This window comes from Arachis stenosperma, chromosome 3 (assembly GCF_014773155.1).
Source record: "Arachis stenosperma cultivar V10309 chromosome 3, arast.V10309.gnm1.PFL2, whole genome shotgun sequence".
Lineage (NCBI taxonomy): Eukaryota > Viridiplantae > Streptophyta > Magnoliopsida > Fabales > Fabaceae > Arachis > Arachis stenosperma.
Window position 1 is genome coordinate 18964329 of NC_080379.1, and position 72089 is coordinate 19036417.

At 38.1% G+C, this 72089-nt stretch overlaps 1 non-coding gene and 1 pseudogene across 1 annotated transcript; one reads left to right on the forward strand and one right to left on the reverse strand.

Moving 5' to 3' along the window:
• The first annotated feature begins 16797 nt into the window (after nt 1–16797).
• LOC130965631 (chaperone protein dnaJ 15-like) lies at nt 16798–23809 on the forward strand (annotated as a pseudogene).
• A 27340-nt stretch (nt 23810–51149) lies between these two features.
• Nucleotides 51150–51257, reverse strand: LOC130971160 (small nucleolar RNA R71). The gene has a single exon (XR_009082395.1). It is a non-coding gene; the product is annotated as a small nucleolar RNA R71 (small nucleolar RNA).
• Between the last annotated feature and the right edge of the window lie 20832 nt (nt 51258–72089).

Here is a 72089-nt window from a genome sequence, read left to right on the forward strand (position 1 = left end):
TTTTCAAGAGGACTTTGGAGTTACAGGTATTCATGACTTTGTATTGAATCCTATAGATCAAGGTGGCAGGAATGGATATTTCTTCATGTCAAGGCCATGAAGCCGGTTATTGAGAAGGAGTGAATTTAAGATATTTCTATCTAGCAAACTCACAGTTTTGTTGGGAAAATAGTTGAAGTAGACCAGACCGTGCCCTAGACTTGTCTCAATAGTTCCTATGAGGGAATCATAGAAATTGTTATGCCTAACGTCTCTTAGGCACATGAGAATGGAAGCATTTAAACTTTCTCTAATAAGTGGTTTAACTGCAATTTGAACACACCCTATATAAAGGTATTTATATTTGCAGATATGTTCTTGGATAAATTGTTTGTTTAAAAGGTGGAATTCCTCAACAGACTCAAGTCTAGAGGAATATTGTTTTCGGCAGTTTTGATAATATAATTATATTTGCCGGTACGTTTGGTTACTTCAGGAACATATAGTTTATCCTGGGAATATTTGGTATTTCCCAATTGTCTATAGCTTGATTAATATCCTCAAAGCAGACTTCTTGTTTGAAGATATTATGTTTTGGAGAGAGTTCCTCAGGTCGAGGCACTTTCTCATAAAGAATGTTAGATTTTGTGTGGGATGAAGAAGGACTGTATGCAAAACAACGACAGGTTATGGAAAAAAGACATATTAAAAACTTACTGATATCATTGCCTTCCTTTGGTTTTGTAGGAATATGCCGATTAACATTAGACTAGCACTCAGAAAGTTTTTAATATGTCTTTTTTTCGCAAACTCTCTCGTTGTTTTGGACACAGTTCTTCTTCATCCCACAAAAAATCTAGCATTCTTTCTGAGAAAGTGACTCGACCTGAGGAACACTCTCCAAAACATAATATCTTCGAAGAAAAAATCTGCTTTGAGGGTATTAATCAAGCTACAGACAACTGGGAAATACCAAACATTCCCCAAGATGAACTATACGTTCCTAAAGAAACCAAACGTGCCGGCAAATCTGATTATATTAACAAAACTGCCGAAAACAATATTCCTCTAGGACCTGAGTCTGGTGAGAAATTTCACCTTTTAACCAAACAATTTATCCAAGAACATATCCGCAAATATAAATACCTTCATATAGGGTGTGTTCAAGTTGCAGATAAATCACTCATTAGAGAAGGTTAAAATGCTTCCATTCTCATGTGCCTAAGAGACGTTAGGCATAATAATTTCCATGATTTTCTCATAGGAACTGTTGAGACAAGTCTAGGGCACGGTTCGGTCTACTTCAACTATTTTCCCAACAAAACAGTGAGTTTGCTAGATAGAAATATCTTAAACTCACACTTTCTCAACATCCGGCTTCATGGCCTTGACATGAAGGAAGGATCCATTCCTGCAGCCTTGATCTATAGGATTCAATACAAAGTCATGAATACCTGTAACACCATAGTCCCCTTTAAAACAACCAGTCCTGAGACAACTCTATTTGTCACGGACATGACAAAGACAAATGTTACTATACCTCGCCTCATTAAATGGGATGAAATAGATCTCCTTGAATCTTCGGCTATATAAAGCGAGCCATACCTACTCTTCCAAGACAATCCCCCCAATTACAAGAAATCAAACAAGATGAAATAGGAAAGGTAAAAATCTTCTTTGACAAAAGAAATTCTTTTTCCTCGAGGTTTGAAGCCGCATCTACCTACAGATCTGACTTTGCCTCAGGAAGAAGATCTTTTCCCATAAGGTCTCATTCCTCTATTCTTAATCCACACATTAGGATGGCAAACCCTGAAATCATCCATACAGGGTTACAAACAAATTCTATCATTGCTAGACCCGTTTACCAAAGGAAGAGGATATAGATGAACAATCTATACAATCTGCAACATATTCTTCATTAAATGATGATGTCAACGCCAACTGAAGAATTTGTCATAGATAGAGAAGCCTTGTGTAGAAACGTCAACTCTGAAGAATGAAATCTTTAGAAGAGATGGTACTTACAAACCTTTGAGGCAGCATAAATTTCACATTTTAGAAAAGAATATTATTATTTCCTCAATCAAGCCAAGATGCATATTTCTTTTTTTGAATGGTTCCATGCTTAGAGCATTAAGAACAACGTAGATTATCCTTTTAAAGTAGAAGTTAGTACATCTCATTCTACAAATGTCATATCAACCTGGAAAATCTAGGAGGGGGAATTGGTTAAATCTGAATTTCCCCCAACAGGAAAGTTTATCCTTACAAATAGTCTAGATTCTAAAGAAAGCCCTGTCATGACTTCGCCTTTCAAAACAAAAAACATGGATGAACCCATTAGGCCTAAAGATATTAAGAATATCGTGGAACAGGACAATTATACCAATAAATATCTCCAAACTCTAGGTCAAAAGCTTAGCTCCACAAGTTCCAGTACTTTTGAATCCCCTAAACCTCTTGAAAAACCCTTGTTTAAACCTTTTATGATCAGCCAAAAAACTAGACAAAACCTCAAATCTTCTATTTTAAGACAAGAATCAGGAACTTCTGATCTTATACATAAAATAGATCATCTCCTCAGCCAAATGATCATTCTTGACACCATTCAAACCACAGAATTATCCACAAGAGTTACTAGGAAGTCAGCCAAAACATCCATCAACGTTCTCCAAGAAGAGTCGCAAGACTCTGAGGATGGCTTATATTCACCTAGAATCAACCCCATCAGGACCAACTCCATTACAAAATGGAAAGGTCTTACTAAACCTTATCCATAGTATCATATCCAAACGACTGCTCCTGACCTAGCTCTGGAAGATAGAGAGTTAGAATTCAACAGTTTTAATGCAAACAACGACTATGAATGAAACATAGATTGAAAAATAGAATACAATATAATGCATATGTTACAACATATGAAAATGGTTTGTACCGCCTACCAAACTGCCTATGAAAGTTCCGAAGAAGCAATAGCAAATGTTATTGTGTCAGAATTTTAAGGACAACTTAAAGGTTGGTGGGATAATTACCTCACTAGTGACAAAAAAGATGCCATCCTTTCAGCCGTTAAAATCAATGACAATGGTGAACCCATCCTTAATGAGAATGGGGAAACCATTCCTGATGCTGTTAGCACCTTAATCTTTACTATAGCAAATCACGTCATAGGAGACCCATCCTTATAGAAAGATCGGTCTGTTGAGCTTCTATCCAACTTTAAGTGCATTTCAAATGGTATAAAGATACCTTTTTAACCAAAGTCTTCATAAGAGAAGATAGCCAGCAATCTTTCTGGAAAGAAAAGTTCTTTGTTGGACTCCCAAAATCCCTGGGAGATAAAGTAATGGATAAAATCAGAAGCTTAACTCCGGATGGAATTATTCCATATGATACTTTGAGTTATGGCCAGTTAATTTCATATACCCAAAAGATGGCCTTAAAAATCTGTCAAGATGACAAGATTCAAAGGCAGCTTGCCCGTGAAAAGGCCCAAAACAAGAAAGACCTAGGTTCTTTTTTTGAACAGTTTGGCCTATCCTCTTGTAGCAAGAGAAAAATAATATAGCCTCCCCATAGAAACCGGTGGCCAGATCAAAATCCTCGTTAATGGAAACGCAAGAGACACCACAAGTCCCATCCTAGACAAAAGAGAGACAAAGAGAAAGAACCTCACAAAAGTCAGATTTTCAATTTTAATTGCAAAGAATCAGGTCATATCAGTAAATAATGTAGACTTAAGAGAAAAATCAACAACCTCAACCTTGATCCTCAAATAAAGGAGCAAATTAATAACCTCCTTATCAAAAGCTCCAAAGAAGAATCAGAACATGAATTTTCTGAGGATTTAAACAAATTCAGCACGATAAATGATATATCATCGTCATCTAATGAGTATTTTGAGCTTAATGTCATCTCAAAAGAACAAGATCTTCTTATCGATGCCATAAACGCTATCTCCAATCCTGAGCAGAGAAAATACATTCTCCAATAGCTCAAACAAACTTTAGAAACCAAAAATAAATCCAAAACCTTGGTTATAAAAAACAAGTACGATGTCAAACCTATTTTCAAAAAACTCAAAAAACAAGTTTCTAAGCCTATAACTATTTAGGATCTTCAGAATGTGATTACTATTCTCAAAAAAAAGATCTATCTCATCAAACAACAACAACAGCAGCAACACCAAAATTGTTTATCTGATATCCTGGAGGAAGATTCCAATAACTCTGAGGAAGAACCTCAGAATGATCCTATTCTTCAAAACCAAACTTTCCAAACTGAAGATGATGACCAAATTGTTCAACTCTCAAAGGATGAACAAGAAGATGAGATAACAAAAATATTGCGGTTACTTAGTCAATTAACCGTTATGAAATTCTATATCAATATTCGAATTGTCATTCATGATTTTGTTTTGGAAACTATAGCCCTTTTTGACACAGGTGCAGATCAAAATTGTATTTTGGAAGGTTTAGTCCCAACAAAATATTTTGAAAAAACTACAGAGCGCCTTAGTACAGCTAACGGCGACTGCTTACAAATCAAGTATAAGCTTTCTGGAGCTATCATTAAAAATGGTTTTCTCCAGATAATAACTCCTTTCCTCCTAGTCAAAGATTTAAAAAATCAAGTCATATTGGGGTCACCCTTTATTAGAACTCTTTTCCCGTTAAGGATGTCATATGACGGTATTACTACCTACTTAGGAGGAACCCCAACAACCTTCCAATTTATTTCAACCCCTGTTCATTGGACCCTTAACCTCCTCCAATTTAAAGATAATCAAATCAACTTCTTAAAAGAAGAAGTCTCTTTCAAGACCATTCAAACCCAGTTACAAAAACCTAAATTACGACAAAAGGTTAAATTCCTTCTTCAACAAATGTAAGAAACAATATGTTCAGATTTGTCTCACGCATTTTGAAATAGAAAACAACACATTGTGGATCCCCTGTATGAAAAAGATTTCAAAGAAAGCCAGATTTCAATAAAAGCCAGATTTCAATAAAAGCTAGACCCATACGAATGAATGAACAACTCCTCCAACATTGTCAAAAAGAGATTACAGATCTCTTAAAAAAAGCTTATCCGGCCTAGTAAAAGCCCATGGCATTGTTCTGCTTCCTATGTCAACAAACAAGCTGAATTAGAAAGAGGCACTCCTAGGCTGGTTATCAACTATAAACCTCTAAACAAAGCTCTCCATTGGATTAGGTATTGACGAATGGCCTAAAGCGGGTTAGGAATTTTATCTCAAAATAAGATTGGCGTCACAAGTATAGTCCCAACCCAACAATCGACCATCAATCAAAGTTTAGATTTTTTAAATACAAAACATTCAAAACCGAGAGTAATGAAACCTCAGGTCATTCTCCCTAGGATGCAATTGAGATGTCACACTTTTGGTTGTTAGGGAAAAAGGGGGTTTTCAAGCAAAAAACGAAAGATTAAAAGAATTAAGAGATAAAAGAACTAAGAAATGATCAAAATTAGAATTGATGCAAGTAAAAGGGAAACAAGATCAACACTTAATGAAAATGCTATTAATGCAAAAAGAACTTTGACTTGGGAATGAAGATCCAAGGAATCTTATCATTGCCATAACCACAATTATGGTAATTATGATGAGTCAATCTCGCTTAGTTAACCCATATCATCGAGGAGCAAGTCAAGCAAGCATAATTGACCTTGATCCATAAGTCCTAGCTAACATACTAAATTAATTGGTAAAAAGCTAGCTTCAATAGATACAAGAGTCAACTAACTACCCAAGAATTACTACTAAATGTTGGACATCATAACTCTAGTATCCTAGGAATTCAAATCCCAAGCCAAGGTGGAAAAATCTACTCAAAACCGAGAGTTGGTATTTTTACAAACACCTTGTGTGCATAAACCCAAAACATGAGAAATTGCAAAGGAAAATAGAAAACTATAACCAACTATTCATAAAATCAACAATAAACATTCAAACAAATATAAAGAAAGCATAAAACATTAAATGCATCAATCAAAACTCCAAGAACTCAAAATTGGAAATATGAACAAAGTACTTGAACCAAGAGGAAATAAAAATAAAGATAATGTAATTAATGAGAAATTAAGAGTACTTAACATTAAAGAAGCAAAATCCAAGATCAAAGCTTGCTATAAAATGCTACAATGGAAATTAAAGTAAACCCTAAGAGAGCAATGACTATCTACACTACTCCTGTTCCTAAAAACTATAAAATAAAAAAATGTTCTAAGTCCTTGATGTGGTTCCCAATTGCTTAGGTTCGGATTTTTCACACTAAAAGAGGATTAACATTGCAAGCATAGACCAAACCCAACAATCAGTCACTGATCAAATTGGAAATTCACAAGATGTGTCACAACTCAAAACCAATTTAAAACCGAGAGTATTTGACTCCGGGGTCGTCTCCCAAGGAATTTCTTAAGGGCAAAGAGTGTGCAAATTCCGGTTGTAAGATCACGGCGTTGTCAATGAAGAAATGAACATATAAAGCAATAAAAGAACATGCAAAATTATAACGATTGAACTAATAAAGAAATTAAAGAACCAACTATGTAATATAAACAAGTAAAGTATAAAAGAGATTAACATAGCAATGTATGAAAGATTGAAAGCATAAAAGGGGTCTTGGCTTGGAGTGAGCTAAGGGTCCTTTCCTTATTGGAACCACAACTATGACAATTATGATGGATTAGTCTCACTAGATCAACCCTCACATTGGAAGGTAAGTTAAATGAGCATAAGTGTTCTTAACCCACAAATCCTAACTTGCTTGCTAATTGCCTTAACAACAAATTAGCGTTAGTGGGAACAAGGACAATTAACAATCCAAGAATTGACGCTAAATGTTGAACATTCCAACTCTAGGAACCCAATAGCTCACTTTACCCAAGCCAAGAGACAAAAATTTAGCCTAAAACCTTATTTGACATTTTGTCAAACACTTGATGTGCAAAAAGCTCAAACATGAGGGAAATAAGAAAAGGCTTGAAATTAAAAGCAAGAATTGATCTCAATCAACAAGAATAACATAAGAAAGCATAGAACAAACATCAAATACCAAATTCATCAACAAGAAATTGAAATTGCAAAGGAGAAGTGAAATTAAACTATAACTTGAAATAGAAGAAAGAGTAATGACAATGTAACTATAAGGAGTAATAACAAGAGAATACTTACAATGAGATTAGCAAAATCCAAGATCAAAAATGGAAATGGTGCTTTGAATGTAAAACCCTAATGTAAATCCTAGTAGAGATGATGAAAAACTTAGAGAAAACTAAAACTAAAAACCTTCTACTCCTACTCCTAAACTATACTAATGATATTCTCTCTTATGTCCTTCATTCCCCCTCCAATATGAGCTAAGAGACTTCAGAAATGGGCCTCCCAAGCCCTCAAATCGCAAGTCACGTGCTCCGTTAATGAAGTCATGCACAGACACCTGTGCGGACCCACAGGCGTGTGCATTCGCACACTTTGCGAAAATTCCCTCCTGTGTGTACGCACACAAGGCTATGCGCACACACACTAGGTGACGCGCTCAAAATGATCCACACGCTCTGGTTGGGCTCCTGTACGGACGCACAAGAGGCTGTGCACACGCACATGTCTCTGAACTCATCTCTTTGATTCTTCATATTTCCTCCACTTTGCATGCTCTTCTTCCATTTTTTCCAAACCATTCCCATCTTATACACCTGAAATCACTCACAAACAAGATCAAGGCATCGAATAGAAGGCAAATGGAATAAAATATATCAAATTAGGCACAAAAGAGCATGTTTTCATAATCAAGCACAATTTGGGAGGAAAGATCAAAAGGATGCTATTCAAGGGAATAAGTGCAAGTTTATGTGATAAAATCCATTCAATTCTAACAAAAAATCATCATCAAATATGGGTTCATCAATTCTCATGATACCTAATAAAACCTAATGCCTTCATATGGCTTTGATTCCCCTTGATATAGCACTTCCCATTCAGCATAGAGTCCTCCAAAACTGGGCCAAAGGCCCCTAAAATTGCGAATCACATGTTTCATTAATGAAACTACGTGCAGGGACCTGTACGTACACATACTTTGCTGAATGTTCTCCTGTGCGTACGCACAATGGGTTGTGCGCACGCACACATGCTAATTTCTTCTTGTGTGCACGAACACATACTTGTGCGCACATGCACATGACTGTGTATGCTTTTCCTTGTTTTCTTCATGTGTTCTCTCTTGTACATGCTTTCTTCTACTTTTGCCTAGCCAATCTTGCCTAAATGACCTGAAATCACTCACAAAACATATTACGGCATCGAATGGCATAAAAGTGGAATAAAAATCACTAATTTAAGCACAAAACGCATGTTTCACATTTAAGTCTAATTTAGGGAGATAACACAAAAGTATGCTATTTTAGTGCTTAAGTGTAGTTTTATGTGATGAAATCCACTCAAATCAAGTCAAAATCTATCATCAAATATGGACTCATCAATTCTCCGACACTTAAACAATAGCATGTCCTCATGCTAAACCAAACAAGGAGAATAATCAAAGGGGTAATCAACTTATTAAATGCAACTATTTATATGCATGCAAGGTATACTATATATATATATATATATATATATATATATATATATATATATATATATATATATATATATATATATATATATATATATATATATATATATATGTATGTATGTATGTATATCTATAGTATCCTATTGATTTGGTGAAAATAAACAATCAAATTCCAAGCAAAAATATAGACATATAGGGCTAAGCAAAGAATTAATTCAATACAATCAAAATCTAAAGAATTGATTCAACTCATCAAAATGAAGCAACTTACAAGAATACATGATAAGAGGTATGAAAACATAGAGTTGAGTAATTGAACCCTCACTAGGCGTATACACACTTTAATCACTCGGTATTTGGGGTTAATCTCTCAAGTCTCCTCTAATCATGTTTTCAAGGATTTGCTTTTCATCTAATAACCAACAACCAAGAGATGCATGAATGCAATTATTATGAGGACTTCATATGGTTGTAATGGGGTTAGGGCTAAGGTAGGATAAACATGGCCAAGTGGACTAATTCAATTGAATTCTTGATTAGTTTAAGTATCCAACTCAACCTTTATCAATCCATAACAAAAATATGCAATCCTAACTTCCCATCATTTCTTTTTTCACAAACATTCATGTATGCTTTTTCATTCACATCACATATGCATTCCTTAATCATTCCTTTTCTCTTTGGGGTAACTTTTATCCCCTTTTGATGATTTTTTTTGAAAGTAAAGATGAATGCATATCATTTAATAGTTTATTCATGAATGCACCCATTTTCCAAAATTTTCAATGAAGATTCAAAATAAGAATTTTCTCTACCAATGCTTCCCCAAATTCTCCCACACTTAAATGCAACACACCTCTCAACCTAAGCTAATCAAGGATACAATCCAAGGTAACTCCTAGTTTTCCGCTTAAGGTTGTGATGTGGTGATATAGAAAACAATGGGGCAAATAAGGCTCAAAGGGGTTAACAATGGTAGATTCAAGGGTAAGGCTATAAGGGTAGTGAATCTTTACAAAAAATGGCCTTAATCATGCTAAATGCAATCAAAACATCAATCATTTGAAATAAAGATTCAAGAAAAACCAAGATCACAATCATAGAAGAGATATAGCACACAATGAACAAATTTTGGTGGTTAAAATGTATAACCACTCATTATAAGCTCAAATCTCACAAGGTATTTTGTTCTTTCTCTCTTCTATGTTCCATAAAAACACTTCAAGCAAGTTCAAAAACAAGTTTTCAAATCAATTCAATAGAAAGCCCTTAAAACAAAATTCTTGAAAATTTTTGTTGTTTTTCACCAAAATTATTTCCTATATGTATGTATGATGTTGTGATGGATGCAAAGTTCAAAATTTCCTAGTTCATTCCTAATTTTTAACAACCAAAATTAACATGAACAATTAGGATCAAAATTGAACTAGGCATATGCTATTCACATCATCCAATCACAACCAAAATTTATACTATATACCAAGCAAAATAAAGTGCAATATACGTATATATATACTGAAATGAAAATGCGATACTAAAGATAACTAAAAGCAACTACTATATACATAAATGATCAAAATACTAATATATAGCATAAGATAAAGTACTAAAAATATCCACAAGACCATAATAAAGTCAAAAATAAACTAAATAAAGAGTGTTTAGGAAAGAATATTTGCACTCAAAATATCGTAGATCCTCCCTCACACTTAAATCATGCACGGTCCTCCGTGCCAAAAAATCAAACTGGGGGTGGTCAGCTCTGAGAAGCTCCACTGTCTGGCAATGGTGGGTGTGGATGTCGCTAATAAATAATGATGGCACGAGAAGGCTCTGGAATTTTCTCAGCTGCTGGCTCCTGAACGGCCTGGTCAGTTGGCTCTGCTGCTGTCTCTTCCCTCTCCTCAGCTCTCTCAACTTCTGGCTCATCCACTACTGCCTCCCCAGTCTTAGTCTCTGGCTCTGGTGTATCCGAAAGGGGTGGCACAGGGTCTCTACCCTCAAACTTTGCCACAATCTACTGAAAGCGGCGAGCATTGCAGCGCTCATAACGGTGGATAGCCTGAAGAATATCCTGGCCTAGCTCATAAGGTGTCCGAAGTCTAGGCACAGGCGCGGAAGGTGCTGGAGGTGCTGTAAGCTCTGTAGATGATGGTGGCTCTATAGTCTTCCTCTTCTTTTGTGGCAGCCCATCATACTCTTCATATGGCAGGAATGGCTGGGTGCTGATATAGACAGACGTCCGGTCTGTCAGACGCCTCTCCACCCCAGATAGAGTAGCCATGCGAGTGATCATCAATGGGAAGGGGATGTTGTACTTCTAGTGCTGGTTTATCTTCCACATCGAGTCTCTGATAAGGAGAAGAAAAGAGATCCTCTTCCCCTCCAGAATCGCCCAAAGTAGCACGGCAACACGGACCCGAATATGAGTGCCATGCGTGCTCGGCAAGATGTAGTCGACGATGATCTGCTGTCAGATCCTTGCCTCAAGAGTTAGGTCGGAGCATGCAAAACTTTGTGGGACCGCATTCTCCCCTCTGCTGTATTTTCAGTGGACCTCAGGTAGCGCAATCCTCTTCAGAACTGCATCTAAGGAAAGGTTGCCCGCAGTCATGTCCTTCATTATCTTTGGGTAAGCATCACATGCCGGAGAAATATGAGGAATCTGTAAGAGGGCCTCTAAAACATGGTCAGAGGTGTCTAGTGTGACACCTCTCAGAAAAATGGTTGTGGCCTCTTTCTTCAGTAGATTTCCGTAGAATTCCTTGACCATGTGTTCATTAATCTCCACAGGGTCGAATTCTACGAACCTTCACTGGTAGAAATCGAGTCGATTATGTATGACTTCCGCATATTTCTCTGGTACATTGAGCTTCCTCTCATAGTGGAAGGCTTTCTTTTCCAATTTTCTATACTTCTCTTGGGCTTCTTCATTGATAAAAGTATCCGGCTGAGTGCTCGAACGTGCAGGAGGAGGAGCCAAAGGGTTGGCTTTCTCCTTTCCTTTGCGAGGTATCTTGAAAAAGAACAAAAAACAGAATACAACTTAAGAGAAACAAGTAAAAATCACAGAAGCAAAGAGGGTATAGTCAAAGAGTGCAACTTTGAGCCAATAAAGTAAACAGACACTCAATTGAGGAAAATATAATTAGAAGAAGTGAAATGTTCAAAGGCAAATGTAATTTTTCACAACCAAGGAACCTAAGTAACAATTACAGGAAATGAATGACAATTAAGGTATACATGATTTAGGTATATTATTGGAAGTGAATTGAATCAAAACTTGGTTATTGCAATTGTGCTTTGAAAGTATAAGTTTTACAAGAATTTGGCACATTGGCAATAAACAATTCAGTATTTGAAGAACCTGCCTATTCAATACCAAAAAGTGGAAAGTAATCAACCAACACAGCCCTTTTGTTCATAAAGCAATACTTGATGAAAATCAATTTGAATTGCTCAAAAACCTTAAGGAACAATTGGCTATGTTTTTTATCATTTCTGTTTAAAACCACATGAATAAGCAATATCATCAATTCACTTGTTAACTTTGTATGCACTTAACTTATAACACCAAACAATGAATTAAGTCTAAAATTTCAGTTCTATTTGGCGTATTAAGCAAAAATAGCAACTAAGTGCATAACCCAACAATTGATCAAGTTAAATTATGATATGCATAGCTAAAGTTACACCAAGCAATGGATCAAGCTGAAAATTTAAAGCCAATTTGGTGTTTCAAGCAAAATTCATTCAAGTGCATATTCAAAATTTCAATCTTGATCTTCATCAGAAATTGCATACAACTGCACACTGTGAAACAAAATGCCTAATGGAAACAAAATTTAAAGCATATGTTGATCAGACACAAGATTTAAACCAAAAATATTCATTCAGGAAATTCATCAAGCATGTGGTGTGCAGAGTTTAAAAGACAGCATATCCAGTTCAATGTAACCATTTAATCAGCCCAGAAATATAAACAGCAACAAATTCAGTCAAGAAACACAGAAAATCATCTATCCTAACACCTCCTAATACAAAAATAGAATTAAAAAGTAATGGAAATAAAGAAATAAAGAAACAAAAACAGGGGAGGGGAAAGGGAATGGAACCTGCGCTAATGAGGGAAGGAAGAAGAAGAATGGAGTAGGCGGAGTCGTGGTGGTCGCAGCAGCGCAGAAGCGTACGGGCGCTGCAAACAGAATAGGCGTTATGGTCTGTGCGGGCGCACATGGGGTGTGCGTGTGCATACGAAGGGAAAAGAGGGGGGATGTTCCCATGCACACTGGGCGCCTATGTTGCGACAGAGGGGTTGCTAAATGGTGTGCGTGCGCACAAGGCTATGCGCACGCATAAAGATGTTTTTTTCTTTTTTTTTTTGAAATGAAGGTGAAGAGTGCGTGCACACGAATGGTGCGCAGCCGCACAGAAAAAAAAGAGGGTAAGGTGCACATGTACAGTTGGTGCGAGTGCTCTGAACAGAATAGGTGTTTAAGAGTGTGCGCTCGCACAGGTCTGTGCGTGCGCACAGATGGTGAAAACAAGGGAAGTGTGCGCACACATAAGAGGGGTGCGTGCGAACAGGACTCTATTCCTGCAACAAAAATGATGCCTCTAAGGCATCAACCATGGCATCCAAAATAGGTTTTTAAGTCCCAAAACATGTCAAAACTCCAAAAACACATTATTCCACTAAAATTACCTAACAAATATCAAAATGCAACCAAACTAACCAAGCCACATACCCAATTATTCAAGAAAAAAGCTAAAAGAGATAAAGTTAGAGGGATATTACCATACACTTTGGTTTTAAGTCCTCAAGTTGAACTTTTAGGTTGGAGCTCACATCAAGGAGGCTTGTGCTTCCATCCATCCTTGAGTTGCCAACCATGCTTGCTCTTCCAAGATCCTCCGGGATCCCAAACGAAGTACATTAAACTATCAAGCAACCTCAAACAAAAAATTGGGATCCAAAATTGTTGGTTGTAGAGTTGTATGCCCGGATCCCACACTTTGATTTCTCTATCATCTTCTTGTTGACTTTCATTCTCGTACTTGGATGAACAACCTTCCAAATTTCCTTTGGAGCACCCACTTGAATTTTTAAATCCTCCCAATTGGACCTTGTACCACTTATGCTTTGAACTCCTTTGGCAACCAACACCCATTTCTTTCTTGTTGAACACCCCAAGAAGGAGCTTAAGTTCATGATCCGTTTCCAAGAGAGCATATTGGTATGGGCCTATGAAGCTCATGGAGGAAATTGTCACCCATTCAAATTGCCCTTGGATTGAATCACTCTATTGGAATCTTGCATGAATGCCTCCACTTCTTGGGTGGTCACATCTTCCTCACCACCCTTTTCAAGCTCTTCCCTATCTCTCTCAAACTCAAGAGGGGAAGGTTACTCAAGATCATTGAGGGGATTGAACAAGGTGGGCAAAAAATTATTGATGATGCAATCCACTTCTTGATCAAACTCCCTCAATTCTCCATTTACCTTTTCCGGTTCACTAGTTCTACCTTTCTCCTCTTGTGCACATTCTTGTCCTAGCTCTTCTTCTTTCCCTTGCGGCTCCATATTCTCCTTCTCACTACACTCCTTAGTTGACCCTCCACCTTCCTCAAGGGGATGTCTTGAGTGCTTGAGTGTAGTAAGGCCAAGCGGTTCACCGCTTTGGCTATAGTAGCAATGAACTCTCCTTGCTTCTTTCGGAACCCTTTTTGATCTTGTAAGAATGCTTGAAGGTCTTGTTGTTCTTGGGGCAGGGATTGGAGAACTTTATATTGATGTGAAGAAGGTTCAATGGTTGGAAAAAAGGTTGTATGGTTAGAAGTTGTGTCATGTGGGTGAGGGTATTGAGGTGGGGTATAAGAATGTGGTGGTTCATAAGGTTTGTAGCAAGGTGTATAGACATCTTGATTCCATGTAGGTGGATGGTGTGGTGCTTGAAGGTTTTGTGGTTGGGGGTTGTGTATGGGATATCTTTGATATCTTTGGATTTGGTATGCACATTGGGGAGGGTTTGGGGGAGGATTTGCCTCGTTGTAGTAAGGGGAAGATTGCTCCTCCCTCCATCGCTTCTCCCATTCCATGAACCAATCCCAATTTAAATTCATCATACCCTACAAAATAGTCACAACCAAGCTCCAAACAACAAGGGTGATAGCTCATAAAGAAAGTAGAAAATAAAAGCAAAAGACATCAATAAACAAGAAAACAAACACCTAAATATTAGCAAAAACAACCAAATAACAAAAAAGTAAGCTATTTACACTATGGACATATTTACAACAACCTAATATAACACCAATTATATCCCCGGCAACGGCACCAAAAACATGACGAATGACCTAAAGCGGGTTAGGAATTTTATCTCAAAATAAGATTGGCATTGCAAGTATAGTCACAACCCAACAATCGACCATCAATCAAAGTTTAGATTTTCAAATACAAAACATACAAAATCGAGAGTAATGAAACTTCGGGTCGTTCTTCCTAGGATGCAATTGAGATGTCACACTTTTGGTTGTTAGGAAAAAAGGGGGGTTTTCAAGCAAGAAACGAAAGATTAAATGAACTAAGAGATAAAAGAACCAAGAAATGATCAGAATTGGAATTGATGCAAGTAAAAGTGAAACAAGATCAAAACTTAATGAAAATGCTATTAATGCAAAAAGAGCCTTGAGTTGGGAATGAAGATCCAAGGAATCCTATCATTTCCATAACCAAAACTATGGTAATTATGATGAGTCAATCTCGCTTAGTTAACCCCTATCATCGAGGAGCAAGTCAAGCAAGCATAATTGACCTTGATTCATAAGTCATAGCTAACTAACCAAATTAATTGGTAAAAAGCTAGCTTCAATGGACACAAGAGTCAACTAACTACCCAAGAATTACCATGAAATGTTGGACATCATGACTCTAATATCCTAGGAACTCAAATCCCAAGCCAAGGTGGAAAAATCTACTCAAAATCTAGAGTTGGCATTTTCACAAACACCTTGTGTGCATAAACCCAAAACATGAGAAATTGTAAAGGAAAATGAAAAACTATAACCAACTATTCACAAAATCAACAATAAATATCCAAACAAACATAAAGAAAGCATAAAACATTAAATGCATCAATCAAAACTTCAAGAACACAAAATTGGAAATATGAACAAAGTACTTGAACCAAGAAGAAATGAAAATAAAGATGATGTAATAAAAGAGAAATTAAGAGTACTTACAATTAAAGAAGCAAAATCCAAGATCAAAGTTTGCTATAAAATGCTACAATGGAAATTGAAGTAAACCCTAAGAAAGCAATGACTATCTACACTACTCCTACTCCTAAAAAATGTAAAAAAAAAAATGTTCTAAGTCATCATGCTACCTAATAAAACCTAATGCCTTCATATGGCTTCAATTTCCGTTGATATAGCACTTCCCATTCAGCATAGAGTCCTCCAAAACTGGGCCAAAGGCCCCCAAAATTGTGAATCACGTGTTTCATTAATAAAACCACGTGCAGGGACCTGTACGTGCGCACGCACAGATGCTCGTGCGCACGCACAGATGCTCGTGCGTACGCACACATGACTGTGTGTGATTTTCCTTGTTTTCTTCTTGTGTTCTCCCTTGTACATGCTTTCTTCCACTTTTTCCTAGCCAATCGTGCCTAAATGACCCGAAATCACTCACAAAATATATCACGGCATTAAATGGCATAAAAGTGAAATTAAATTCACTAATTTTAGCACAATATGCATGTTTTCATATTTAAGTCTAATTTAGAGAAATAACACAAAAGTATGCCATTTTAGTGTTTAAGTGTAGGTTTATGTGATGAAATTCACTCAAATCAAATCAAAATCTATCATCAAATATGGACTCATCAGGTATCCTATCCCAAACAAAAAAGATTTGTTAAATAGACTAAACTCAGCTAGCATTTTCTCAAAATTTGACATGAATTCTGGGTACTGCCAAATCCAGATTAATGAGGCTGATAGATACAAAACGGCATTCACAATGCCTTTTGGACATTATGAATGGAATGTGATGCCTTTTGGCCTAAAAAATGCACCGTCGGAATTCCAAAAAATGATGAATGATATTTTCAATCCCTTCTCCGACTTTGCCATCGTCTACATAGATGACGTGCTCATTTTTTCACAATCCTTGCTTGATCATTTTAAACATGTGAAAACTTTTATGTACACTATCAGGCATAATGGTCTAGCAATTTCTAAATCAATGATTAGTTTATTCTAAACTAAAATCCATTTTCTTGGTCACATGATTCACCAGGGAACAATTACACCCATAGACAGGGTTATCCAATTTGTGAATAAATTCCCTGATCACGTTTTGGAAAAGAATCAACTCCAAAAGTTCTTTGGCTGTATAAATTATATAGCAAATTTTATTCCAAATTTAAGCACCCGTATCAAACCTCTCTATGACCGTCCAGAGAAAAAACTCCCTCCTTGGACAGATACTCATACAAGGATTGTCAAACAACTTAAACTTAGTGTTAAAGAACTCCCTTGTCTTTACCTTCCTGTTCCACAAGCTTTCAAAATTGTTGAGACTAATGCTTTAGATCTAGCTTATGGGGGCATCCTAAAACAAAAAGTTAATAATAAAGAGTCCATCATTGCATTTACATCTAAGCATTGGAATACTTCCAACAAAATTATTCGACTATACAGAAAGAAGTTTTAGCGATTGTTTTATGTATTTTGAAATTTCAATCTGATTTATTAAACCAAAAATTTCTGGTCAGGGTAGATTGTAAGTCTGCCAAAGACATTTTACAAAAAGATGTAAAAAATCTTGCATCCAAACACTTTTTTGCTCGCTGGCAAGCAGTTTTAAGCATTTTTTATTTCGAAATTGAATACATTCAAAGAATCTCAAACTCTCTCCCTGATTACCTTATCCGTGAATACTTGCAGGGAAAGCCGCCACATGCCTAAAAAGGCAACATTAGCCTCTGTAAGAGGCAGAGGCATCCGCCTAGTCCTATGAGAAGTAAAAAACTCAGTGTCAAGCACCCCAACTGGGTCATCCACCCAACAACCTACCTCAATAACCCAAGAGCCAACTGAGTCATCTACTCAGATCACAAAAAATATAGCTGAATCATTTACTCAACCTCTAAGTAGCCAAACAACCAAGTAAACAAAAGTGGACTATGCTCTTCCATTCCAAACCTTGTTGGTCTTACAAGATGTAGGTCTCTCGAAACTTCACAAAAAATCCTAGACTGATACATGTGACAGTTCAGATGATAATGAAATTGACTTGACAAAACTTTTGTCACAAGAAGCAACCCAAAAGACTATTTGTAATGACCCAAAAGGTAAAGCAATTACCCAAACAAAATAACCCCAATCGATTCAGACCCAACCCCCAAACATCCAACCAAAACCACAATCCACAAACATTTCAAAAAATAAATTCTCATCTGTCCTCTTAATGGAACCCGAATTCTGGGAAAAATTACCTTTTAAGGTAATCCTTAAAGTCTTCCCACAAGGATTCTATTTTAGACTAACAGAACCAGACAGTTTTATGAATTCATACTAGTGGATTCAGATTCATTCTCGGTAAAACACTACAAAGACCCCAAAGATGCCACCAACATAACCCATTCAACCATTTAAATATTAAAAGTGCTCACCCCTACCCAATTTGAAAAAAATTCAAATAATACAAAAAAATTTTCTCAACCTTTTGACCCAATAGGATATTCTTATTGGGAATATGTGGACATCTGGACAAGACTATTTTAGTTACAAAATAACCAGAATAGACTTTCTTGGCTCTTCTACTTCAAGAAAAATACCAATTATCATTTTTCAAACTGGTTTACCCAATGGAGGGACTATTTTGGCCCATTACGAGAGATCCTGCCCCCACCTGCCGATGAGGAGTTCAAAATTTTCACCAAAAAGTTTGACCAACGAAAAACAAGCATCCCTGCAGATCTTAAATTTTTTTCTACATTTGCACTGGCCTGGGTATTCTCATGGCAATACAGATATGGCAAACAGGAACTGATAAACCACTATTTTATGGTTTATCTTGTGCTCAATTGAGTGGTTTTTATCAACTCTTTACCCACTTATTCATACTATTTGTATGGTTTTACATTCTCCTTCCCGATTTTGTGCTATGATTGAAAACATGCTTCTTTGGCTTTTATTTCCTTTTATTTAATCCTCTCTTATTACCATTAGATGCCTTGATATGTGCGTTAAGTGATTTCAGGAATTACAGGGCAGGAATGACTTAGAGGATGGAAAGGAAGCATGCAAAAGTGGAAGGAATACAAGAAGTTGAAGGAACTGCAAAGCTGTCAACCTGACCCTCTCGCACTAAAACGATCATAACTTGAGCTACAGAGGTCCAAATGATGCGGTTCCACTTGTGTTGGAAAGTTAACGTCTGGGGCTTCGATTTGATATATAATTCGTCATAATGGCCATACAGATAGGCGACGCGAACGCGCACTCAACGCGGACACGTCGCATCTGCGAACTTCAATCCACGCGGACGCGTGGACGAAGCCTCCACGTCACCTTGCCGCGACCTGTACGGACCAGATTTCATAATCAGTGATTTTTGGGCTGTTTCTGACCCAGTTTTCGGCCCAGAGAACACAGATTAGAGGCTATAAAGTGGGAGAATGCATCCATTCATGAGGAGGCTTTCATAATTCATAATTTTTAGGTTTTAGATGTAGTTTTTAGAGGGAGAGGCTCTCTCCTCTCTCTTAGGATTTAGGATTAGGATTTTTAGAAATTAGGGATTTATCTCACCTTCACATCAGGTTCAATATTCCTTTATTTTGACTTCTCTTCCACTTTGGGATACTTTAATGATTTTATTTGTATTTGATTTATGTTGCCCAATTGGCTTATGAATATTATCCATGTTAGATTTTATTGCTTTGAATGTTTGTTATTTGAGGTACTTCAGATCTAAGCTTCATATTTAGCTTTTTATATTATTGGCTTTAATTGATTAACTGGAAGCTCTTGAGTTATCAACTATTCATGATTGATTATTATGTCAGCTAATTAACTGGAATTCCACTAACTCTAGTCTTTCCTTAGGATTTGGCTAGGACTTGGGAAATCTAACCAATTAGTTCACTTGACTTTTCCTTGCTTACGCAAAGGTTAACTAAGTGGGATTAACTTCCATTCTTATAGGAGTAACTAGGATAGGACTTCCAAATTTTCATATCTTGCCAAGAGTTTATTTTATAATTAATTATTTATTTTATTTGTCATTTAATTTACTTGTTCCTCACTTTCAAAACCCCAATTTACAAAACCCATAACCAATAATAAAGACATACCTTCCTGCAATTCCTTGAGAAGACGACCCGAGATTTGAATACTCGGTTATCAATTTTAAAAGGGTTTGTTACTTGTGACAACCAAACGTTTGTAAGAAAGGTTGATTGCTTGGTTTAGTAACTATACTTACAACGAGAGTTTACTATAACTTCCAAACCATCAATCTTCAGTTCTCTTCATGAACACCCGAAGGCACCACCGATACTTCAAAGAAATGCCTATGTTAAATGGTGGTCTCAGTTCAATGCAATCATGGCTCACCCAGATATAGTTAGAAAATGGTTCAACGAACACCCTAAGTACGTTAAACCATTTGATCATGAAAAGTCAATATTCCTCAATCAGAAAGCCCAAATTGCTGTAGCTCTAGCAGGAGCCCAATCAAAAGAAACACTAGCAAAACACCTCCAGCAAATCATGCAGATGATCCAAGAAGATAAAGAAGACGAAGAAGATCCTAGTTCTTCAGCAGAATCCTCAAGTGATTATAATCAAACGAAGATGATTGCTTCGAGATCAATTTAGGAGAAGATTAGATAAGCATTTGAAATATAATTATGTAATTCCAAAAAACCAAAATTGTATCAACTTGTATTATAGAAATAGTACCGATTGACATAACCTGTACTGCATAAATAGTAGAATCTAGGTCTATAAAAGAAAACCTTAGCAACATTCTGAGGTAGAGTTTTTTAGACACACAAGTATAGAGAGAAAAATAAGAGAGAGAAGCTCTGAAAATCTTTTGTAAGCCTTTTCCTCTCATTTTTTCTTTCTCCAAAATTAATTCAATAAAGAGTTTTCACTTCTTCATTTTCGTATTTCCTTTATAAAGCTTTTGAATTTGCATATGTGCGGACTACCGCCACATCTAACTTTATATTAACTTGTATATGCGTGCCGACTACCGCTGCATCTAACTTCATATTTAATTCCTGTCTTTGCATCTACATTCATATAAATAATAAACATTAATTTCATCTTCACTTTTTCTCCTTATCCCTCCTAGATCCACTTCATTTTTTAACTTATACTCTCTATAATCTTCTTGCTTTCTGTCTTTCAATTTGATATCTGTATTGTTAAATAATACTCCATTAATCTAATCTTTTGTGTTCTGCAGCTCCAACAAATCGTCGATTCGTTTATGATATTCATTGCTCAACAGTCTGGTATAAATTCCAACACTGAACGCATAACCCTTCCTCTATCAGGCTTCTATGACACTGATTTCTCTCTGAAGGCCTCTGTGGCATAAAAATATTTAACATACTTTTCTTTCCAAATATTTATGGGATAGAAAGCCACCCTCTTGTTTTTAGTTCTTGCCTCCTAATTTTTTAATGTAATATTTCAGGAACAGAAGATTAAAGAAGGACTCTATATGATGGACACTAAATAGTCTCAAATCTCTTACTTTGTAACTATTCTAATACTAATACTAGTATTTATGTACTTCTATATTTAATGTAAAAGCTGCTTGCCTGCAACATGTACTACATATCTATACTTGATTTGTTTGACTACAGTTATACGTGTCATGCATGTAGGATAATATGAAGTCCAAGCCATTTGTTTTCATATAAAGTTAATGTGCATATGTTCTGCTTTTGTTTTCCTGACTTGCATCCTTTGGGTAGTAGATTATTATCTTTGCCATTAATTTCATGTTAATTCTGTTTATGGATCATAAATTCATAATTTTATTTGCATGTTAATTCTTAAAAATGTACATTTCAGCGGCATATACTTCTTGTTGGAAGTGAAATTGTTTTGCTTTTATGCACTATATATCTTTTATTATCTAAGCTATTTTTCCAAAAATATGTCAGGCACTTGATGCTGATAGCATGGACATGGAAATTGACTTGTCTAATCTAGGGACAGTCAAGACAATATTTTTAGCTTTATTCAGGTGTGATTTGGTACAAGGCTGCTGCTTGATTTTGAAAATTACTTAACTTCACTTTGCTTCTTATTCTATTTGATTATAGCAAGCTGGATGTCCCTATCAAGACAACCGTTTCAGCTAATGTTCTTGAGGAAGCTCTGAATGGGACAGTTACAGTCAGATCGCTTCCACCTTATTAGTCCCTTGGTATTGTATTTGTTCTAATTATGTCGCAAGTTGCAGGTAGAGAAGCAATGTGCTCACTTTTTTGGTGTGACAATAAATGAGGAGCAAGCTGAGTCAGGGATTGTAATAATAGTTACTTCAACTGCACAAAGCAAATTCAAGGTACCATTGTACCTTTGTTTATAGTACCCTCTAACTTTGTTAGTCCATCTGGTGCGGTTTTTGGTATTGGTTGATGTGGATTTTAATGCTTGAGGTTGATTTTTTAGTTACTTTACTTTGAACAAGATGCAAATGATGGCTATAGTTTAGCACTGCAGGTAATCTTTGTTGTTTTAATGCTTCTACATTTAGTCTCCCTTTCTTGTTAGACTGGTTTTACCAAACTAAGTGATTCTAAATTGAAATTACGATAAGCATGGTACTAAGGTTTTCATAGTTGATTTGTACATTACATATACTGCAATTAGTCATAGAAGCTGTGCATGTGCAATTACAATTGAATGTATATTTAGTAAATAGTGCATACATTTTTTTTTCTGTATAGGAAGATAGTGAGAAAACTGGCAAGGTGACATCTATCGGAATGTATTTCTTACATTTTCAAGTGCACAAAATGGATTCAACCATGAATGTGGTATGAAGTTAGGTTTCATTGCGTTCCTTTTTCCTGTGTTTTAAGTGATCTTTTGAAAGTGACGGTTACTTTTAGTGCTATGGTACAGTTAGCGATGGCCAAGGATCCTGAAAGGGCTTTCTTTAAAAGGTTAGAAGGTCTTCAACCTTGTGAAGTCTCGGAACTAAAGCCTGGCACTCATATATTTGCTATTTATGGTCTGAATAATTTATTTTTGCTTTATCATTCTTTGCTTTCTAGGGTTATTTTTGTTACACAAAAATATATTAACACTAATTCAACTTGTTATCATTTAGGTGATAACTTTTTTAAGACTGCTAGCTATACAATTGAGGTAGTATGTGAAAAATCATATGAAGATACCACCCAGAAACTTAAGCACAGCGAGGCTCAGATTTTAAGAAAGAGGAATGAGCTACGCCAATTTGAAGCAGAATATAGAAAGCTTACTATTTGCTTTACTCAATCGTGGCTTTTGGTTTATCTCGAGATCCTTACAGTGTTTTGTATCTTAATGATTTTCAGGCATTGGCTCACTACCAGGAAGTGACAGAGAGATATGTAAAAGAAAAACAATCTGTATATTCTTTCAATATGTGCTGTAGTGACAACTGCATTTCTAGAAATGCTCACACTAGCATAATTTTTAATTATAATGTTTCCCTTACCTAAATTAGTTAAAAGTTGAAAAGATCATTTATCCGATAGTGTGTGGACTATACATGGTTCTATGGGGAAAGAACAAAGAGATGAAAAAGGTAACTCAGTTGCTACCATCTGAAATCATACAATTACAGCAGCAGGATCAACAACAGACTACCTTATCTAAATAATAATCAAATCTTTTCTTTTTTTTTTGAATACTTTTGTATGCCACATTATCTTATCTGAATAATTATTTTGGTATATATTTCATTAAAACATTATATGGTATTTCATAACATGTGGTTTTTGAAACAGATAACGTCATCATGGGTTGGCTACAAAATATATCTGAAGAAGGATAAGAGGAGGAACAAGAAGGCAAAGTTTTCTTGTGAGAAAAGCAGTGATGATAAAGAAGAAGAAGCAGCAACAGAAATAGCAAGTGAAGTGAATTTTGCAGATGAGATAAGTGGAATTAACACAGGATCTTCTTTTTATTGATTACAATATATCTTTTATATGATTATGTTTTCAATAAATATTTAAAGAATATAATAAATATAAACTAATTGATAAATTATCAAAATTTAAAAATAATAATTAGTTTGATACAAAAATAAAACTAAACAATAATCATGACTAAAACAAGGTTGTTATAATAAGTATGAATGTCCATCTCTCCAATCAAGTTAACTCTGGGCTATGTAATATTAACTATGAGCGGTGCTTTGTTTTCCCAGGATAGACTTTATATTAATGAAGTTTGAAAAGGAAAATCTTGGACAAGTATAAATAGGGCATGAATTTGTGATAATACGTACACACAAAATCAATAACAATTCTTCCTCTCTTTATACTTCCACACAATAATAAACATTCTCTTCCTTCTTTCTACACTATTAATATCTCTCTCTATTTACGTTATTACATACATACATACATATATATATATATATATATATATATATATATATATATATATCATTCTTATTGAGTTAGTTATAATATTAGAGTCTTCTATTTACATATCTTTATTTTATATTTAGTATATCTTCCTTATTTATTTTACAACATGTTATCAGCACGAGACTCTGGTCAAATTTTTAGGAAGACTAAGGTAACAAATTTTTATTATGTCGAAACTCTCTCATCTTGAATTCAATGCTCTTGATATATCGGGAAACAATTATTTATCATGGATACTAGATGTTGAAATCCATCTTGATTCAATGGATCTTGGAGATACCATTAAGGCTGAAAATAATGCATCCCAAAAGGATAAAGCCAAAGCCATGATTTTTCTTCGTTGTCATCTTGACGAAGGATTGAAAAATTAATATCTCACATTAAAAGATCTTGCGGATCTTTAGAAAGACCTTGAAGAAAAGTACAATCATAAAAAAACGGTGATACTTCCTCAAGCCCGATATGAATGGACGCATTTGCATCTACAGGATTTTAAATCCATAAATGAATATAATTCTGCAATGTTTCGAATCACCTCACAAATAAAATTATATGGGGAAAAGATAACTGATCATGATATATTGGAGAAAACTTTCTTGACCTTCCATGCCTCGAATGTGCTCCTGCAACAACAGTATCGAGAAAAAGGATTTAAAAAATATTCTAAGTTAATTTCTTGCCTTCTTGTTGCTGAACGCAATAATGAATTGCTTTTAAAAAATCATGAAGTGCGCCCAGCTGGCGCCGCCCTATTTTCTGAAGTAAATGCGGCAAATTACTCCAAAAGAGGTAAATGGCAAGGCTTTGAAAAAAATTATGAAAGGAAAAGGAATTATATACAAAAGAGAGGATCTCACCAGAAGTGGGATAAAGAAAGAAATATTAGGCAAAATAAATCAACAGAGGATAAGTGTTTTCGTTGTGGTGGAAAGGGCCATTGGTCACGTACCTGTCGTACCCCAAGGCACCTAGTCGATCTTTACCAAGCATCTTTGAAAAAGGATGACAAAGGAAAGGAAAAAAATTTTGTTTCAAATGATGCTGAAAATTTCACCACTCATTATGATGTATTTGATTTCTTTGAGAACCCTGAAGGAAATATTGGTCATTTGATTAATGATGGAATAGTTTAATATATAAAATTGTTAAGTATCCATGTAAATAAAAAATGTAAAGAACTTATTGTTAAGTTTTATTTTCTATGTATTTAAGTTTCAAATGTGATTTATATAAATAATGAAATATTAATGTTTATATATTTTGAAATCATTAAATGTGTCGAAGTTTTAATATAAAATTTTAGTATATGACATTATTTTTATGTACAATGTTTCTTAGAAAAATAATCATTATCAAGTATTCAATTTAACTGTGCATACTGCTCATTTTATTATTATTATTTGTCTTTAAAGAAAATGGCAAGGATATATAATGAAGATGTATGCCTTGCGGATAGTGCAAGTTCACACACCATTCTCAAAAGTAATATATATTTTACCCATCTTGTGCCAAAAGAGGAATATGTTAATACTATTATTGGCTTAGGCAATGTGATAGAAGGCTCCGGAAGAGCTATAATTTTGTTTTCTAGAGGAACAAAATTTATAATAAATAATGCACTATTATCTACCAAGTCCCTGAGAAACTTGTTGAGTTTCAAAGATATTCACCGAAATGGATATCATGTTGAGATAATGAATGAAGAAAATCATGAGTATTTATGTATCACAACTCATTATTCAAATAAGAAAGTTATATTAGAAAAATTATCCTCACTTTCATCTGGGTTGTATTATACCAAGATTAGTGCAATTGAATCACATGCCATTGTAAACCAGAAGTTTACTAACGCAAATGAATTCATAACTTGGCATGATAGATTGAGTCATCCGGGAACAACCATGATGAGGAGAATGATTAAAAACTCCCATGGACATTCACTAAAGAACTAGAAGATTCTTAAAACTAGTGAATTTTGTTGTGCTGCATGTTCTCAAGGGAAGTTAATTTTAAGGCCATCACTAGTAAAGATTGAATTTGAGTCCCCTGAATTCTTAGAAAGAATTCAAGGTGATATATGTGGACCTATTCATTCACCATGTGGATCTTTTAGATATTTTATGGTCCTAATAGACGTATCTTCGAGATGGTCACACATGTGCTTATTATCTTCTCGCAACCTGGCGTTTGCAAGATTACTGACTCAAATTATTTGATTAAAAGCACAATTTCCAGAAAATCCAATCAAAGTAATTCGTCTTGATAATGCTGGTGAATTTACTTCCCAAGCTTTTGATGCTTATTGTATGGCTAATGGAATAAGTGTTGAACATCCAATAGCTTATGTTCACACACAAAATGGATTAGCAAAATCACCTATTAAACGCCTCCAATTAAATGCTAGACCCTTACTTATGAGAACAAATCTCCCAACCTCGGTTTGGGGGCATGCTATTTTACATGCTGCAACACTTATTCGTTTGAGTCCAACGATTTACCATCAGTTCTCTCCTATGCAATTAGCTTTTGGCCAGCAGCCAAATGTTTCCCATTTAAGAATATTTGGGTGTGCGATATATGTTCCCATTGTACCACCTAATCGCACCAAAATGGGACCCCAAAGAAAATTAGGGATATATGTTGGATATAATTCTCCCTCTATAGTGAGGTATCTTGAGATACAAACTGGAGATGTATTTAAAGCCCGGTTTGCAGATTGTCATTTTAATGAATCAAAATTTTCAACATTAGGGGGAAAGAATAAGTTTCCTGAAAAGAAACTAAATTGGAATGCATCATCGTTGATGCATTTAGATCCTCGATCAGGGCAATGTGAACTAGAAGTTCAAAAGATTATACATTTGCAAAGAATAGCAAATGAATTGCCTGATGCATTTTTCGACACAAAGAGGATAATTAAATCGTATATACCAACGGAAAATGCCCCAATTCGAATTGATGTCCCAGTAGGACAAATAGCCACTGAAACAAATTCACGCCAGAAGTGTGGCAGGCCTGTCGGTTCCAAAGACAAAAATTCTCAAAAGAGAAAAGGGGTAAATACTATCCCTGTTAAAAAATACATAGTAAAGACACCTGCAGTTGTCCAAAATTCTGATATAGTTTTAATGCCAGAAGATGTTCAGGTACCTGAATATTGCGAAAATGACAAGATCTCGATAAATTATGTCTTTACAAGAGAGAAATGGGACCGGAATAAGACAATTGTCAATGAAATATTTGCATATAATGTGGCATTAAATATCATGCATGAAAGTAAGGATCTTGAGCCAAGATCAGTCGAAGAATGTCGACAAAGAAATGATTGGCCAAAATGGGAAGAAGCCATAAAGGCTGAATTAGACTCACTTGCAAAACGTGAAGTGTTTGGACCTGTAGTTTGTACACCAGAAGATGTAAAACCTGTTGAATACATGTGGGTATTTGTGAGAAAACGAAATGAGAAAAATAAAGTTGTGCGCTACAAAGCTCGACTTGTGGCACAAGGTTTTTCACAAAGGCCCGATATAGATTATGAAGAAACGTATTCCCCTGTAGTAGATGCTATAACATTGCGTTATTTAGTCAGTTTATCTGCATATCATAAACTGCATATGCATTTAATGGATGTGGTAACAGCCTACTTATACGGCTCATTAGATCGTAATATCTATATGAAAGTCCCTAAAGGACTAAAGATATCTAAACCATCCAATGAATATTCGCAAGGGTTATACTCAGTCAAATTGCAAATATCTTTATACGGTCTAAAGCAATTTGGACGAATGTGGTATAATCGTCTTACTGATTATCTGGCCAAAAATGGGTTCAAGAATGATGATATCTGTCCGTGTGTTTTCGTAAAGAAATCTGCATCTGGATTCATTATAATTGCTTTGTACATTGATGATTTAAATATCATTGAAACTCCTGAAGAGATTCTAATAATTATAAAAACTCTAAAAGAAGAGTTTGAGATGAAAGATCTTGGAAAGACTAAATTTTGTCTCGGCCTACAGATCGAGCATACGAAAAATGGGATCTTTATTCATCAAACGACATTCACAGAAAAGATCTTGAAAAGATTTTATATGGATAAGTCGCATCCCTTGAGTACCTCAATGATCGTAAGATCTTTGGATGTGGAAAAGGATCACTTCCGTCCTAAAGAAGAGAATGAAGATATCCTTGGTCCTGAAGTACCATATCTTAGTGTCATTGGAGCACTAATATATATTGCTAATAATACACGACCTGATATATCATTTGCTGTGAATTTACTAACAAGATATAGTTCCTCTCCAACCAAAAGACATTGGAGTGGAATCAAACAAATCTTTCGATATCTTCATGGAACGGTTGATATGGGATTGTTTTATCCATATGGATCCAAGTCACAACTAGTTGGCTATGCAGATGCTGGATACTTGTCTGATCCACACAAAGGGAGATCTCAAATAGGATACATGTTCACATATGATGGTACAATTATATCATGGAGGTCTACGAAACAGATCATAGCAGCAACCTTTTCTAATCATGCTGAAATACTATCGATACATGAAGCAAGTCGCGAGTGTTTTTGGCTCAGGAGTTTGATCTAATATATTCTGTCATCATGTGGACTGATTGATCATAAGATAGCTCTAACTGTCCTGTTTGAAGATAATACAACATGTATTGCTCAACTCAAAGGCAGATACATCAAAGGTGATAGAACAAAGCATATTTTTCTTAAATTCTTTTTCACTCATGATCTTCAAAATCAAGGGACAATTGATGTCCAATAGATTCGCTCAAGTGACAATCTGGCAAATTTGTTCACAAAGTCACTCCCAAAATCCTCTTTTGAAAGATTGGTACATGAGATTGGGATGCACTGATTTCGAGACATTAAATGATGTCGAGAAGAGGGGGAGACTGTACTCTTTTTTCCTTGGTCAGATTTTTTGCCATTGGGTTTTTCTTGACAAGGATTTTTGTAAGAACCCGCGTTTTCACATAAAACCGTTTTAATAAAGTAATTTTAGTGCCCGAAATAGATTCAAAATTTAGAAGTTTTAATTTGAAAATATAAATGTGAAATTTGATTTCAGTGAATTTTTCTAAGTTGGAAAATGTATCTCTTTCGAAAAGTTTTTGTAAAAATGCGTACTGGCGCTTAAGCCGGCAGTACCGACTCTGGTCTATCCAGTGCTGCGTATTTTGGAAAATAATATTTTGAAAAGTGATTTATTGTTTTAAAATTATAAAAATAATTTAGAATCGAAAACTGAACACTAATCTTAAAAGTTTTGGCCCAAAGTGGACCAAACGGACCAAAAACGCCAACGGATTGGACTGGCCCAAACCGAGTCCAAGACCCAATATATATAAGCTCATTTAATGAACTTTGAGCTCATTTTTCAGTCCTAAGAGGGAGGAGAGGCGCGGTTTTGAGATGAGAGGAGAAGAGGGGAGTTGTTACTATTCACCTCCACCTTCCGGGAGCCATAACTTTTGATCCGGAGCTCCGATTAACGAGCCGTTTGCAGCCACGCGAAGCCCTTGACGAGTTCTTCCTTTCTATCTAAAGAAATCTGGTAAGATCTCTCTCTTCATTTCCCAGTTTTCAGCCCTAGATTCTGCACGATTTCATGTATAGTTTATGAGTAGATTTTGTGATTTTACTTGTTTAGGTGAGCTCTAGTAGCGGGTAAATATTGAATTTTACTCCTAATCACGTTGGGTAAGATAAGTTTTCACTAAACTCTTGTATTTAGTTGTTTTGGGTATCTTAGGTTTTGATTGTAACACCCTAATATTCAAATCCTTATGCTCGAGTCATAAGTCAGTGATATTACGGTGGTACGACTCTCAGGTGGATTTTTAATATATAAATATAGGTAATTTTGAAAGGAGTATTAATCGAGAAGCCTGAAAAGAGTAGAAATAAAATCGCGAAGACGTATCACTCACGTTTCGACAACGAAAAGTTAAACCGCGAAGTCGAAAGCGATATACGGACAAGGCATAAAGGAGATTAAGAGATAGATAACAGATAGATATATATATAACATAAGTAAATAGCCACTAGTCGCGACCCGCGAAGTTTAGGTCGGCTAGGGTACAGTATGAAAGTAGCTGACAACAATATATCCTAATCTCTCCCAAGGGAAACATAAAAGCCTCTATAGGCAAGTTCCAAAAGAGTTCAATACATAATATAATCTTTTCAAAACAAAGGTGGAGAGATTCTAAGCGAAACACAAAGTAGAGAAAATAAGGATCTTCGCCGGCTCTCAGACGAACCACAGCTCACTTCTGAGCACCTGAACCTGTATCTGAAAAACAAGAGATATATACGGAATGAGAACCCCGGGCCCATGGGTTCCCAGTACGGTAAAAGTGCCAAATAAATACAATGCACTGCAATAAAAACTCACTAAGCATCCTAAACTCCTTTTCTCCAAGTATCCAGCCTAGATTCTCACTAATCCATGAATAGGCATCTGTCGAAAGGGGATACTAAATCTAGTTCATATTACACATGTTTTTCCCAATCCGCTGATTCTTTCACGAATCAGACTCAGAATCATAAGCGAAATCATTACCAGTTGCTCTACCTCAGCAGCTCTATATCAATACATCATACCCTCGCCTGGAGCTAGTGAAATCACATCACTGCGTCTACCCAGGGAGCCCAAATGATCTCATTCAAAAATCATCATCATTATGCAATCGCATTATCAATTCATCTCATCAAGAACAGCCCCAACATCCACCAACACCATCATGAGGGATCTCTCAGTGGTACAAACACAAGCAATACAGACAAGTAATACACAAATAAGGTACAAGTAGAACAAGTAGCATGTAATCAGGTAACATAGCATATATGATATAGAAATCCAAAACAAATAGGCAAACCCAAACAATTCAAACATATGCAAATGATGTATGCCTGCCCTATGGCTGATGATATCATCTGTCGGTTATATAGCCAACCCGACACGTCCTGGTAGCTAACCATGGACAGAAACACCCCTTGCGGAGCAAGTAGGTTTAAGCTACAACCCCCTTGCTACTACCCGCTCAGCCCAGAGCCAGTGGAACAACCACTACTGCGGCTACTACCCAGGCGGGTGTTTAACAGCTCAACCTGGAGCGAGTGGATTCACCACTACTACCGCTACTACCCAGGCGTCACAATCTCTGACCTGGAGCAAGTGGGACGAACCACAACCCTTGCTACTGCCCAGGTATCTTAAGCATTAACCCGGAGCAAGCGGGACGAACCACAACCCTTGCTACTGCCCAGGTATCTCATTAACATAATTCATTCAATCTCAATTCATATTATCAATCCTCATTGTTATCAAATCTCGAACATTAACCTGGAGCAAGTGGGACGAACCCCAACCCTTACTACTACCCAGGTATCAGAGTTACATTCATTCAAAACTCCATAATTAACTCATTTATCATAAACATCATTTTTCGTCTCATACCCGGAGCAAGTGGACTAGCCACTGCTACTACCCAGGGAAACTCGTATCTCAGATAGTGGAAGTGCAAATCACAATTATCAATAATTCAGCATAAACATGCATGAATTCTCATCCATGGATCAACATCCATATCAGCCATCCGGCTCACGATTAAATCCATAACCAGCCAATATTCATAGCATACACAGCTATTCCGGCTCACGGTTCAATCCAGAACCAGCCAATTCATAAACAATTACGGCCCTTCGGCCAATGGCATAACAAGCACTTCCACCACCATCCTCCACATCTCACAAAATCATCAATGATCCTCATTGATTATTCATTTTCCCCTTGCTTCACTCGCAAGTTACCTCATTCACTAGCCCTTTTCTAATAGCTAGACATATCATAATGATTTAAGATATAAGTGGTGAGATCGGAGGCTTAGAAGTATGAGATTTGGCTTTTAAAACTCAAATATCAACTTTGGCATGAAAACAATGCCACGCGTACGCGTACTCCACGCGCACGCGTGGATGTCCTTAAAAACTCATCGACGCGCAAGCGTCATGCACGCTAACGCGTGGATTAAAAATTTGCCAAATCGACGCGCACGCATCAATCACGCGTACGCGTGGATACTCTCGTGCCCCAGGCACAAAGCTGGCACAGTTCTGGCATAACTCTCTGGAAAATGGCTGGGCATTGGGTGCAGCACTATCGGCGCGCCCGCGCACATCACGCGCACGCGTGGATGGCGTTTTCTGAAAGAACGGCGCGTACGCGCCAAGTGCGCCCACGCGCAAGGGGTTATTCTGCTAAAAATTTTCTAAGTTAAAAACTGCAGAATTCACAACTTCAACCCCCAATCTTCCGACGGACATAACTTCCTCATTTTAAATCGTTTTTCACCCGTTCTTCGAACGGCATGGACATCCCGGATCCAATTTCATTTCTAAACAGATTTGACACAAAACAAAGATCCGTAGTCCAAGTTATGTCCCGTCAAAGTATGCCCAAAAACCATATTTTCATATAAAACCACAAAGTGCCATTTTCAAAACAAGCCATTTTCAACTCTTTTCAAAATCAATCAAAACATGCCATTTTCATCCCTTTTCTTTGAAATCAATCAAAATACATCAATTTCAATATCAAGCCTCCTCAACTCACACATTGACACTTTACCACAATATACAAAATCACTATCCCATCATTTTAACCCACTTCACCCAAGTGGCTCAAACTCAAACATATTGACATATCATATACTCTTCCTCATGCCAATTTTCAACAATACCATTTCCAATCAACCATCATTATACATAACCAATATCATATTCACTATCACGTGGTTTCACCCCCAAATCAACCTTAATCATTTCTCAAGCATATATCACAACATACATATCTCTCACGCATTATCATACCATCAAGGCATCAATAATCATACTCACATATATGACCACATAATATATCTCAACCAAAATCAAACATACCCCATCTATACTATTTCACCCAAAGTTTACCAATTTCCACACTTCAACTCCTCAAACCTCATTATTCAATAACCAACCCAATCATTCATATATTCATTATATGAAATTCATCCACTCACTTGTGTCATCATACAATGCACACATCAACTTACCTTTCTTACCTCTTTCCGGCCTCCGGCCCAAAATATACGGCCTCCGGCCCAATTTCACAATTTAATTGCATAAATCACAATTCAATACTCATTACCCAAAACATCAAATTTTCAATACACCAAGCATACAAGGCCACACACAATTCTCAACCCAATCATCAATTCACATTACATACCAACTATGCATATTAGCATCAACCATTTACACAATCCAAACTTAATCCTAGGGGCATCTAGCCTAGGAATTCTCATCACACCACACGGTACTTAAATGAAACTTAAACCGTACCTCTTGTAGCCAAATCAATTGAGCCTCTTCTTTGGAAGTCTCCACCAACCTTAGCCCTAAGCCTCACCAAAGCTCCTCAAGCAACACCAATCTCCCAATTGTGCACCAAAACCATCAAATGCACTAACATAACCAATATCACATACATACATCAACCTAGGGCTCATAAAAAATGATAAATCACAAGGGTTTGAGCACTTCTTACCTCAGCCCATATGAAGTAGGGATAGAACCCACTTAGAATCCATGTTGGAGTATCCCTAAACACCCAATAATCCCAAGATTTCAACACTAACTTCCCAAAAACGTGTAACAGAGGGGAATTTCGAAAACTGGGCAGAGATGAATGGAATACTCACCACAAAACTTAGATAGAAATGTAGAGGATGAGAAGAGCGACGCGTGGCCGCAAACGGCTCGTCAATCGGAGCTCCGTAGCTCAAGTTATGGTGATTTGAAGATCAAAGAGAGTTAGGTTTTCTCTCTTCTCTTCTCTTTTCTCTATTCAGCGCCCAACACTCATTCTTTAGGGCAAAATGAGCTGAAATGCTCATAACTAATGTTTATATATGTTGGGTCTTGGGCCCACTTAGGCCCAGTTCACTTATTTTTGTCCGTTGGCCCAATTTTGGGCCAAAACCTTTAAGATTAGCGCTCTAAATCGCACTTTAAATATTTCTACCTCCCCTAATCATAATTCCTCATTTCTTAATATTATTTACTCATAATCAACTTTCTCAGCTGCAGTACCAGACAGGTCTCAGCTGATATTGCCGGTCAAAATTCCACTGCGCACTTTTACGCAGAAAACTATGTCTTTCGACTCGGAAAAATTCACTGAATCCAAATATCATATTGAAATCATCAAATTCCAATTGCCAAATCTTCCAACCATATTCGCTCCTACTTACTCATTATTTAATTAATTTCGGTTAGACCGGGTATTACATTCTACCCCCCTAACAGAAATTTTCGCCCTCGAAAATTCCATCCATCACTACGAGTATGCGAGCGTAGTCTGCCGTTATATCCAACGCATAACAGTTCCAAGGTCCTTTTACTCTGCGCGCTTCCGTTGCCGCGCTCTGATTTCTCTATCTCTGAGGATCTCGGTCATTCGTTCCTTACTTTTATCGTCTCATCAACTCACACCCTATTAAATCTCAAATCATGACATCAATAATATTGCCATCATCGTTGATCATAGCCATCATTCCATATCACTATAATCAATCAAAGATCATTCTCGAAACTATAACCGACACATCCTCGAATTATTGAAAAAAAACTCGACAGTACCTCTCCTAAAAACTGGAGTCTACCACCCGTCACGGGTTTCCTCAAACCAATCTAAGTACCGCATCAACATTTCAATTTAATGGTTTTCACATTCTTCTTTCAAAACCAATCATTTCAAATCCCAAACTAAATCCAAGGTCACTATGACCAAACATCATAGCACTCATCTCTCGAACACAACAACTTGCACTCAATCATCATCTAAATCCGACTATGCATCAATGGTAATTTCCTCATCCATTTCGGAACCATTAAGGCTCACCGTCGCAATTAATTCCAATTATCGAGAATCAGTATCTGTATAAGCTCACTAAACTTTTAAGTACTCAAAGCATAAAGCATTTTTAATCATACCCCACTTTTCCTTATTATTACCATACTATGCTAACGCTTTAGCAAGCTTCCGCTATGCCACTTTGATTTCTCGTCAAGTATTAGCTCCATCACTTATTTTCTCAAGTATCCAACCACAACTTAGCATGACTGGCATTTCAAATCAACGTTTCCAAATCCATCATTTAGGACCATTGCTTATCTATTTAAATCAAAGGAACTAAAAGTCATAGGTTCAATCCGTTTTACCAAAATCTAGAAACCAACCAACTACATACATAACAAACACAACACATCATTCTCAACAGAAAATCATTTACATCACAAGCATTTATCCATTTGTATTAAGGCAAATCCTTACTCGGACCATCCGGTTTGCTTCTCAGTCTAATATTAAGCTCGACATTCCCAGTTTTACTGTACATGCGGTATTATAAAATCACACACTACCATTTAAGCTTGATTATTGCAATTACCTCAATCTTACTGTCGCAATCGGCCCGCATCCTGACTCTCTCCTTGTTGGCAATTTCTTGATACATGCCCTGGTAACCCGCACTTGTAACATACGCCTAACCCCAATCGGCAAGGCCTATTCGGGTGATGACTTCCACACCTCTGACAGCTCAGAACATTAGAAGCAGCCGCTGCTCGTTTTCCCTTACCATCCCTTTGGGACTCCTCACTCGTTGCAAGGTCATTTCGCCTTTGAGGAAAACGTTGTGGGCATCCTCTTCTCTTAAACTCTTGACCCCTTGTTGGGTATTCTTGATTGTGCTCCCTGCAGTGGGACTCCCGACGGTCATTCTTCGCCTCAACAGCCTTCCTCACACATTCTTCAGCAATACGGCTCTTATTCACAAGTTCAGAGAAGACCCTAATCTCCATCGGTCCAACGGAGCTCAGGATTTCACTTCGAAGTTCTCCTTCATACTTAATACACTTCCATTCCTCAGAGTCTCCCGGAGTTCCTTGACACATACGGGAAAACCTAAATAGCTCCTCAAATTTGTCTGTATACTCAGATACGGACATAGCACCTTGCTTCAGCTGTAGTAACTCCAATTCCTTGGCCGTCCTGGCGGAATTTGGAAAGTACTTCTTATAGAATTCCACCTGGAAGGCACCCCAGGTGATAGGATCATTCCCCTGCTGCAGGAGACGTCGAGTCCCTTGCCACCAATGCGATGCTTCCCCCGTGAGCAGATAGGTAGCAAATTCAACACGCTGCTCTTCAGGCACCAACTGCACTTGCAGTGCTCGCTCCATGGCCTGAAACCAAGTATCAGCTTCAGTCGGATTGGTGGTTCCCTTGAACTTAGGTGGATTAACCTTTAAGAAAGTTGCCAGTGTCATCGGGCCCTGAGCTTCCCTTCTGCCATTGCCATTATTGTTTATCTGTTGCCCAAGAGCCTCCGCAGTGGCTTGCATAGCAGCAGCCATATTCTCCAACGCCGCCATAAGGTTTACCGGGTTATTCGAGTTGATTTCCGGTTCTTGTGTGCTAGTACGATCTCTCTCACGTCCCCGACCGGGTCCACGAGGCGCCATCTGGTTCCTATACACACCAAACAATCGATATCAAGTTGATCAGTCTCAATATCGGAAGTATAGTGCTTCAAAGTACCAAAGGTACACTCATGGACTTCATGCTAGATGTATCAGTTAGATACCCTAACTAGCACAGGCACAGACTCAGAGTATGCATCGAAGCATAACCAGTTCCATCCCTCAGGCTCACGAGGACGAACTGCTCTGATACCATAATGTAACACCCTAATATTCAAATCCTTATGCTCGAGTCATAAGTCAGTGATATTACGGTGGTACGACTCTCAGGTGGATTTTTAATATATAAATATAGGTAATTTTGAAAGGAGTATTAATCGAGAAGCCTGAAAAGAGTAAAAATAAAATCGCGAAGACGTATCACTCACGTTTCGACAACGAAAAGTTAAACCGCGAAGTCGAAAGCGATATACGGACAAGGCATAAAGGAGATTAAGAGATAGATAACAGATAGATATATATATATATAACATAAGTAAATAGCCACTAGTCGCGACCCGCGAAGTTTAGGTCGGCTAGGGTACAGTATGAAAGTAGCTGACAACAATATATCCTAATCTCTCCCAAGGGAAACATAAAAGCCTCTATAGGCAAGTTCCAAAAGAGTTCAATACATAATATAATCTTTTCAAAACAAAGGTGGAGAGATTCTAAGCGAAACACAAAGTAGAGAAAATAAGGATCTTCGCCGGCTCTCAGACGAACCACAGCTCACTTCTGAGCACCTGAACCTGTATCTGAAAAACAAGAGATATATACGGAATGAGAACCCCGGGCCCATGGGTTCCCAGTACGGTAAAAGTGCCAAATAAATACAATGCACTGCAATAAAAACTCACTAAGCATCCTAAACTCCTTTTCTCCAAGTATCCAGCCTAGATTCTCACTAATCCATGAATAGGCATCTGTCGAAAGGGGATACTAAATCTAGTTCATATTACACATGTTTTTCCCAATCCGCTGATTCTTTCACGAATCAGACTCAGAATCATAAGCGAAATCATTACCAGTTGCTCTACCTCAGCAGCTCTATATCAATACATCATACCCTCGCCTGGAGCTAGTGAAATCACATCACTGCGTCTACCCAGGGAGCCCAAATGATCTCATTCAAAATCATCATCATTATGCAATCGCATTATCAATTCATCTCATCAAGAACAGCCCCAACATCCACCAACACCATCATGAGGGATCTCTCAGTGGTACAAACACAAGCAATACAGACAAGTAATACACAAATAAGGTACAAGTAGAACAAGTAGCATGTAATCAGGTAACATAGCATATATGATATAGAAATCCAAAACAAATAGGCAAACCCAAACAATTCAAACATATGCAAATGATGTATGCCTGCCCTATGGCTGATGATATCATCTGTCGGTTATATAGCCAACCCGACACGTCCTGGTAGCTAACCATGGACAGAAACACCCCTTGCGGAGCAAGTAGGTTTAAGCTACAACCCCCTTGCTACTACCCGCTCAGCCCAGAGCCAGTGGAACAACCACTACTGCGGCTACTACCCAGGCGGGTGTTTAACAGCTCAACCTGGAGCGAGTGGATTCACCACTACTACCGCTACTACCCAGGCGTCACAATCTCTGACCTGGAGCAAGTGGGACGAACCACAACCCTTGCTACTGCCCAGGTATCTTAAGCATTAACCCGGAGCAAGCGGGACGAACCACAACCCTTGCTACTGCCCAGGTATCTCAAACATATATTCATTCAATCTCAATTCATATTATCAATCCTCATTGTTATCAAATCTCGAACATTAACCTGGAGCAAGTGGGACGAACCCCAACCCTTACTACTACCCAGGTATCAGAGTTACATTCATTCAAAACTCCATAATTAACTCATTTATCATAAACATCATTTTTCGTCTCATACCCGGAGCAAGTGGACTAGCCACTGCTACTACCCAGGGAAACTCGTATCTCAGATAGTGGAAGTGCAAATCACAATTATCAATAATTCAGCATAAACATGCATGAATTCTCATCCATGGATCAACATCCATATCAGCCATCCGGCTCACGGTTAAATCCATAACCAGCCAATATTCATAGCATACACAGCTATTCCGGCTCACGGTTCAATCCAGAACCAGCCAATTCATAAACAATTACGGCCCTTCGGCCAATGGCATAACAAGCACTTCCACCACCATCCTCCACATCTCACAAAATCATCAATGATCCTCATTGATTATTCATTTTCCCCTTGCTTCACTCGCAAGTTACCTCATTCACTAGCCCTTTTCTAATAGCTAGACATATCATAATGATTTAAGATATAAGTGGTGAGATCGGAGGCTTAGAAGTATGAGATTTGGCTTTTAAAACTCAAATATCAACTTTGGCATGAAAACAATGCCACGCGTACGCGTACTCCACGCGCACGCGTGGATGTCCTTAAAAACTCATCGACGCGCAAGCGTCATGCACGCTAACGCGTGGATTAAAAATTTGCCAAATCGACGCGCACGCATCAACCACGCGTACGCGTGGATACTCTCGTGCCCCAGGCACAAAGCTGGCACAGTTCTGGCACAACTCTCTGGAAAATGGCTGGGCATTGGGTGCGGCACTATCGGCGCTCCCGCGCACACCACGCGCACGCGTGGATGGCGTTTTCTGAAAGAACGGCGCGTACGCGCCAAGTGCGCCCACGCGCAAGGGGTTATTCTGCTAAAAATTTTCTAAGTTAAAAACTGCAGAATTCACAGCTTCAACCCCCAATCTTCCGACGGACATAACTTCCTCATTTTAAATCGTTTTTCACCCGTTCTTCGAACGGCATGGACATCCCGGATCCAATTTCATTTCTAAACAGATTTGGCACAAAACAAAGATCCGTAGTCCAAGTTATGTCCCGTCAAAGTATGCCCAAAAACCATATTTTCATATAAAACCACAAAGTGCCATTTTCAAAACAAGCCATTTTCAACTCTTTTCAAAATCAATCAAAACATGCCATTTTCATCCCTTTTCTTTGAAATCAATCAAAATACATCAATTTCAATATCAAGCCTCCTCAACTCACACATTGACACTTTACCACAATATACAAAATCACTATCCCATCATTTTAACCCACTTCACCCAAGTGGCTCAAACTCAAACATATTGACATATCATATACTCTTCCTCATGCCAATTTTCAACAATACCATTTCCAATCAACCATCATTATATATAACCAATATCATATTCACTATCACGTGGTTTCACCCCCAAATCAACCTTAATCATTTCTCAAGCATATATCACAACATACATATCTCTCACGCATTATCATACCATCAAGGCATCAATAATCATACTCACATATATGACCACATAATATATCTCAACCAAAATCAAACATACCCCATCTATACTATTTCACCCAAAGTTTACCAATTTCCACACTTCAACTCCTCAAACCTCATTATTTAATAACCAACCCAATCATTCATATATTCATTATATGAAATTCATCCACTCACTTGTGTCATCATACAATGCACACATCAACTTACCTTTCTTACCTCTTTCCGGCCTCCGGCCCAATTTCACAATTTAATTGCATAAATCACAATTCAATACTCATTACCCAAAACATCAAATTTTCAATACACCAAGCATACAAGGCCACACACAATTCTCAACCCAATCATCAATTCACATTACATACCAACTATGCATATTAGCATCAACCATTTACACAATCCAAACTTAATCCTAGGGGCATCTAGCCTAGGAATTCTCATCACACCACACGGTACTTAAATGAAACTTAAACCGTACCTCTTGTAGCCAAATCAATTGAGCCTCTTCTTTGGAAGTCTCCACCAACCTTAGCCCTAAGCCTCACCAAAGCTCCTCAAGCAACACCAATCTCCCAATTGTGCACCAAAACCATCAAATGCACTAACATAACCAATATCACATACATACATCAACCTAGGGCTCATAAAAAATGATAAATCACAAGGGTTTGAGCACTTCTTACCTCAGCCCATATGAAGTAGGGATAGAACCCACTTAGAATCCATGTTGGAGTATCCCTAAACACCCAATAATCACAAGATTTCAACACTAACTTCCCAAAAACGTGTAACAGAGGGGAATTTCGAAAACTGGGCAGAGATGAATGGAATACTCACCACAAAACTTAGATAGAAATGTAGAGGATGAGAAGAGCGACGCGTGGCCGCAAACGGCTCGTCAATCGGAGCTCCGTAGCTCAAGTTATGGTGGTTTGAAGATCAAAGAGAGTTAGGTTTTCTCTCTTCTCTTCTCTTTTCTCTATTCAGCGCCCAACACTCATTCTTTAGGGCAAAATGAGCTGAAATGCTCATAACTAATGTTTATATATGTTGGGTCTTGGGACCACTTAGCCCCAGTTCACTTATTTTTGTCCGTTGGCCCAATTTTGGGCCAAAACCTTTAAGATTAGCGCTCTAAATCGCACTTTAAATATTTCTACCTCCCCTAATCATAATTCCTCATTTCTTAATATTATTTACTCATAATCAACTTTCTCAGCTGCAGTACCAGACAGGTCTCAGCTGATACTGCCGGTCAAAATTTCACTGCGCACTTTTACGCAGAAAACTATGTCTTTCGACTCGGAAAAATTCACTGAATCCAAATATCATATTGAAATCATCAAATTCCAATTGCCAAATCTTCCAACCATATTCGCTCCTACTTACTCATTATTTAATTAATTTCGGTTAGACCGGGTATTACATTGATGTTGGTTTGTATATGTGATGTTAGATTGAGTTTTGGTGTTTGTTGGAGTTGATTGAGGCTTTAGAGCAAAGCTTGGTGGATGTTTGAATCATTTTGGGAATCAGCCAAGGTATGGTTTCGGTTTCCTTTATGTAATCTGTAATGTTTATGGACACTTAGGCTAGTTGACCCTAAGATAGGATTGAATGTTGTTGGTGTATAAATATTTACATGTGAATTGATGATAATTGTGGGTTGCATTAGATTATTGTGGTTGAGGATGATTATTGGAAATTGTGGTGTTGATGAGTATTGATTATTAGTGTTATTGATGAGGTTGTTGGTATTTAAGGATTGATGATGAATAATGATGTTATTGGTATTTAATGATTATAAAGGTTGATGAGGAATATTGATGTTGTTGGTGCTAATTATAAATTGTGACGTTGGTTGATGTTGGTGAGTGTGTATGTTGAGTGTGGATAATGGTTGATAATGTTGAGGTTAAGTGATGTGGATTTGAAGTAGTTGTTGATGTTTGATGTTGGTTAAAGACTATCTATGATGGTTTTGAATGTTGATGCGTAAGGAATTTGATGGTATTGAGTAGTGTGATTGGGATTATGGATGGGTGAGTTGAAAAAGGAAGGGTATGGGCTTTTATGTTGTTTTGGTAATGTTTGGGTTGGGGTTGGTTTGGTTTTGAATTGTGAGTTTTGGAAAAAAAAAGGAGTCTTGAGGCCTTTGGTAAAAATGGATTTTTGGTGAACTTTGTCCGATCATAACTTTTGTCTTAATTTTCAAATTCTGATGAAACTCATCTAGAGTTAAAGATCTTTGAAAATCCTTTAAATCGATATAAAGTTTGTGAAATTTGGAATTTTTTAGAGGAAGTTATGATCATTCAAAGTTGGTGTTAAAAATCTAAAATTTTGCAAAGTTGCAGAATTTTAGGATTTTCTAATATGTGCGGACGCACAGCCTGGTGCGCACGCACAACTCTGCAAAAATTATATTTTGTGCAGATGTACAAACCTGTGCGTACGCACAGGCAGGGGAAAAGGCTCTGGTAGCAGTGCTGGCACAGGTTGTGCACACGCACATCAAAGAAGCATTACGACCTGTGCGGACGCTCAGACTTGTGCACACGCACAAGTCGAGAAAGGTCGTCTGCTGGGGGCACTCGCACAGCTTGTGCGAGTGAACAGGCTTGTAAATTTTAGTACCTGTGCATACGCACACTTTCAAAATCTTTCCGTGTGCGCACGCACACCCCTGTGCAGACGCACACTACCTGTTTCATAATTTTAAACTTTGTTTTCAACTATTTCACCTCCCCAACAAGGTTGTAAGCTTCTACAACACCATTTTAAGACTTTTGGGCATATTTTTGGGTGTCCAAACCTGCGAAATAGTTTAAGGGCTTTAGACACTGTTATTTGGAAAAGGTTAGCAAACGGAGTACTAGGTTTCTGTTGTACGGGGGAACGTTTGATGGTGTGTGATGAATGGTTGATGAATGAGATGAGAAAGCAAGGAACTGAAATGTGAAAGAACAGTGGTTGAAAAGAGTCAAGGACTCTAAATGAAGTGATGGATCTTTCTTGTACTAAAAATGTTTTGAAAACCACTGTACCACTTTTTCATTGAGATTATGAGATGCTACGCGCCCGGCAGGGACTGAGGTTGGATCCCGCCTGTCGAGGTAGCGGCGGCGGTGGCGTAAGGATGGTGGTTCGTCCCGCTTGCACTTAGATGTGAGGTCGGTGGCAATAGATCCCGCTCACATCCCTTCAGATCATCAGAGCGTACAGTCGCAAAACCTTGGATAGTGATCCGAGCACTATATCTCGGGGGTTCCCACACCACGAATCCGAAGGGCGACATCTCCATGGAGATGTGTGACATTAGGATTTTTGCCAGTAAAGAATGTCATAAAAACAGTCGCGTTGTAGATATAGTCTCTAAACCGACAAAAATCCCTTCGTACAAACATTTTGGTTGTCACAAGTAACAAACCCCTTTAAAATTGATAACCGAGTATTAAACCTCGGGTCGTCTTCTCAAGGAATTGCAGGGAGGTATGTTCTTATTATTGGCTATGGAGATTGTAAATTGGGGGTTTTTAAATTATGAGATAAAAAGCAACAATAGTAAATAGCAGAGGAAATAAAATAATAGCAATTAAAACAAACTCTTGGCAAGGTATTAGGAAATGGAGGTCCTATCCTAGTTATCCTTATCAATTGTGATGAGAATTGGATTCTTCCCCCACCTTATTAACCTCTAACTATAGAGGTAAGTTAAGTGGTAAATTAATTCCAATTTTCAATCAACAATGAGTTTGATAACTCAAGAGTTACCAATGTCTCAACCAAAGCCAAAAAGAAAATAGTAAATTTACTGAATAAAAATTGTCTTCAGATAGGAAGCAGTAATCATGTAAATAAAAGAAAGCAATCATGAATGGAAATACCTCAAATAACATTAATTAAGAAAATTATATGTAACATGGAAGAGTTCATAAATTAAATAAAAATAAAGAACCTGGGATTGAGAGTCACTCCTAAAACTAAGAGAAGTCCTAATCCTAATCCTAAGAGAGAGAGGAGAGAACCTCTCTCAAAACTAAATCTAAATCATGGAAAAGTAAATTATGAAAAGCCCTCCTATGAATGGATGCATTCCCTCACTTTATAACCTCTGGTCTATGCTTTCTGGACTTGGATTTGGGCCAAAAAGGGGTTTAGAACTCGCTGGGGCGTGTTCTGTAATTTTCTGGTGCGTGGCCTCTGTCACGCGTTCCCGTGGGTCACGCGGTCACGTCATTCGGAGCTTTTCCTTGCCACGCGGTCGCGTCAGTCATGCGACCGCGTCATGTGCGTTCTGCTTAAAGCGCGCGTTCGCATCAGTCATGCGGCCGCGTCGCTGAATCTTCGCTTCTGGCACGCGATCGCGTCGTCCATGCGATCGCGTGAACACCAGTTTCCTTAAAGCTCCGTTTTGCTTTCTCCTTCCATTTTTGTATGTTTCCTTTTCCATCCTCTAAGTCATTCCGCCTTAGAAAATCTGAAACTACTCAACATACTAATCACGGCATCGAATGGAAATAAAGGTAATTAAAATAATTAATTTTTAAAGCTTAGGAAACAAGTTTTTCACAAGACGACATAATAAGGAAGGGAAAGTAAAACCATGCAATTAATGTGAATAAGTAGGTGAAGGATTATATAAATCACTCAAATTAAGCACAAAAGAACTCACGAAATATGGGTTTATCAACCTCCCCACACTTAAACACTAGCATGTCCTCATGCTAAATCCAAGGTAAATAAATGAGGTTAAAGTGATGGAATGCAATGCAACCTAAATTAAATGCAACTAAATGCAAATTGTTTTTACCTACTTGGTTAAAAATAAATAAGTTCTTCAAGACAAATATGAACTGGATTTCACTAATTCAAATCACAAAATACAATACAAATAACTTGCAAGAAGAAGATAGCTCATGAAAGCAGGGAACATAGAATTGAGCACTGAACCCTTGGTAGTGTATATCATTCTAACTTTCAAGTGTCTAGGGTCAATTCTCTCAATTCTCTACTAATCTTGCTTTCTATAGCTTGCTCTTCATCTAACAATCAACAAAAATTTAATGCACCAATACACAAATCAAGAGGTCTTTTAAGGGTTGTAATGGGGCTAGGGTCAAGTTAGGATTGTATTTGGCTAAGTGGACTAAAATTTGAATCCTTAATTAACTGAAACTTTCCCACCTAACTTAAACAATCTATGTAATCATAATACAACATCTAGCCATCCATTAACCATGTTTTCCACATATTCATGCATTCTAATTTTAAGTACAGTACATATGCATTGCCTTCACTACTTACTTTGGGGCATTTTGTCCCCTTTTCTTATTTACTTTTTTTTATGCATATGATTAATTTATTGAATGCATGAACATGTCCTAAACATTTTTTTCACATTTTCAGAAAATTCTAACATACTCAATTCTCAAACCAAATGTTTCCAAACCCACTTTTCCCCACACTTAATTCATAAGCATTCTCACTAGTCTAAGCTAACCAAGGATTCAAATTAAGGACATTATTGTTTTTCGCTTAGAGTTAATGATGTGCTAAAGTAAATAATAAAGGGGTAAAATAGGCTCAACATTGGTTTGCAAGGGATAATGAAAGGTAAGGCCATATGGGTATGTAAGCTCAGTGAAACAAAGGCCTCAATCATGTAAGTGCATGCATACATCAAATTATGGAAATATAGAATTAAGCAAGACAAAGATCACAATTTTAGAGAGAAAAACACACACCAAAAATAAAATATTGGTTGATAAAATGCAACCAATCAAATAGGCTCAAAATCTCACTGGTTTTGTGTGTTCAAGCTTTAAACTATGTTCCAAAATAATATTTCTTCAAACAAGTGTAACAAAAAAAAATTATTCAAATTAGTGAAATTCTCTAAATATTTTCTTGAAAAAGAAAATATTACTTCAACCAAGTGGTAAAATATGTAAAAAAAAATCAAACAAATATGCAATCAATCATGCAAATGCAATAATGAACTACAAAGAAAATTTAAACATTGGTGCTAAAATATGAAGTGACTAACCCATGGAAGTCGGTATCAACCTCCCCACACTTAAAGATTGCACCGTCCTCGGTGCATGCTGAGATGTGCAGGTGGACGGGCTGTTCCAACTAATGCTTTTCTTCAAGGATTGTGCTGATGGACTTGTTTGTCTCTCCCATGTGATCGTCTTCCGGTTCTCTTCCTGGTGGCCATCCTGAAAGAAAAAAAAGGGAAGAAAAGTAACCCAAAAATAAAGATAGAAATTAAAAGATGGAGTATGGTTGGGTTAATGCCAGATGAAAAGGGTCTCATTCACATGGTAGCTACAACATGTAAGAAAACAATAGAAGCCATGGCATACCAGTGGTGCAGAATATGCAACAATGGGGGAGAGAGTGGGGAAGGAAAGATAATATAAATTAAAAATCAATACAAAAGTAATATAGGTATAAAAGATTGGCATTGATTTAAATAATATTACCTAACCAGAATAAAACAAGTCATAAGCACCAAGATAATACCAGAGAAGAAATAACAGTTGAATAAAAAACATTTGAACACCAATGGTAAAAGAATAAATTTAGAAAAATAAAAATATGCAATGAATGAAAGTATGCAAATAAAATAAAATAAAATGAGAGGGAAAAAGGAGGAAAAGAAGAAAAAGAAAGTGAGAAAAGAGAGAGAAGGAAGAAATTAGGATTAGAAAAGAGAGGATAAGAAAATTGGCACTAATCTGGATAGGTTGTGCGACGCTGGCGACGCGGTCGCGTGGGTGACGCGGTCGCGTGGTGCGCGATAAGGTTGGGCGATGCGGACGCGTGGGGCACGCGATCGCGTGACTCGATTTGTGCTAGTGGCGCGAGTGCAGCCTCGCGGTCGCACAACTCTCTATTCGAAACTTGGTATTGCCAAAATCCAGGGTGACGCGGTCGCGTGGTCGACGCGATCGCACGGGTGGCCTTATTTCCAATATGACGCGGACGCGTGGGTGACGCGTTCGCGTGGCAGGGTGATGAGCGGATGATTTGTATACTTTTTGGCATTGTTTTTAGTATGTTTTTGATATGATCTAGTTAGTTTTTAGTATATTTTTATTAGTTTTTAGTTAAAATTCACTTTTCTGGACTTTACTATGAGTTTGTGTGTTTTTCTGTGATTTCAGGTATTTTCTGGCTGAAATTGAGGGACCTGAGCAAAAATCTGATCCAGAGACCAAAAAGGACTGCAGATGCTGTTGGATTCTGACCTCCCTGCACTCGAAGCGGATTTTCTGGAGCTACAGAAGCCCAATTGGCGCGCTCTCAACGGCTTTGGAAAGTAGACATCCTGGGCTTTCCAGCAATATATGATAGTCCATACTTTGCCCAAGATTTGATGGCCCAAACCGGCGTTCAAAGTCACCTCAAGAAATCCCAGCGTTAAACGCCGGAACTGGCACCTAATTGGGAGTTAAACGCCCAAACTGGCACTAAAGCTGGCGTTTAACTCCAAGGAGAGTCTCTACACGAAATTTCTTCATTGCTCAGCCCAAGCACACACCAAGTGAGCCCGGAAGTGGATTTTTATGTCATTTACTCATCTATGTACTAGTTTTCTATAAGTAGGACCTTTTACTATTGTATTAGAGACATCTTGGTAGCTATCTTTGAGTTTTATGCTATCTTAGATCATTGGGAGGCTGGCCATTCGGCCATGCCTAGACCTTATGCTTATGTATTTTCAACGGTGGAGTTTCTACACACCATAGATTAAGGTGTGGAGCTCTGCTGTACCTCGAGTATTAATGCAATTACTATTGTTCTTCCATTCAATTCCGCTTGTTCTTTATCCAAGATATCACTTGTTCTTCAACATGATGAAGGTGATGATTGACGCCCATCACCATTCTTACCCATGAACAAGGTGACTGACAACCATTCTTGTTCTACAAGCATCTGAGGCTTAGTGAATATCTCTTGGATTCTTCGGAATCTTCGTGGTATAGGCAGGACCTGATGGCGGCATTCAAGAGAATCCGGAAGGTCTAAACCTTGTCTGTGGTATTCTGAGTAGGATTCAATGACTGAATGACTGTGACGTGCTTCAAACCTGTAACCTACTGGGCGTTACTGACAGACGCAAAAGAGTTATTCTATTCCGGTAGGGGAGGGAACCAAACCGGTGATTGGCAGCACTGTGACAGAGTGTGTGCATTAGCTTTCACTGCGCGGATGGGAGGTAGCTGCTGACAACAGTGAGACCCTACACGAGCTTGCCATGGAAAGGAGTAAGAAGGGCTGGATGAAGGCATTAGAAAAGCAGAGAGACGGAAGGGAAGGCATCTTCATGCACTTGTCTGAAGCTCTTACACCAATGAATTACATAAGTATCTCTATCCTTATCTTTTATGTTATTTTCGTTCATCACCATATACATCTGAGTTTGCCTGACTAAGATTTACAAGATGACCATAGCTTGCTTCAATACTAACAATCTCCGTGGGATCGACCCTTACTCACGTAAGGTTTATTACTTGGACGACCCAGTGCACTTGCTGGTTAGTTGTGCGAAGTTGTGTAATGCCATGGTATTGAGCCACCAAGTTCTTGGAGCCATTACCGGAGATTATTTGAGTTGTGAAAAAGTATTGTTCACAATTTTGCGCACCAAGTTTTTGGCGCCGTTGCCGGGGATTGTTCAAGTTTTGAGCAAGCTTTTGGTAACATCAGTGCCAAGATCCGGCAACAACATCAAGTTTTTGGTGTTATTGCCCGGGATTGTTTAGGCTGGACAACTGACGGTTCATCTTGTTGCTTAGATTAGGTATTATTTTTTTCGAAATTCTTGAAGATGAATTCTAGAGTTTCATGATGATTTGTTGAAATCTGGCTGGCTGAGAAGCCATGTCTAATCTCATTGGACCGAGGTTTCAACTTATCACCACAAGAACTTGTTGATTTCTTGTCAATCTTGCTCTTGGAGCAGTGATCTGCTAAGATTTGGCTGACCTTTGGTCATGTCTAGTGTTTTGGACCGAAGCTTTCTTTGAAAGCTTGGCTGGCTGTGAAGCCATGTCTAATTCCTGGACCGGAGTCTTAGACTAGCACTGCACTGATTCCTGGAATTCTCATTAAGAATTTTGATACCTTTTCCTACTTAATTTTCGAAAAACACAAAAAAATTACAAAATCATAAAAAGACCAAAAAAATTTGATGTTTCTTGCATAAGTTTAGTGTCTTATCCTAAGTTTGGTGTCAAATGCATGTTTTTGTTATAATTTTCGAATCCATGCATATATTTCTTTGTTTTGATCTTTGAATTCTATTGACTTGAAGTATTTTGTGTGTCTCATATGCATTCTCATATTGTTAGTGTCAGTAGTATACAAACTGCTAAGTTTGGTGTCTTGCATGCATTGTTAATTGATTCCTTTTGCATTTTGATTATTAAAAATCCAAAAATATTTTTAATTCGTGTCTTTTCAAGTCAATGATACAAAGAATTGAAGATTCAGAACATACTGCAGAGGAATTACACAGAAAAAGCTGAGCATTCAAAAATGCCCAGTGAAGAAGGCAGACTGGCGTTTAAACGCCAACCAGGGTACCTGGTTGGGCGTTTAACGCCCAAAGAGGTAGCATTTTGGGCGTTAAACACCTGAATGTATACCATTCTGGGCGTTTAACGCCAGGATGGTGCTAGGGGGAAGATTTTGTTTTCAAATCAATTTTTTCTTAGTTTTTCAAAATCAAATCTTTTTCAAATCAAATCTTTTCAATCAAATGTTTTCAAAATCAATTTCTTTCCTTTTTAAAAGATACTTACTAACAATTAATGATTTGATTGAACATCTCAAAAATTGTTGCCTTTTCTGTTGAGAAAGGTTTTATGTTTGAATCATATCTTTTCTTGTTAGGCAAGTCATTAATTTTTAAAATCATATCTTTTCAAATTGTTTTCAAATCATATCTTTTAAAATTGTTTTCAAATCATATCTTCTCAATCACATCTTTTTAAAACCATAAATTTTCAATTAAATCTTTTTTACCACGTCTTTTTCAAAATAGTTTTCAATCAAATCTTTTTAATTTCTAATTTCAAAATCTTTTTCAAAAATCACTTGATTTCTTTTCCACTTTGATTTTCGAAAATCAATTAATGTTTTTCAAAAATGTTTTCAAAATATTTTAATGAATTTTCGAAAATTCTCTTCCCTCCTTCCCACATCCTTCTATTTATGGAGTACCACTCCTTCTAAATGCACAATTCGAACCTTATCTAATTAAAGTTCGAATTCTTCTTCTCCTTCTTCTTTCTATTTCTCTTTTCCTCTGACATTTCAAGGAATCTCTATACTGTGACATAGAGGATTCCACACTTTCTGTTTCTCTTCTCTTTCATATGAGCAGGAGCAGAGACAAAGGCATTCTTGTTGAGGCTGATCCTGAACCTGAGAGAACCTTGAAGCGAAAGCTAAGAGAAGCCAAAACACAAACTCTCTTTAGAGCACCTGACCGAATTCTTCAAGGAAGAAGAACAAATGGCCGCCGAAAACAACAACAATGCCAACAATGCAAGGAAGGTGCTTGGTGACTTTACTGCACCTACTCCTGATTTCTATGGGAGAAGCATCTCTATCCCTGCCATTGGAGCAAACAACTTTGAGCTTAAGCCTCAATTAGTTTCTCTAATGCAACAGAATTGCAAGTTCCATGGACTTCCAATGGAAGATCCTCATCAGTTTTTAGCTGAGTTCTTGCAAATCTGTGACACAGTCAAGACTAATGGGGTTAACCCTGAGGTCTACAGACTGATGCTATTCCCTTTTGCTGTAAGAGACAGAGCTAGAATATGGTTGGATTCTCAACCTAAAGAAAGCCTGGACTCTTGGGAAAAGCTAGTCAATGCCTTCTTGGCAAAGTTCTTTCCACCACAAGATGGAGTAAGCTTAGAGTGGAAGTCCAAACCTTCAGACAGAAGGATGGAGAATCCCTCTATGAAGCTTGGGAAAGATACAAACAATTAATCAGAAAATGTCCCTCTGACATGCTTTCTGAATGGAGCATCATAGGTATTTTCTATGATGGTCTCTCTGAACTATCCAAGATGTCCTTGGATAGCTCTGCTGGAGGATCTCTTCATCTGAAGAAGACGCCTGCAGAAGCTCAAGAATTGATTGAAATGGTTGCAAATAACCAATTCATGTACACTTCTGAAAGGAATCCTGTGAACAATGGGACTAGTCAGAAGAAAGGAGTTCTTGAGATTGACACTCTGAATGCCATATTGGCTCAGAACAAGATATTGACTCAACAAGTCAATTTGATTTCTCAAAGTCTGTCTGGAATGCAAAATGCACCAAACAGTACTAAGGATGCTTCATCTGAGGAAGAAGCTTATGATCCTGAGAACCCTTCCATGGAAGAGGTGAATTACCTAGGAGAACCCTATGGTAACACCTATAATTCTTCATGGAGAAATCACCCAAATCTCTCATGGAAGAATCAAGAGAGACCTCAACAAGGTTTCAATAACAATAATGGTGGAAGAAACAGGTTTAGCAATGGCAAGCCTTTTCCATCATCTTCTCAGCAACAGACAGAGAGTTCTAAGCAGAATACTTCTGACTTAGCAACAATGGTCTCTGATCTAATAAAGACCACTCAAAGTTTCATGACTGAAACTAGATCCTCCATTAGGAATTTGGAAGGACAAGTGGGTCAGCTGAGCAAGAAAATTACTGAACTTCCCCCAAGCACTCTCCCAAGTAACACTGAAGAAAATCCAAAAGGAGAGTGCAAAGCCATAAATATGGCCGAATTCTGGGAGGAAGAAGAGGCAGTGAACGCCACTGAGAAAGGCCTCACTGGACGTCCACTGGCCTCCAATGAGTTCCCCAATGAGGAACCTTGGGAATCTGAGGCTCAAACTGAGACCATAGAGATTCCCTTGGACTTACTACTGCCTTTCATGAGCTCTGATGAGTATTCTTCCTCTGAAGAGGATGAGTATGTCACTGAAGAGCAAGTTGCTAAATACCTTGGAGCAATCATGAAGCTGAATGACAAGTTATTTGGAAATGAGACTTGGGAGGACGAACCCCCTTTGCTCACCAAAGAACTGGATAACTTGTCTAGGCAGCAATTGCCTCAAAAGAGGCAAGATCCTGGGAAGTTTTCTATACCTTGTACCATAGGCACCATGACCTTCAAGAAGGCCTTGTGTGACTTGGGGTCAAGTGTAAACCTCATGCCCCTCTCTGTAATGGAGAAATTAGGGATCTTTGAGGTGCAAGCTGCAAAACTCTCACTAGAGATGGCAGACAACTCAAGAAAACAAGCCTATGGACTTGTAGAGGATGTTCTGGTTAAGGTTGAAGACCATTACATTCCTACTGATTTCATAGTCCTAGAGACTGGGAAGTGCATGGATGAATCCATCATCCTTGGCAGACCCTTCCTAGCCACAGCAAGGGCTGTGATTGATGTTGATAGAGGAGAGTTGATCATTCAAGTGAATGAAGAATCCTTGGTGTTTAAGGCCCAAGGATATCCCTCTGTCATCATGGAGAAGAAGCATGAAGAGCTTCTCTCAAAACAGAGCCAAACAGAGCCCCCACAGTCAGACTCTAAGTTTGGTGTTGGGAGGCCACAATCAAACTCTAAGTTTGGTGTTGAACCCCCACATTCAAACTCTAAGTTTGGTGTTGGGAAGTTCCAACACGGTTCTGAGCATCTCTGAGGCTCCATGAGAGTCCTCTGTCAAGCTAATGACAGTAAAGAAGCGCTTGTTGGGAGGCAACCCAATGTTTTATAATTAATTATTTTCTTTTGTTATTTTATCTTTTTTGTAGGTTGATGATCATAAGAAGTCACAAAAACAATGAAAAAGCAAAAACAAAATGAAAAACAGGAAGAAAAACAGCACACCCTGGAGGAGAAGAAGCTGGCGTTCAAACGCCAGTAATGCTAGCTGTTGGGCGTTTAACGCCCAGTCTGGCACCATTCTGGGCGTTTAACGCCAGAAAGGGGCACCAGACTGGCGTTAAACGCCAGTAAAGGGCAAAAACCTGGCGTTAAACGCCAGGAATGGGCACCAGCCCGGCGTTTAACGCCAGAAAAGGCTCAAAACGTGGATTTTGATGCCATTTGGTGCAAGGATGCCTTTTCCTTGACACTACAGGATCTGTGGACCCCACAGGACCCTACCATCACTCTCTCTCTTCTTCTCCCATTCACCAATCACCTCAACACCTCTTCCCCAAAAACCCCTCACCTATCAAATCCCATCTTTCTCTTCACCACTCACATCCATCCTTCATAAAACCCCACCAACCTCACCCTTCAAATTCAAACCACTTTCCCTCCCAAACCCACCCTCAAATGGCCGAACCCTCATCCCCCTCTTTCCTATATAAACCCCTCTTTACCCCTTCATTTTCCACAACCTAAACACCCTTTCTTCCCTTCTTGGCCGAACACACTACCATCTCCCTCTTCCTCATTTCTTCTTCTTCTACTCTCTTCTTTCTTCTTTTGCTCGAGGACGAGCAAACATTTTAAGTTTGGTGTGGTAAAAGCGTTGCTTTTTCATTTTTCCATAACCATTTATGGCATCCAAGGCCGGAGAAACCTCTAGAAAGAGGAAAGGGAAGGCAAAGGCTTCCACCTCCGAGTCATGGGAGATGGATAGATTCCTCTCAAGGGTGCATCAAGTCCACTTCTATGAAGTTGTGGCCTTGAAGAAGGTGATCCCCGAAGTCCCCTTTTCACTCAAAAAGGGTGAATATCCGGAGATCCGCCATGAGATCCGAAGAAGAGGTTGGGAAGTACTTACCAACCCCATTCAACAAGTCGGAATCTTGATGGTTCAAGAGTTCTATGCCAATGCATGGATCACCAAGAACCATGACCAAAGTGTGAACCCGGATCCAAAGAATTATCTTACTATGGTTCGGGGGAAATACTTGGATTTTAGTCCGGAAAGTGTGAGGGTGGCGTTCAACTTGCCTATGATGCAAGGAGATGAGCATCCTTACACTAGAAGGGTCAACTTTGATCAAAGGTTAGACCAAGTCCTCACAGTCATATGTGAAGAGGGCGCACAATGGAAGCAAGATTCAAGAGGAAAGCCGGTCCAATTGAGAAGGCATGACCTCAAACCCGTGGCTAGAGGATGGTTAGAGTTCATACAACGCTCAATCATTCCCACTAGCAACCGGTCCGAAGTTACCATAGACCGGGCCATCATGATTCATAGCATCATGATTGGAGAAGAAATAGAGGTTCATGAGGTTATAGCCCAAGAACTCTATAGGGTGGCGGACAAGACCTCTACCTTGGCAAGGTTAGCCTTTCCTCACCTCATTTGTCACCTCTGTTATTCAGTGGGAGTTGACATAGAGGGAGACATCACCATTGATGAGGACAAGCCCATCACTAAGAAAAGGATGGAGTACACAAGAGATCCCACTCATCATGAGATTCCTGAGATTCCTCAAGGGATGAATTTTCCTCCACAAGACTATTGGGGGCAACTAAACACCTCCCTAGGAGAGTTGAGTTCCAATATGGGACGACTAAGGGTGGAGCACCAAGAACACTCCATTCTCCTCCATGAAATTAGAGAAGAACAAAGAATCATGAGAGAGGAGCAACAAAGGCAAGGAAGAGACATTGAGGAGCTCAAGCACTCCATAGGACCTTCAAAAGCAAGGAAGAGCCGCCATCACTGAGGTGGACCCATTCCTTGATTTCCTTGTTCTTTATTCTCATGTTTTTCGATTTTTATGCTTTATGTTATCCATGCTTGTGTCTTGTGATCATTAGTGTCTTAGTGTCTATGCCTTAAAGTTATGAATGTCCTATGAATCCATCACCTTTCTTGAATAAAAATGTGCTTAATTGAAAAAGGAAGAATTGCATGAATTTTGAATTTTATAATAGTTTAATTATTTTGATGTGGTGGCAATATTTTTGTTCTCTGAATGTATGCTTAAACAGTGCATATGTATCTTGAATTTGTGGTTCATGAATGTTGGCTCTTGAAAGAATGATGAAAAAGGAGACATGTTATTGAGGATCTGAAAAATCAATAAAATGATTCTTGAAGCAAGAAAAAGCATTGCTATTCAAAAAAAAAAAGAGAGAAAACGAAAAAAAATAATAATAAGAGTTGTGATCCAAGGCAAATAAGAGTGTGCTTAAGAACCCTGGACACCTCTAATTGGGGACTTTAGCAAAGCTGAGTCACAATCTGAAAAGGTTCACCCAATTATGTGTCTGTGGCATGTATGTATCCGGTGGTAATACTGGAAAGACAGAGTGCTTTGGGCCACAGCCAAGACTCAATAAATAGCTATGTTCAAGAATCATCATACTTTACTAGGAGAATCATTAACACTATCTGGATTCTAAGTTCCTAAAGAAGCCAACCATTCTGAATTTCAAAGGAGAGATTGAGGTGCCAAAACTGTTCAGAGGCAAAAAGTTAAAAGCCCCGCTCATCTAATTAATACTGATCTTCACAGATGTTTTTGGAATTCATTGCATATTCTCTTCCTTTTATCTTATTTGATTTTCAGTTGCTTGGGGACAAGCAACAATTTAAGTTTGGTGTTGTGATGAGCGGATGATTTGTATACTTTTTGGCATTGTTTTTAGTATGTTTTTGATATGATCTAGTTAGTTTTTAGTATATTTTTATTAGTTTTTAGTTAAAATTCACTTTTCTGGACTTTACTATGAGTTTGTGTGTTTTTCTGTGATTTCAGGTATTTTCTGGCTGAAATTGAGGGACCTGAGCAAAAATCTGATCCAGAGACCAAAAAGGACTGCAGATGCTGTTGGATTCTGACCTCCCTGCACTCGAAGCGGATTTTCTGGAGCTACAGAAGCCCAATTGGCGCGCTCTCAACGGCGTTGGAAAGTAGACATCCTGGGCTTTCCAGCAATATATGATAGTTCATACTTTGCCCAAGATTTGATGGCCCAAACCGGCGTTCAAAGTCACCTCAAGAAATCCCAGCGTTAAACGCCGGAACTGGCACCTAATTGGGAGTTAAACGCCCAAACTGGCACTAAAGCTGGCGTTTAACTCCAAGGAGAGTCTCTACACGAAATTTCTTCATTGCTCAGCCCAAGCACACACCAAGTGGGCCCGGAAGTGGATTTTTATGTCATTTACTCATCTATGTACTAGTTTTCTATAAGTAGGACCTTTTACTATTGTATTAGAGACATCTTGGTAGCTATCTTTGAGTTTTATGCTATCTTAGATCATTGGGAGGCTGGCCATTCGGCCATGCCTAGACCTTATGCTTATGTATTTTCAACGGTGGAGTTTCTACACACCATAGATTAAGGTGTGGAGCTCTGCTGTACCTCGAGTATTAATGCAATTACTATTGTTCTTCCATTCAATTCCGCTTGTTCTTTATCCAAGATATCACTTGTTCTTCAACATGATGAAGGTGATGATTGACGCCCATCACCATTCTCACCCATGAACAAGGTGACTGACAACCATTCTTGTTCTACAAGCATCTGAGGCTTAGTGAATATCTCTTGGATTCTTCGGAATCTTCGTGGTATAGGCAGGACCTGATGGCGGCATTCAAGAGAATCCGTAAGGTCTAAACCTTGTCTGTGGTATTCTGAGTAGGATTCAATGACTGAATGACTGTGACGTGCTTCAAACCTGTAACCTACTGGGCGTTAGTGACAGACGCAAAAGAGTTATTCTATTCCGGTAGGGGAGGGAACCAAACCGGTGATTGGCAGCACTGTGACAGAGTGTGTGCATTAGCTTTCACTGCGCGGATGGGAGGTAGCTGCTGACAACAGTGAGACCCTACACGAGCTTGCCATGGAAAGGAGTAAGAAGGGCTGGATGAAGGCATTAGGAAAGCAGAGAGACGGAAGGGAAGGCATCTTCATGCACTTGTCTGAAGCTCTTACACCAATGAATTACATAAGTATCTCTATCCTTATCTTTTATGTTATTTTCGTTCATCACCATATACATCTGAGTTTGCCTGACTAAGATTTACAAGATGACCATAGCTTGCTTCAATACTAACAATCTCCGTGGGATCGACCCTTACTCACGTAAGGTTTATTACTTGGACGACCCAGTGCACTTGCTGGTTAGTTGTGCGAAGTTGTGTAATGCCATGGTATTGAGCCACCAAGTTCTTGGAGCCATTACCGGGGATTATTTGAGTTGTGAAAAAGTATTGTTCACAATTTCGCGCACCACAGGGCTTGTGCTGCTAGCACGGGTCCAGCCCAATTCCAGCTCAACTTTCAGCCATACACCCTTTTTACGCCGATTTCAGGTCACGCGGCCGTGTGGGTGACACGGTCGCGTGGGAGGCTATTTTTCCAAATGACGCGGACACGTCATCGACGCATTCGCGTGGAGTCAATTTGTGCTAATAGCGCGCCTCCAGCCCTGCTCCTGCGTAACTCTCTGTTCACTTTATTATTCTCTCATCTCCTTGCGACGCAGACGCGTCGCTGATGCGGTCGCGTCGCGTATTCGCTTTTTTTTTTAATCTGAAAAGATGCAGAATGCAGTGTTAATATGAATGTGATGCAAAACTCCAGGTTCAATAAATAAAATAAAATAAAAGTCAAAAGCAAATAAAACTAAATAAAAATGAAAAATGAACGATCATACCATGGTGGGTTGTCTCCCACCTAGCACTTTTAGTAAAAGTCCTTAAGTTGGACATTTGATGAGCTTCCTGTCATGGTGGCTTATGCTTGTACTAATCCAGGAATCCCCACCAATGTTTATATCTCCAGTAACCTCCGGGGTCCCAGACTAAGCACGTAAAGCCCTTACGAAGCTTCAAATAGATTCTTAGGCTCCCGGGGTGACAAATGTCAGAACAGATTCCAGGATCCCAAATCTTGCTTTTACACCCGTTTTTGTCTCGATCTGCATTTTTCCAGCCGGGTGAAAGGTGATCTGAATTCTCACTGCAGCGACCAAACAGCTTCCTAGACCCATTCAGTTGAGCTTTATACCAACCTTTGCGTTTAAACTTAAAGCTTCCAACCATGATGAACCTTGCAGGACAATTCTTACCACTGACCATCTTCCTCTTACTCTTGATGCCACAAAGAGCTCTAAGTTGACCATCCGTCTCCAGTAGCCCATATTCAAGTGGGATTAGAAAGCTATGGGATATGAATTTTACCCACTTGAATGTTGTGAAGGATGATGGCAACTTAGGGGGAGGTGTAACACCCTAACTACCAAAGCTCACGCTTCCGGCTGCGCAACTCTGATAGCTCGGACATTACGACGACACTTATACTATTTAATACTAAAATATGAGCCTGTTTGAAACTTTAAACCGCAAATACCGTTCCCAAAAATGCTTTCGTTCGATAACGTACATCCATAGAAACCATACAACTTACAAAAACTCATAAAGAGTACATCCATATATATACATACATATATATAAATAATATTACAGACATTAACCAATACAATCCCTATCCCTCTTATAGAATATATCAAGATAAAGGCGAGGGTACAATAATTAATAGTCCAAAGCAATACAGAACATCACAACAATAACTAAATAAATTCTTCGTAACTTCTGCGCCCATATCCTGAAAGGGGAAAAATGTAAGGGGGTGAGAACATCATCCTCGAAAGGGTTCTCAGTAGAGGGTTTTTGGGAATTACTGTAATAGGATACATGAAGATAAACCGTACCAGTGATTAATAACCATCTTATGCCTCTTTTCAAAAACAACAGTTTACAAATAAAGTAAAGTCAGAAATCTTTTCTGAAAGAGGAACCGTTCAATTTTCAAAACATCAAAAGCCTTTCAAAAAGGTTTATCTATACTGAACCAAAATAGCACTTCATATCTTATTCCAAACCAGAACCACAAAACCGAAATCAACCATCGGTCCATCTCATTCAACCACGGCCCTAGGCCCAAACAATCCAACCACAACCAATCCACCACAATCCAACAGAGTTCCAGATGCAAACACAAGTGGGAAGATGCAAACACAAACAAACAGTTATTGCAAGTAGAACAGTTAGCAGTTAATCACATAGGCAAACCAAGTACAATATGCATACCCAAACAATGTCTCATAGATGCATATGATGCATGCCTGTCCCTAGTGGCTGATGATATCATCTGTCGGTTATATAGCCAACCCGACACGTCCTGGTAGCGAACCATGGACAGAAACACCCATCGCGGAGCAAGTAAGTTTGAGCTACAACCCCCTTGCTACTACCCGCTCAACCCAGAGCCAGTGGAATAACCACTACTGCGGCTACTACCCAGGCGGGTGTTTAACAGCTCAACCTGGAGCGAGTGGAATCACCACTACTACCGCTACTACCCAGGCGTCACAGTCTCTAACCTGGAGCAAGTGGGACAAACCACAACCCTTGCTACTACCCAGGTATCACAGTCTCTGACCCGGAGCAAGTGGGACAAACCACAACCCTTGCTACTACCCAGGTATCTCAAGCTTATATTCATTCAGTTCCAGCCATGGATCAACATCCATCTCAGCCATCCGGCTTAAATTCATAATTCATAGTCAGCCATACGGCCCACAACTCATTCGGCAATCAGCCATAAAACAATATCATACACAACTATTCCGGCTCACGGTTCAATCCAGAACCAGCCAATATTCATAATCTTACACAGCCTTTCCGGCCCATAACAAAACAGCACTTCCACCGTTCAACATCATTAAATTCATAAATCGGCATTTAAGCCATAAATCACTTTTTCTCAAATCATTTCACTTTGAAATCAAGTTTCAACTCTTTTCAGCCTTGGCTTTAAAGATCTCATTTCTCAAATCATCTCAGGCTCATAAGCCAAATTTACTCAAAGTGAGTTCCCTTTTTAAAACAAAGCCATTCTCGGCATTCTCTTTCCAAAACTTCCAAAACCATGGCAAGTTAAGGATTTATTTTAAAGTATTCAAAATCACCCATCCAACAATGGGATTTTATAACAAAAGCTTCTCGGCAGAGTCCCAAGTCTTTAGGAAAGGTCAAACTATATCAATTCTTTAAAATTCATTGAAACTCTTAAAATCATAAATCCTCGGTTCAAGTAAATAAAACTGAATTTATTATAAAACCAATCATACAAAATCACAAGTTCCAACCCGGTCCAAAAATAAACTCATTTGAAACGGAATCGGTTCATTTAAATCAAACCACTTTCAGGTTTCTTTTTGGAACCCATTTTTCCAACTCTTCCAAAATGCCTCAAACTTGATTACTCAATCAAAAGTCTAGGTTCCTTTAAAAATCACTAAAAACTCCTTTTTATATTGAAATCAATATTAAAGCATCATTCTTTCCTTCAGTGATTCAAACGGTAAAAATAGTTCAGTTCTAAATAAGCCGAACTCAATGTATAAGGTTCATCAAATAAATTAAGCTTGAAAACATAAATATCTTTTTAATAAATCAAATAATACAATTTCTCAAATCCAACCCTTTTTAAATAACCTTACAAACAAGTGTAGGATTTTATAGAAATTTTGGCAGCACCTCCCCTAAAACTTGGACTTTTGCCACCCGGTTCGGGTCCCAACTAAACCATTTCTCATTCCTTTTCAGCAACTCAAAACCAGAAATCAATTTAAAGCAAGCTAAATCCAACAATCGCCTCAGTGGCGTATCTCAAAGATACCATTTCAAAATCAACTCAATATCAATCAATATAACTCATTTCCAAAGTTTTAAAGAAACGATTCAATAACAAACCACTTGTCCAAAACCAAATCAATTAAAATGAACCAGGCTAAATTCAAAGGTACATTCAACTTTTCAAATCATCAAAATAATTTACTCAAATCAAATCAATCCTCAACGGATTAAACTCAGATTTCAAATCTTTAAAGAATCAACTTCAAACATTACATTTCACAAGCCGCACAACAATTCAGCCAAATCAACATCCATAATCATTCGAGTTAATCAAATAACACATAAGGCAGATACAATCACTAAATACACAATATCTCACATCAGTATCCATATGTAATAATTCCAATACATAAAACATAGTTTTTGGAAAGCGCCCCTACCTCAAAACGCAATTCCATAATCCAAACGTCTCATAGAGTCCTTTCCGCCTCATCCCAAACTGACGGCAACCAAAACCTCAGCTCCCAGTCACGTTCGCAATAACCATAGCAACATAAATTAACAAAACGAAACAGCCGAAACTCCAAATCGACTCGGCAGCGGCTCCGTTAATAAATTCTGAATAATGGCGGCGGCCCAAATTTCTGATAAAAGCAGCTGTACAACCACGCAGTGTCAATACTCTTTCCGAAATCCAAAAAGGACAGAAACCGTAAATTAAAACCCTTACCAGAAGAGTTCTCCGGCGACTTGGCACGGCGGCGCGGTTGACTTCTCCTCCGGGCGTGGCTGTAACGAAAACAGCAGCTCCTCCTTCCGTTCACAATCCCAGCGGCAGCCACGGTGGTGGTTCTGGGCAACTCTGGCGGCAATGGGCTCCGGCAACTTGCAGAACCCCGAGGCAGAGGCAGACCGCAACTCCGATGGTCTTCTCCGACAATGACACCAGCCACCACGGGAACGACGGCGGTGAGACCCCAACAACGGCGAAACCCCACATCCTCCCAGTCTCAGATGCAAGCTCTGTCTCTCTCTGCCTCCCTCAAACCCAGTGTCGTTCTCCCCTGCTCCTTCGAACTCGACGGCGAGGGACCCACGGCGGTGCAGCGGGTCACGCTCCTCTAGCATCGTGCCTTCTCCCTCCTCCTTGCAGTGACAGAGGCGCGACTCCTGGTTCCATGGTCGGACGACGATGGCAGCGCGGATTGGGCAGCGACCACCTTCCCCTTTCCCCCCTTCCTTTCCAAATTCGTTCTTTCTCATCCCCTGGTTTAGGGAACCGTGAGTGTGTGTAGGATAGGGCTGCGCATCAAATTGGAGAGAAGGGAAGATCTACTGCTGATGGGGAAACCGGGTAACCGGGTTAGGGTTTTAGGGTTAGGGTTTTTGAATAAAATTAGGGTTAAGGGCATTTTAGTAATTTCACATCAAATTGGGAATAATATAGTAATTGAAAACCAAAATTAAATTCAATACTATTTGTACATAGAAAATACTATTTGCTCATCAATTTCACAAATTATTTTCAATAAAATGCCTAAATCCAAAAATTAGAAATAATATACTTAATTTATCCATTTTTCCAAAATAGCAGTAATAATATTTAAAATATTACTTATCTAATCCAAATCTTATAAAATCCTTATTATTTCATAACTACCAACTTTATAAATTTGAATATCGAAAATAATCCAACAATTGTGAAATTGGATAAAAATCATAACTTATCTCAAATCCAATAAATCAAAACTTGCCTTAATTATCTAAAATAATTTCTGAAATTAAGGCTATAAACAACTATATGATTTGAGACTTACTCATAAAAAGACTTTTCAAAGGTTTTGGGTCTTACATTCTACCCACCTTATAAAAATTTTCGCCCTCGAAAATTGATATAAAACGAAAGAAGTTTCATAACAGTTCACCCTTGAACACATTTAAGGAAGAAGCAAAAATATCTCAAAATATAATCATATATACGATTTTCAAATACTTTGATTATCATAAGCATAAGGATGTAAAGGTAGGAGTATGATTGCAAAGCAAACGTTACAAGGTAGGCTCAATGTAAAAGATAACATGGGTCAATCATGTGGTAGAAGGGCAAGGCATCAAAGGCTATCAAGCAGGATGGAGTTAAAACGACGTGCTTACCCTCCGCACACTAATCTCATATCAACCTCAAAGTTTCAACTTTCCAACTCCATCAAGCACTTTACAATCCCAAATTCGATCATTAGCCTGACAACCACAAACCCGTTCGCAAGGAACAAAACGCCCACAACTCATACGTTGCACACCTACCGCTTCAACTTCCGTATACACATCACGTCTTAAAGAACTAACGCATCGCGTCACTACGTCTATAAGTCGCACGTGATATCAAAATAATTCTCGAGTCTTCTCAGAAGGATACAAGATTCTAGCAAGGAGAAACGATATCAAGGATAGTACTCATAGATTAGAAAGAATATATCCAATTCCAGATAAACCAGGATGCTCAAGTAATGAAGTTTGCTAGAAATAAATCAATTGACAACTTCAAAGATAACCCTTGGATCAAAGAAATTCAATAGGATCAATAGGAAGGAAAATCAGCGCATTAGTTTGAAGCAATTTCAAGCTGAGTCGAAGAAGTAAGGGATTTACAGAAAAGAATATTTCAAACCCAAGACAAAGCTCACAGAACTCAAGAGCACGATTACAAATACTTTCGAATACATTGTTTTTTTTTTAAAAGGATCGAAAACTTGCAAGAAAGTCACCTCGCAGTTTAAAAGAAGGTTAAGCAACAAACATCCTTCAAAAAGTAACAAAAACATAAACGTGGCTTTGCTTTAATACAATTTCATGTTGAAACAGATTATGTAGAATTTTAAAACAAACTGTACACAGGTTTTGGCTAAGAGCAAAAGTATTTCCTCAACTATTTTGGAAAGATAGTTAGGTGCACAATCTTAATCAAAAGCAATCATAAAACTCGGAAGAGAAATCAAATGCTTGTTCAAAATTTCCCAAAATTCATATTCAAACAAGTATGTATAGCATTTATGGCAAGGACGAAAGAGGAAGTTAAATTCTCTTTAGAAAAGAAAATCCGAGGTAAAAATTTGCTTACAGTTGGTAAGGAAACAAGTGGTGCGTTACAAACGAATAGGTTTCCATTAAACAAGAAAACTTTTCAAAACCTCATTTAAAATAGCGCATGTCAACTTTAAAATAATTTCGTCAAAATCGAACAATTGTTTCAATCTCAATCAAGCAATAGAAAATAAATTCCATTTAGAACTTCTTTAAAGAGAATTCAAAACTTCTTTAAAAGTTCAAAACAACTCCAAAGTGTTCTTGAAATCACCATCTCAGAAGGACATTCAAGGAGATTAGAATGTACTTAAAAGGAGTCAAGCCATAAAAGAAAGAATCTCAAATCAAAATAGTTAAAACAAGATCCACTAGGCGTGACACATCAAACCAACTTTCAATTGACTCAAAAGAATACAAAAATCATAGAAAAAGACAACTTAATCATTAGTAACTTCTCAAGGATAAATCTTTGACTAAAAACTCTGTTAGAGACAATGAGAAGATAAACGATGCAGTAATTTGAAACGAATCAAACTAACTCACATAAGGATGAAATTTACAAGAGAAGGAGAACCAAAACCAATGGTAATGTTCACAAGGTGCAAAAGATTAGTTAAAGACAAAGTCAAGTTTGACGTCCGTAGAGATGAAAGGCTTAAGAGAGAATTTAGTCCGTTCATAAGAAGAAAGCTATGAGTCCAACATTTTCAAAAGAACAACAGTGGCATAAACCATGTAGTATGCTAAATCAGACTCAATTCAGAATGAATTAAGTGAAGTTTATCAAACGAAACTCAGCCGGAATAAAAGCAAAAAAATCCTTTCTTTCCAGAATTTCGAAAAATATCCAAATACACAATCAATTAAAGATGTCCATTGGAACTATAGTAAAATTACTAGAAAGTCAAATTTACTTTTAAAGTAAGTGCAATTGTGTAAACCAGTAAAAGTACAGGCAAGATATTAGCAAGAAATAGTTGTTAAACTGTATAAATAATTTCAAAGTCTCATATATAGAAAAGTATATATCTAATCAACAGCAATTTATAAAATCTCAAAATTGGCTGTAATCACTGTCAAGTAAGAGAAAAACGGAATCAACAATTTCTCAAAGAATGGACTCAGAAGCCGGAGTTAAAAGTCACAACACATTAAGACAGGTTCAAGGCTATATCAAAGAATACTTGAATCAAGAAGAACTCAAACAGAGGAAGATAGATGCAACAAGGATCTTAAACCAGCATATGCACTTAAGGTCAAACAAGAATGCATATGGATAGAGGAATAGAGTTGAAAAATCAAACTACTTTTCAAAAGGATTAGCAACAAGAACTTCAAGTTAGAACATGAAAGAACAGGTCGACTCGAACAGAATTCAAGATACGCAACTGAATAGCCTCGAGAAATAGTTTCTAGCGTTCCCAAAACCCGCGATTCGCTTTGCTCAAAACTCGCATATTATCTATGATAACCCATCAGTACTTTCATATACACAAGTCACTAGTATTAAGCCGGCCAAACTTAATACCAAGAATTATGCAATGCAAGACTAACAGCGTTAATCAATAGATCGTCATGTGCATAGAGCTCTAATTCTCGTCATCCGACAAGACCTAATACATGACAAACGCTCAGAGTATGCAACTGAAGCATAGTCGGTCCATTCCTCAGGCTCTACAGGAAGGACTGCTCTGATACCATAATGTAACACCCTAACTACCAAAGCTCACGCTTCCGGCTGCGCAACTCTGATAGCTCGGACATTACGACGACACTTATACTATTTAATACTAAAATATGAGCCTGTTTGAAACTTTAAACCGCAAATACCGTTCCCAAAAATGCTTTCGTTCGATAACGTACATCCATAGAAACCATACAACTTACAAAAACTCATAAAGAGTACATCCATATATATACATACATATATATAAATAATATTACAGACATTAACCAATACAATCCCTATCCCTCTTATAGAATATATCAAGATAAAGGCGAGGGTACAATAATTAATAGTCCAAAGCAATACAGAACATCACAACAATAACTAAATAAATTCTTCGTAACTTCTGCGCCCATATCCTGAAAGGGGAAAAATGTAAGGGGGTGAGAACATCATCCTCGAAAGGGTTCTCAGTAGAGGGTTTTTGGGAATTACTGTAATAGGATACATGAAGATAAACCGTACCAGTGATTAATAACCATCTTATGCCTCTTTTCAAAAACAACAGTTTACAAATAAAGTAAAGTCAGAAATCTTTTCTGAAAGAGGAACCGTTCAATTTTCAAAACATCAAAAGCCTTTCAAAAGGTTTATCTATACTGAACCAAAATAGCACTTCATATCTTATTCCAAACCAGAACCACAAAACCGAAATCAACCATCGGTCCATCTCATTCAACCACGGCCCTAGGCCCAAACAATCCAACCACAACCAATCCACCACAATCCAACAGAGTTCCAGATGCAAACACAAGTGGGAAGATGCAAACACAAACAAACAGTTATTGCAAGTAGAACAGTTAGCAGTTAATCACATAGGCAAACCAAGTACAATATGCATACCCAAACAATGTCTCATAGATGCATATGATGCATGCCTGTCCCTAGTGGCTGATGATATCATCTGTCGGTTATATAGCCAACCCGACACGTCCTGGTAGCGAACCATGGACAGAAACACCCATCGCGGAGCAAGTAAGTTTGAGCTACAACCCCCTTGCTACTACCCGCTCAACCCAGAGCCAGTGGAATAACCACTACTGCGGCTACTACCCAGGCGGGTGTTTAACAGCTCAACCTGGAGCGAGTGGAATCACCACTACTACCGCTACTACCCAGGCGTCACAGTCTCTAACCTGGAGCAAGTGGGACAAACCACAACCCTTGCTACTACCCAGGTATCACAGTCTCTGACCCGGAGCAAGTGGGACAAACCACAACCCTTGCTACTACCCAGGTATCTCAAGCTTATATTCATTCAGTTCCAGCCATGGATCAACATCCATCTCAGCCATCCGGCTTAAATTCATAATTCATAGTCAGCCATACGGCCCACAACTCATTCGGCAATCAGCCATAAAACAATATCATACACAACTATTCCGGCTCACGGTTCAATCCAGAACCAGCCAATATTCATAATCTTACACAGCCTTTCCGGCCCATAACAAAACAGCACTTCCACCGTTCAACATCATTAAATTCATAAATCGGCATTTAAGCCATAAATCACTTTTTCTCAAATCATTTCACTTTGAAATCAAGTTTCAACTCTTTTCAGCCTTGGCTTTAAAGATCTCATTTCTCAAATCATCTCAGGCTCATAAGCCAAATTTACTCAAAGTGAGTTCCCTTTTTAAAACAAAGCCATTCTCGGCATTCTCTTTCCAAAACTTCCAAAACCATGGCAAGTTAAGGATTTATTTCAAAGTATTCAAAATCACCCATCCAACAATGGGATTTTATAACAAAAGCTTCTCGGCAGAGTCCCAAGTCTTTAGGGAAGGTCAAACTATATCAATTCTTTAAAATTCATTGAAACTCTTAAAATCATAAATCCTCGGTTCAAGTAAATAAAACTGAATTTATTATAAAACCGATCATACAAAATCACAAGTTCCAACCCGGTCCAAAAATAAACTCATTTGAAACGGAACCGGTTCATTTAAATCAAACCACTTTCAGGTTTCTTTTTGGAACCCATTTTTCCAACTCTTCCAAAATGCCTCAAACTTGATTACTCAATCAAAAGTCTTGGTTCCTTTAAAAATCACTAAAAACTCCTTTTTATATTGAAATCAATATTAAAGCATCATTCTTTCCTTCAGTGATTCAAACGGTAAAAATAGTTCAGTTCTAAATAAGCCGAACTCAATGTATAAGGTTCATCAAATAAATTAAGCTTGAAAACATAAATATCTTTTTAATAAATCAAATAATACAATTTCTCAAATCCAACCCTTTTTAAATAACCTTACAAACAAGTGTAGGATTTTATAGAAATTTTGGCAGCACCTCCCCTAAAACTTGGACTTTTGCCACCCGGTTCGGGTCCCAACTAAACCATTTCTCATTCCTTTTCAGCAACTCAAAACCAGAAATCAATTTAAAGCAAGCTAAATCCAACAATCGCCTCAGTGGCGTATCTCAAAGATACCATTTCAAAATCAACTCAATATCAATCAATATAACTCATTTCCAAAGTTTTAAAGAAACGATTCAATAACAAACCACTTGTCCAAAACCAAATCAATTAAAATGAACCAGGCTAAATTCAAAGGTACATTCAACTTTTCAAATCATCAAAATAATTTACTCAAATCAAATCAATCCTCAACGGATTAAACTCAGATTTCAAATCTTTAAAGAATCAACTTCAAACATTACATTTCACAAGCCGCACAACAATTCAGCCAAATCAACATCCATAATCATTCGAGTTAATCAAATAATACATAAGGCAGATACAATCACTAAATACACAATATCTCACATCAGTATCCATATGTAATAATTCCAATACATAAAACATAGTTTTTGGAAAGCGCCCCTACCTCAAAACGCAATTCCATAATCCAAACGTCTCATAGAGTCCTTTCCGCCTCATCCCAAACTGACGGCAACCAAAACCTCAGCTCCCAGTCACGTTCGCAATAACCATAGCAACATAAATTAACGAAACGAAACAGCCGAAACTCCAAATCGACTCGGCAGCGGCTCCGTTAATAAATTCTGAATAATGGCGGCGGCCCAAATTTCTGATAAAAGCAGCTGTACAACCACGCAGTGTCAATACTCTTTCCGAAATCCAAAAAGGACAGAAACCGTAAATTAAAACCCTTACCGGAAGAGTTCTCCGGCGACTTGGCACGGCGGCGCGGTTGACTTCTCCTCCGGGCGTGGCTGTAACGAAAACAGCAGCTCCTCCTTCCGTTCACAATCCCAGCGGCAGCCACGGTGGTGGTTCTGGGCAACTCTGGCGGCAATGGGCTCCGGCAACTTGCAGAACCCCGAGGCAGAGGCAGACCGCAACTCCGATGGTCTTCTCCGACAACGACACCAGCCACCACGGGAACGACGGCGGTGAGACCCCAACAACGGCGAAACCCCACATCCTCCCAGTCTCAGATGCAAGCTCTGTCTCTCTCTGCCTTCCACCGCGCTTGACGGCGACACACAGCAGTGAGAGACCCGGCGGCGGCGGCGCTACGGCTCAGCAACGGTAGCGCAAACGGCAACACGAACGGCAATGCGAACAGCTCTCTTCCCACCTCGCACCACACCACCTCTGCCTCCCTCAAACCCAGTGTCGTTCTCCCCTGCTCCTTCGAACTCGACGGCGAGGGACCCACGGCGGTGCAGCGGGTCACGCTCCTCTAGCATCATGCCTTCTCCCTCCTCCTTGCAGTGACAGAGGCGCGACTCCTGGTTCCATGGTCGGACGACGATGGCGGCGCAGATTGGGCAGCGACCACCTTCCCCTTTCCCCCCTTCCTTTCCAAATTCGTTCTTTCTCATCCCCTGGTTTAGGGAACCGTGAGTGTGTGTAGGATAGGGCTGCGCATCAAATTGGAGAGAAGGGAAGATCTACTGCTGATGGGGAAACCGGGTAACCGGGTTAGGGTTTTAGGGTTAGGGTTTTTGAATAAAATTAGGGTTAAGGGCATTTTAGTAATTTCACATCAAATTGGGAATAATATAGTAATTGAAAACCAAAATTTAATTCAATACTATTTGTACATAGAAAATACTATTTGCTCATCAATTTCACAAATTATTTTCAATAAAATGCCCAAATCCAAAAATTAGAAATAATATACTTAATTTATCCATTTTTCCAAAATAGCAGTAATAATATTTAAAATATTACTTATCTAATCCAAATCTTATAAAATCCTTATTATTTCATAACTACCAACTTTATAAATTTGAATATCGAAAATAATCCAACAATTGTGAAATTGGATAAAAATCATAACTTATCTCAAATCCAATAAATCAAAACTTGCCTTAATTATCTAAAATAATTTCTGAAATTAAGGCTATAAACAACTATATGATTTGAGACTTACTCATAAAAAGACTTTTCAAAGGTTTTGGGTCTTACAGGAGGTATCTTTAATGAAATTGCAAGCTCCACTCCCTTGTGCTCTTCTCTGATAATTACCACCTCTTTGCAAACTTCTTCAATTTCAACCTCTTCCTCTTGGTAGCTCTCTTTCAATTCAATCTCCTTTTCATTGCTTTCCAAGGGTATGGGAGGTTGTGCTTCTTCTTCTTGAATCTCCATCTCTTGATCAACCTCTTCCAAGTCTTCAACTATGATATGCATTGGAGGTTGTACACCCTCCTCAACATCAATTTCAAACGTCTTGGAAGGGGGTTCTATGACTGGACTTTCCCATGGAGGTTCTGCATCTCCTAGATCTTCAACCAACTCTTCTTCTTGAACAATGACAGCTTCTTCTACTTGCTCTAGTACGAATTCATGCTCTATCTTGTCCACTGGAGTTTCTGGTATCTCCATTATGCTATGTTCTTCACTAGACTGTCCACATGGGGCTGTGGTTGATCCTTGTGTATTTAAGCATCTAGAAGCCCATTGAATTAATACTTGCCCCAGTTGTTGAGTGGTTGCCTAAAATCGATCCATTGTTTCCTTGAGACGATCCTTTGCCTCTTGATGCACTCGGTTTTCATAAATAGGATCATAATGCTCTTGGATTGATGGATATGGAGATGGTGAATATTGAAGTGGTGGTTCTTGTGAGTAATTAGGTTGGAATTGGGGTGGTTCTATATATGGTTCATATGGCTCATAAGGTGGTATGGTGGTTGAGGGTTAGGGTCATATGGAGGTGAATGGCGGAAAGGGGCTTGTGAGTATGGTGGTCCAAAGTTATGTTGAGGAGGGGGTTCATAGGCATATGGTGGCGGTTGTTGATAATCAAAAGAGCGCTCACCATAGCCATCATCTTGATATGCATCACAGAATGGTTGTTGATAGTCCATTGGAGGTGGTTGTTGCCATGAGGGTTGATCAAATCCTTGTGGCTCCTCCCATCTTTGATTGTTCCAACCATGGTGCATGTTGTCATTATAATCTCCTCTTCCTGCAACATAATTGTAACCAGACTCATAGCCAAAGGGGTGAGAGTTCATGGTAGAAAGAGAAAATAAAAACAAAAATTAATAAAAAGAAAATATTTTGAAAAAGATATAATTTTTGAAAAAAAATATGAAAATATTTTTGAAAAAGATATGATTTTTGAAAAAGATAAGATAAGATAAAAAAAATTTTAAAATAAAAATCTGAAAAAAAAAAATTTTTTGAAAAATATTTACAATAACCAATAATAAGGCACACGTTTGCAATTCCCCGGCAACGGCGCCATTTTGACGTTAGGATTTTTGCCAATAAAGAATGTCATAAAAACAGTCGCGTTGTAGATATAGTCTCTAAACCGACAAAAATCCCTTCGTACAAACGTTTTGGTTGTCACAAGTAACAAACCCCTTTAAAATTGATAACCGAGTATTAAACTTCGGGTTGTCTTCTCAAGGAATTACAGGGAGGTATGTTCTTATTATTGGCTATGGAGATTGTAAATTGGGGGTTTTTAAAGTATGAGATAAAAAGCAACAATAGTAAATAGCAAAGGAAATAAAATAATAGCAATAAAAACAAACTCTTGGCAAGGTATTAGGAACTGGAGGTCCTATCCTAGTTATCCTTATCAATTGTGATGAGAATTGGATTCTTCCCCCACCTTATTAACCTCTAACTATAGAGGTAAGTTAAGTGGCAAATTAATTCCAATTTTCAATCAACAATGAGTTTGATAACTCAAGAGTTACCAATGTCTCAACCAAAGCCAAAAAGAAAATAGTAAATTTACTGAATAAAAATTGTCTTCAGATGGGAAGCAGTAATCATGTAAATAAAAGAAAGCAATCATGAATGGAAATACCTCAAATAACATTAATTAAGAAAATTATATGTAACATGGAAGAGTTCATAAATTAAATAAAAATAAAGAACCTGGGATTGAGAGTCACTCCTAAAACTAAGAGAAGTCCTAATCCTAATCCTAAGAGAGAGAGGAGAGAACCTCTCTCAAAACTA